Here is a 54,623-nt window from a genome sequence, read left to right as displayed (position 1 = left end):
GGGCGGCGGCCTCCCCCTCATTAAGTGGGCCTTCTCACCCTTCCAGCGCGGCCGAGGGGAAGGAGCCGGCTTCACTCACCGCCCAGGCTCACCTCAGGTGGGAACCCAGTCCCTCTCAGTCTTCATTGCTTCATCTGCCAAATAGGTCTCGACTGACCCACGAAGGAAGAGAATCGTACTGGGCCAACACTTACCCAGCTAAACACAGCTGTTTAGCTGAAGTTGGTTCCTCCTACGTGCCAAGGCCGTGGGCCTACAGTTAATGATGGTTTTACCAGAATGTTCCTTTTCGGGGTGCAGGGTTACAGGGAGGCCCAGTTCAAGTCTCCGTGTTTCCGGCTAAAGGACCAGCCACCATCTGCGCATCCCCATTTCGGTGGGAGGGGGGCGGGTTGGGCAGTAAACTGCCCCTTCCACAATCTAACAAGTGAAGCTGTTCAGTGTTCTCTCGCGTCCTGCCCCTGCTAAGACGCGTGTGTTTGTGCGGGTGTGTTTGTGTGTGTTTTAGGGAGAATGGGGTCCTCCCCAAGGGCGGCCGGCTTAGCTGCCCAGGGGAGGTGCCCTGCTCCGGCCTTCTGGACCCCGCAGCGGGGCGGGCCAGGACTCCACGTGTTCTCCTACACCCCGGGTTTCCACCGCGAAGGAAGCTGGCCCGCCTTGGTGCCCGGCCGCCGGGTGCCGACGCCTCCCCGGCTCTGCACCAGCCCCGCGGGGAGCCCGGGCTCACGCTGCGGGTGGTCGGGGCCCTCCGCTGGCCATCGAACTCCGATTTCCAGGTGGAAAGCGGCGCCTCGCGGCCCTGCAGCTAAAAGCAGGCCGCGGTGGGGAGGCGGGCCGAGTCGGGCGGCCTGCGGCGGGCGGCGGCGGGCTTCGGCGGAGGCTCCCTCCCGGCACCTGGGGAGAGCGGCGGCCCGCGCGCCGGGCCCGGTGGGCCGGGTGCTCACCTGCCGCTTGCGGAGGGCGGGGGAGGGGCGGTGAGGAGGCGGGGCCGGGCGCGGCAGGCCAATTGGGAGAGGACGTTCAGCCCCCGCTAAATTCTCCCTGGAAAGTGGAGGGTGGGGTCCGGGGGGGGCCGGTGGAGTTCAAAGCTTGGGAGCCGTGGGAGGCCTTGGTGGGGGCCGGAGCCGCCCAGGGACTGTCGCGGACGCAGAGTCCGGAACAGAGGAACTGCAGGACGCCGGCCCCACCCCAGCGGCCTCTCCCATCCCGGGCTCTCCCGGGCCGTCGGCCCCTCATCGCTAGCTCGACGGCGCCACCTGCTGGACGTTGGTCCCCACGTCCGGCGCTCCTGGGGCCGAGGCTCTCGGAGGCTGCGACTCTCTGGGCCTCTCGGGCGGGAGAGCGGCGGGAGGGGAATGAGCGCCCACCTCGCGTCCAGGAGCTTCGGAACCAGCGACAGCCGAACCGCCTCTAAAAATATATTGTGGGGTCAGAAAGACCCAAGCTGGTGAAAATAGCTTCTCGCCGCGCCCCTTCCATTGGGCCCAACATTTCTGCCACTGGGTTCCACCCAGGGGTGAGGAGATCGTGCTGAAGCTGTCGGGGGAAGGGGGCGGGGCAAAGGGCGGGAGTTCAGGAGTCGCCCGCGGCTCCCGGTGACAGCGCAGCACAGCTGGAAGCCGCCTGGGGGAGGGGAGGGCTCCTCCTCGCGGATCCTTTTTGGGAGCGGGGGAGCGCAGACGCGCGCGAAGCAGCAGCTGCCTGCAGCGTTACAGGAGGGGTCCAAAAGCTGCGAAAGCCCCCAAGTATGGATTGTTTTTCTCCTCCCCCTTTTGCCTGCCACAGTCTAGGGCTGAAGTCCCCATCATTAGAGACAAGACTCATTTATTCTTTCCATGAACATTTATTGAGCACCTACTGTGTGCCAGGCACTGTGCTAGGCGCTGGGGATACATCAGTGACTAACACACAGTCCCTGTCCTTGAGGAGCTCACAGTCTATTGGAGGGGCAACATACATAAAAACACATAGCTAAGGAGCTACCATGTGCCAAGTGCTACAATGAGAGGTATAGGCCAAGTGCTGTGGGAGCCCAGAGGAAGGAGTAACACAGCGGCTGCTGGGGGGTGAGGAGAGTGTCTCCTGACTCCATTACACCATGGCAGAGGCAAGGATGTTGCTGCCATGTGACTCTGGTGAAAATGAACCTGTCTCCTGAGGGTCTCCGCCAGCCCTCTCCCATAACTAGATCAGCACAGGTGAGTTGACCAGATTAGCTAATTTAACACTTTGAATTAGGAAAAGAAACCGGACAGGGAAGTTTCTTTAGGGGCAGGGAATGTTCAAAGTAGTAACAAGTCTCAGGGGCAAGGCTGGGGGGTGGGGATGGGGGGTACCATGAGGGCACTGAACCAGGGAGGACTGGCCCCGGGCAGTGAAGCACCTGGGGTGAGTGCCTGTGCAGAGGGGAGGTCAGAGGTCACCAACCTCAGACTTTAGTCCCCATCTCTCCACCAGCTCAATCAGTAATGTTCACTGGTGCTCACTAGATGCTTCACATTGTGCCCTGCTCTGTGGGTGCTATGGCCCCCCACCCCTCAGAAGGGAACACACTAACTGGGGAGACAAAACAGGTCAAGTCATTGAAGATTTAAGTAACAGTTTGTGATTATAACAGAGAAGATGTCACAGGCTGTTCGCGATCAGTTGCCCAAAGAGTGGCAATAGCGGCGAATTTAGAATGAACTCATCTAAGGGTAGGCTGGTGTGGGGAAGCAGCTTCCACACATCAAGACTTACGGATGGGTTCGATTTAATCAGTACTAGCGGCGGGGGGTGGGGGGAGCACTCTGGCTGAGCAGAACCAAGTAAAGCAAAACAACAGAGGTGGGAAACTTCGAACAGAGGCAAGCTCAAAAGGCCAGCAAATCCCTGTGCCTGGGGAGCCATCCTTTAGGGGACAGGAAAACAAAGTGAGAGACAACTGGGAAGTCAGCTGGGACCTCCTGGGAAAGGGCCTTGCCAGGTCAAGGCCTTGGGGCCTCACTCTTGGGAATTACAACCCTGAGCTCCCCAAGTGCTCCCTCCTCCCTCCTCTAGGACCCCTGGCTGGCCTGGAGATTCAGCAAATACAGGGCTGGTGCTCAGCTGCCCCAACAGATCAGAGGCTCAGTATTCTGAGTATCACCCCTACCTACAGGTAGTGAGGGTCACTGAAGGGTTTTTAGCAGAGAAAGAGCAGAACGGGGGTGGGGAGGAATGAGACAAGTCACACTGTGGTGTGTGTTGATGTGTCTAGGAGAGCGGAGAGCTCTGGTAAGTCTGAGTTAGGCTGGAGGCCCCGGGAATGTGGAAGAAAGGCTAGATTTCAGAGACGTGGCGAACGGCCTGGACTTCAGAAGATGGGGGAGGGGACAGGGTCAAAGGAAGGCAGCCATCAGATGGCTCTGAAATGTCACGCTTAGAAGGTCAGGAAAATGGTGGCATAATGAACAGAAATAGGCAAGTCATGACAGCTTTTTGTTTTTTGAGGGGAAAGGTTGTGTGTGTGTGTGTAAAGACTTTAAAATTCATGTTTTAAAAATCCCTGTTTGCTAGAGGGGCTTGTGTTTGAGGCATGACAGGCATCTGGATGGAAATGTCCAGCCAGCCGCTCGAAATGTAAGCAGGAGCTGCCGCCCTCGACCTCAGACCCGTCCCCAAAGAGCCAAGCCAGAGCCAGAAGAACGGAGGAAAGCCTTTGGGGGGGGGGGCGCAGCAGGGTGGGGGGGAAGTAGTGTCACGAGCTGCCAGGGCTCTCGGGGGACGAGAACTGTGAAGAAGACATTTGATGTCAGGGAAGGGTATCAGTGACCTTCAGATGAGGAGTTCTGTGAAATCGGGGGTGGGGGAGGGGGGCAAGGCCACTCCCTAAACTGCCTAGCGCCTTTGTGCAAATTTTTTTTTAAGGTGACTCTTTTGCAGGATGTTTCACTTTCCACCATCAGGAATTTATCATAATAAACGGATTATATTAGAAAAAAAACATTTTAATACCAAGTGCTGGAGGTGTGTAATAAACACACCTGCACACCCATAAATGGTTCTTTCCAGAGAGAGAAGGGGACAAGAACAAGAAGAGAGTGGGAGAGAACACAGGAGGCTTGGCAGCGACCAGGGGAGGTAGTTAGTTCAAGTGGATGGTTTTCTACTGAGGACATAGCCAAGGGCCTGGGCACTGATTCACATTAACCAAATTCACCAGATAATAGAACTGTTTCTGAGGCTGACGCGTCTTAGCTCTTAGGCTCGCCCCCAGTTTGGCTGGAGAGAGGCAAGCTAATGCAAAGAAGGGGAAGGAGGAGTGAAGCCGAGGGGTTCACTTAGGAGAGGATGGGTTGAAACGTCCTCAGAAAGAGGGAAGATGGAAGCAGGGGACCGGGCAGAGACAGAAGGGTCATGCGGGCTCACATCCGCCGGCTCCTGTCTTCTCGGCAGAGAGTCAGGGCTAGGTGTGGGAGTCGGCGATGAGGGCCAACAGTCCGCTCGAGGTCTGCGGTAGCCATCGTGGGGAGGCGGGCTGGCAAACCTACAAGGTGAGTAGAAGGCAGGCTGGGCAGCGGGCGCGCACGGGCAGGAGGGGAGGCAGCCTCAGTGTCCGCTGCTCCACGGCTACCCCAGCCACGCCGGACAGCAGGGAGACACTGGGGCAAAACTAATGAAGAGGATCCCCGGGTCGTGGGGGGTGGGTAGGCCAGTGTGCCAGCAAAGGCTGGTATTACAGCCCAGGCCCTTGACGCAAACATTCAATTAAGCCAGCCCTGCGTGGGGACTTCGTATCTGGGTCCGACCCTGTCCCTTTGAACTCCGTCTTCCCCAGCACACACATCCGTCGAAACCCTCCTCCCCTGGATCTGCTCCAGCTCTGTGACATCTCTCCCAGTCTGGGGGATCCAGCCTGTACCCCATAGCCTCAGGGCAACTGAATGGTTTGTCCAAAGGGAACTAGAGAATGCTTTCCCTTAAGAAAAAAACCCACCATCTCTGCAGCTGACCCAGAAACACAGACCCTTGAAGACCTCACAGCTACACCCCCATCCTCCCCAAAGAAACAGAGATATAGACCCACGAGTACACACAAATACATACAGAGATATTCACATATGGGATAGGAAATTCCCCGTGGAGGGAACACAGACGGCGAAACAGCCCCACGAAAGGACTCTCCCCACAGAGCCCCTGCATCGGCCCCAGCCAGACTTCTCTGGAGGTTCTTTCTCCCTCCATCACCCAGTCAGCCCATTACCCTGACAAGAGCATATCCCCTAGTGCTCTTGAAGGCCATGGTCTGATGCCAGGGACGCTCAAACTGGGCATGGTGTGGCCACCGTGACACCGGGCAGGGGTCGGGAACAGGGGATCCGGTGTACTGAGATCCCACCAAAAAGTAAGGGCAGATGTCCTGCTTCAGTCAGTCTCTGCTAGAGGAAGTCCGTATGAAAAGGATGCTCAACTCGGCCTGGTGAGGCACGCTTCCCCCAGCCCGTTCATTTATATGTCATGGGGCTCCATCTTGATAAGAGAAGTGGGATTGAATGGGGAGAAGGAGGCAGGGGTTGGGGATCTGGTCAGCAGGTTCCCAGAGGTGGTCACACTAGGCTCAGCCATAAACACGGACCCTGAGCCTGAGGAGAGCTCAAGTTCAGCCACTGGAGTCAGCCCAACAGTGGGGCGGCTGGGAGAAGAGAAAGTCTGGTTCCCCAGAAGGCTCGGATTGTGGGAACCCCTTGAAACCACCTGGGTGGGAAGTGGCTGAAGGTGAGCCCGATCCCTCAGGAGCTCCCTCAGGGTCTCTTCGGGAACCAGCAGCCCCTCCATCGGGGCCCCAGTCACCATGCCCTGCACATACGAGGAGGGCCTCAGCGGCCCCTCCTTGACCCCAGAGGCTGCGGTGGCACCGGAAGTCCTGATGAAGGCGGCGATGACAGTCCCGGGGGGCTGAGGGCTGGGCCCGGCTGGTCCAGCCCCTGCAACAGAGGATGGCACCGGGTTGGTCGGAAGGTTAGCCCCAGCCAGAAGTTGGGGGAGACCACTGAGAATCAGTGGAGCCCCTGGTGCCGCCACCTGACTTTCTTGGAAACTGGTGTTCAGGGGGAAAGAGGCCTGCAGAGTGAAGGTGTCCTTGAAGGTCGAAGCCGGCGGAACGCTCTGAAGAACGAGCTGTGTGGAAGCAGCACTGGCAGGAGGCCCGCTGGTCAGCACTGTGGTCAGTGGGATCGTCTGGAGGGTCAAGGCGGAGCCCGACCCCACTGGGGCCACTCCCAGGTGGATGTTGCCGGGCACCGAAGAAGCACTGAGAAGAAACAGAAAGCAGGTTTGGTCAAGGCGGGAGGCATCTCCCAGCGGGGTGGGGAGGAGGGCGCAGGAGGGACAGAGCTGGCTGGAGGTGTCCTCTTCATTGCTGCATCAGCGAACGTCCGCTGAGCACTTAGTAGAGGTCAGGAATCAGCCCCAAGGACCGACATGTGGTACTTCCCTCCGTCTTCTGAACAGCCACGCACTGAGTAAGATTAATAATCTGATCTCTCAGCTTGAGGAAATGGAAGCACAGAGAGGTTAGGTAATGTGCCCGAGGCCACACAGCTAGTCGCAGGCACCCACATCTAGGCCTTCTGACACCAGAGCTCCTGTTCCTCACCACCCCTCAGAAGGGCACCTCGCCCGCGCCAGCCCACTCACTGAGTGCCACACACACAGAGCTCAAACCCGGCCTTCTCAGGGGAAATGTGGAGACACTTCACCTGGACAAGCAGCAGCAAGAGCTTTCCAGGGGGCTCTGGAGGGCCTGAGGGAAGCACAACAGGCATCTCTGTCACGTTCTCCGTTGCCACTTTTCTGCAGCGGAGGGGGCTAGGGGAGATGGGCCCTGACACGGAGGGCTCTGGTGACAGTTGGGGGAGCACTCTGAGATAACTGGAACACCCCCCAGCTGGTGACAGACGCCACACAGATCAAGGGCTGGCTTTGCCATTATTTTGGTGTGCAACCGTGGGCAAGTCACTTTTCCTCTCTTGACCAACAAGGACCCCACTGGCTTCCCAGGGATTCTGTGAGGTTCCCGTGAGACTGGAGATACAGCAGCACTCGGCAAGAGGTTGAGAACATCTCAACCCCACCGGACCAGAGGTACTCTGGGAAGACATGTAACGACTCTGGGGCCCTTACCTCACGGCTTTGGTGAGTCTGGCCTGGCTCTCTGGGAGAGAGGCCAGCACAGTAGAGGTAGTGGGGATCTCCTCATCTGTAGACAGTCCCAATTCCAGATTCGCAGACGGCGGTAAGCCAACATTCTGAACCTTTGGCTTCTCCCAGGAAGGGCCTCCCTTGCCCTGGGGAGCAGCTCTAGCCGAGACCCTGGAGCTGGCTCGCCGGGTGGTAGTGGTGGAGGAGGTTGAGGGAGTGGAGGCCTGAGGGGAGGCCGCCGTGACTTCAGTTCTCTCCTCATCGTCTTCGATCACCACTAGGTCCTTGGGCATCTCCTTAAACTGATACACCAGCCTCTGCCCTTCCACTTTGGCAAGGATGCCTCTTTGGTAGTAATATCTGGGGGGCAGAGGGCAGGGCGTGGGGAGTTAGGCAGGCACACACCGCCCTCCGGGGCAGGGCGAGCGGGCAGTGGAGGCTGGCCTGCCAGCCAGATGCGAGTCTCAAGTCAAGGGAAGAGGTAAAGCCAACTCTTGGACTTTGAAGGCTTTAATGAAATTTCTGAGGACCCCCCCCCCCAACTGCTGAGGATACGAAGGGCCATGAAAAGCCCTTTCAAATGCTAGCCCCACCCTGCTTTGGGGCAAAGAATCGGGGGGCCGGCAGAATGCCCTTCGTGGGGATGGGAGGCCCCAAAAGGCTCTTCTCTATAAAAAGAGAAAAAGCTAGGATGGAGCTGTAAGAGGGAGGGGACTGTGCCTCCCAGAAGGTGTCTGGGGACAGGCTTAGAGGCAAGCAGCACCGAGCATCAGCAGACCCTAAAGCAGGAAGGACGTCTTGGAGGAGAAGAGCTTGGTGAAGCCCCCAGGGCAGGGACTCAGCGCCCCAGCAGCTCCTACCTCAGTGCCCGCCCCATCGTCTCGTAGTTCATGTCAGGCTTGTTCTTCTGCTTCCCCCACAGCTTGGACACAGCTTTGGAGTCCACCAGCTTAAAGATGCCCTTCTCTCGCTGGGTCCACTTGATGTACTTCGGGCAGGTGTTCCTGTCCTGCAGAAGCGCGAGGAGGAACTCCCACAGGTAGATGGTGCTGCCTGCAGAGGGCCAGGTGGTGAGGAGCCACCCGGGCAACCCGACCCCCTTCCCACCCGGCCTGACTCCCAGCCCTACCTTTGCCATCCTTTGATTTCTTCCGTATGGGGATGCTGGGGTCAGTGACCGGTGAGGTACTGCGGTTGCCCTTTGTCTTCCGGACTGTGAGGAGAAGGCGGGGGGAGCAGGATGAGGCTGAGACCATACGGAGGGCTCCAGTGCAGGCTCCCGAGTGGGGTGCCACGGCGGATAACGAAGAACCAGGTCACTGGGGCCAGAGGCCCAGGATCCCTGTCTGCAACCCCAGCCTGCGCGTTCCTGCGCCTGCCCAATATCCCGCCCTCTTGCTGGGGCCCCAGAGATGCACCAGAACTCTACTGCCCGGATGGCCGTAAGTGTAGTGCTGTCGAATGAGTCACCCTTCGATGAACCCAACCCGCCTGGCCTGATTTGGGAAAGGAGAAGGCAGCCTAAAGGTGCAGCTGTCGTGCAGGTAAGCGTGAGACTGGGGTTTGGGTCACCACAGTGACAAAGCAGTATCGGGCAGTCCTTGCCTGAGTAAATCAATCACATTGGGGGCTTGGGAAAGCCCAAAGTCCTCTCGAACAAGCTCCACAAGGTCTGAGGAGGAAGATAAGCACACTGCATGAGGCATCTTTTACAGGCAGAGGGCCCCAGACGGCCAGGGACTGGCCAAGGGGTCAAGCCTGGTATCTGAACACCAGACTAGGATGCAACCCATTTGGGATCTTCAGCATTTCTGCACGAGTTTACACATAAGCTGGGCTGATAGGAGCAGCGTGGGAAACGTCATGGTTTGGGCAGGCCAACCAATGAGGCCAGGCTGTACAGAAGGACTTTTCATCCATCCCTGTCACACCAAAGAGCAGTCCTCTAAATGTGTCTATGAGCCTTGACCCACTCACCTCGGACAGTCTCACCGACCTGCCCCCTCCTACTGCAGCCCCCTGAAGACAGACAGACATACACACACACACGGGGGGTATAGCTCAGGGGTAGAGCATTTGACTGCCCACACACACACACACACACACACACACACACACATACACACACACACACACATACACACACATTCTCTCTCTCTCTCTCTCTCTTACTTCTCTTCTTTGATTTTCCAGTCTTCTTGGCACTTTCCTCTCTGGGGACCTTCTCCTCTAGACAGTGCCCCTCCTGGTCATCAGTGTCACCTGCCCCGTTCAGGGCATCAGGCTCAGAGACAGGAAACAGAGAGTTGGGCAGAGGGGCAGCTGGAGCAGGGTCTGCGTCCGGAAGCATTTCGGAGGTGCTGACTGCAAAGAGAAAGGCCTGAGGTGCCTGAGGCCCAGTGCAGGGCAGGAGTGTGGTCTCCCGGCACGTCAGAGGATGGGGGACTCCCGGGGAGGATGGATGAGCTGGCCCCCACGGCCCCAGATACAGGATACCCCTAAAAATGCCTCACGTGTCTCACACCACAAGGAGAGGAAACCTCTGCGGGGCTGTGGCCACGAGCTGGCCCCAATCACGGCTGCCACATTTACAGCCCACTGCTGGGAGTGGGGAAGTTCCAGGCAACACCCAGGGTAAAGGGCCACCTTGATTTCGTCATTCACTTGTTTTACAATGGGAAGGCGCCTCAGGTATCATTTAGTCCAATTCCTCCACTTTCCCGATAAGGAAACTGAGATCCAGAGATGCCAGGGCACGTGTCCAAGGTCACACAGCAAGCTGGCGCCTGGCACGTGGAGGCATGCAGTAAGTATTTGTTGAAGCCTGAGTGCACGTTAGTGACAGGGAAAGAACAGAAGTGCTGGGACTCTTAACTGGCAGCTTTAGGCTTTCTTTCCCCAACGGGATCCCAGCACCTCCTCGGGAGGAGGAGGGGCCGGAAGTCCTCCTGTCCATGAGTCAGGCCAAGGCCTGACGGGGAGTCGGGCCAGGAGCCTGCCCTGGGGGCCTTCTCGGGAGGTGGAGTGGAGGGGTGAGCTCCAAGCCTGGCACATTTCTAAATCATCCACACCCTGCATAGTCTTCCTGGGGGCCCTCGCAAGAGAGCAGAGGGGACCGAAGTCACCCTGGCAGATAGTACTCGGCCTTAAAAAGGAAGGAATTTCTGACATACGCTACAACATGGACAGACCCTGATGCCATGCTAAATGAAATAAGCCAGTCCCCAAAGACCACTACTGTGTGACTCCACTCCTGTCTCCTTTAAGGTCCCTATAGTAAGTAGTTCAAGTCATAGCGACAAAGAGTAGAGTGGTGGCTGCCAGGGGATGAGGGGAGGGGAGAATAGGGAGTGAGTATTTAATGGGCACAGAGTTTCAGTTTTGCAGGATGGAAGGTTCTGGAGGTGGATGATGGTGATGGCTGCCCAACAATACAAACGGACACTGAGGAATGGTGAAGGTAGTCAATTTTGTGTTATGTGTATTTTACCACAACTTAAAAATTGGAAAAGGAAACTCTCCCTGTCTACTGTTTCCCTGTCTCCAGTGCCCCCTGCCCCCGCACCATTCCTGCCCCAGCTCAAGAGCCTGTTTACGCAGCCATCAGTGGCTGTGGGCACGCATGCTTGCGAATCCAGTGCACGGAGGTGATATTTTCAAAGGGCATTTTTTGTTGCCTTGAGTTAAGGCACCAGGGTTCACACTTACAGATCTGCTTCTCATCCAGGATGTCGTTGGGAGCCTCGACATTGAGCAAGACTTCAGTGGCTGACATGCTTTGTGAGGTTGCTTCATTGTCATCTGGATCCAGGTTCCATGGTGTGGGGTGCGAGGTGAGCAGAAAACAAGTTCCCTCAGTGCTCAGGGCCGGGGCAGAGAGCTCATCAGGGTCAGCCCAGAGAACAGCGCTAACGAGCTGAGGGACTTGGAAGGGCTAGCGCACCGCCTACTGCAACTCCCCACCTTTTCTCTGCACTCACCCCAGCCAGTCCCCCCTCTACGCTTCCACGTCCCGCTCCATCTCGGAAGACCACGGATCCCCTGGGATGGTTTCCTCCTCTATGAGGTGGTACGACCTTTTGCTTGTCCTAACCACCCTATCTAATTCCCCACTCTGGGGCTCTGCCCTTGCTGCGTGGGGTCACTGAAAGCCACTGTGGGCTACTACAGTCCCTGAAGACAGAAGCCCTTTCTCTTCCACACTCCCCTGCCCAGGAATGAAACAAACCTGTCAGCAAAATACTGCCCTCCAGGATCTGATCCTGCGCCATGCACAAGGTCCCGTCTGTTATGATGCCATTGTGAACATCGTCCAGCTCCAGTCCTGAGTACAGATGGAGTAATTCGGGGTAGGGCACCTGCTCCACGATCACAGCTGGGAACACTGAGGGGTCTTCCAGCTACGGACAAGATAGGGATCTGGTTTAAAGCTCACCTGCCTCTGCCAGGAAAAAAAAAAAAAAAAAATCCGGCCCTTCTTACAATTCTTCATTCTTGGAGCCCCCGGGGCTGTCCTTTGTATGGGATGACATTGCTCTGGGTCCAACCTCACTAGGTGAGGCTTTGAGTAGCTTCCTGATGAACAGAGATGGGGTAGCTCTGCACCACCTGCACTTAATCAGGAGCAGACAGTTTTAATTGGTTGTAGTTCTGGGTTAATCCATGGCGAAGGTTAGCGCTCAGTCTATGAGAATGGTTAGGCTCCTTCACAGGCCAGTGGCAAAGGATTAGTCAATGGTGAGGGTGAAGGGCTCAGCCTACAGTCAGAGCTCGGGATCCAAGATTAGGGGCTCTGTGCACCTCTGAGGGTTCAGTCTCTGGCAATGAAGACGGAAGAACAGAGGCATTACAGAGGTGGGAGGTTGGGACCCAGCCCCTGTCTGGATGGGGAAGAGGGATCCAATTTCCAGCTTGATTCATTGGGTCCACTGCTCATGTGGAGGAGGAGGAGGAGCAGGGTTGTGGAGAAAGAGAAGGGGGACAGTGCCTGCATATGGTGGGTTTGAGGTACTTTTGAGATATTTAACATGGAGATACCTATCAGTGAGTCAAAAATATGTGTCCAAGAGCTCAAAAGGGTGGACACAAAATCCCCTCGAGTGGATACAATGAGCAGGATGAGAATTTGACCCCTGGAGGGCATAGTTGTTCTCTAATCAAACAAAGCTAAATGAAAAAGGAGTGTGATTGGGGCGGCTGGGTGGCTTAGTCGGTTGGGTGTCCGACTCTTGATTTCAGCTTGGGTACTAACCTCAGGGTTGTGGGATAGGGCTCCTGTGTAGGGCTCTGTGCTCATGAGGTTATCTCCCTCTCCATCTCCCTCTCCCTCTGCTCCTCCCCCTGCTCGTGCTCTACTTTTTGAAGTAAATAAATAATTAATAAATAAATAAAAGCAAACTTCTTTCAAAAAAAAGTACTATGGGTGCCTGGGTGGCTCTGTTGGTTAAACGGCTGCCTTCAGCTCCGTTCATGATTTCAGGATCCTGGGATTGGGCCCATGTCGGGCTCTCTGCTCAGTGACAAGTCTCCTTCTCTTTCTTTCCCTCTGCTGCTCTCCCTGCTTGTGCTCTCTCGCTCGTGCTCTCTCTCTCTCTCAAATAAATGAATAAAATCTTTTTTTAAAAAAGGACTGTGGTTGTAACTGTCTTTTAAAAAAAAAGGTTTATTTATTCATTTATTTGAGAGACAGAGAGACAGAGAGTGCATGTGAGGCAGGGAGAGAGAAGCAGACTCCCTACTCAGCAGTCAGCCCAATGCAGGGCTTGATCCCAGGACCTCAGGATCATGACCTGAGCCAAAGGCAGACACTTAACTGACTGAACCACCCAGGCGCCCTGCAACTCTTTTTTTTTAATTATGTATATGAAGAATTATAACAAATGTTTATAAGAATTCTATTTTGATTGCGGGACTTTTGGGTGACTTTTTTCCCTTTCTTTCAAATTTTCTGTATTTTCCAAATTTTCTTTTATGTGGCTTTTAATTCTTTTTTCATGAAGAAGAAGGAGAATGTTCAGTTCTGCCTAATGCTCCTGAAGGATGCAGAAAAATAAAAATTGATTAAATGCCATTGGGTTCAGCCACTGAACAGTCACCCTGGCTGGAGGCCTTTCAGGGAACACAGGACAATGGATCTCAGAGAGGAAGGGCCAAGGCCATGGAGTTGAGAGCTGTCTGTCCAATATGGTGCCCACTAGGCATGGGTGACTATTTAAATGTGAATCTAAAATTTTTTCAAGATTAAAAGTCCAGTTCTTCAGTTGCGTTGGCCATAGTTCAAGTGCTCCATAGCCTCTTGTGACTAGTGGTCCTATACTGGACAGGACAAATACAGAACACTTCTAATATCTCAGGAAATTCCATTGGATTGTCCTTATCTAGAGCCAGATGTCCTGGATTTGAAACCAAGCTCTGCTACTTTAGCAGTGGGACCTTGGGAAAGCTACCTAATCTTGCTGGGCATAAGTTTCCTCATTTATAAAACGGGGGAGAGGGGTAAGTAAACAGATCAATGCACATAAAGCGTATAGAACGGGCCCAGTGTAGAGTCAGCTCTCATTGAGTGTTTGCGGTATCAGGGACTTCGAGGAGACTAGTAATGCTTTTATTGCTTAACCTGGATAGTGAGTTCATGGATGTTCATTTTATAATTATTCATATATAATGTATACATATACATAAATACATATGATTATACACTTTTTTGTATTAAAGACACATCTTTTAATACAAATGGTTTCCTAAAAAAGGGAGAGAAAGGAGGTGAGCATGTAAGCACAGATGGTGGAGACTGTGCTGATGAACAGTAAGGAGTTAAGAAGGTGGTCTTTTGAAGGAGGTAGGTAGAAGGGAGAGTGTTTTGGGGCTGGGGAGGCCTGAAGATGTTCTGGGTTGAGGAGAAATGTCTGGAAGGTCTGAAGGATTTAAGGGAGAGACACTAGAGGTGGCTAACAGTTTGAGGTCTTGGAGGCAGGAGAGACGAGATTAAGTACAGGTAGGAGATACCACTGGAAGGAAGAAGGACATTTCCTTGTCCCGGGTCAGCAGCGGGAAGGAAACAGGAACAGTGATGTCATCAGTAAAAGGGAGAAGGGAGGTACACAGAGGGTGTCCCTAGCTCTGAGTTTTTCTGTGAATTGGAGCAGAAGCTGTCTTCTGAGGGTGGAGAGGCAGGTGTGGGATCATGGGATCAGGAGGGAAGAAGAGCCCCCATAAAGAACAGTGACAGTTGCTGAGCAGACCAGAAAAGGCAAAAAAAAATGACTAGTAGTATCGAGAACCCCAGTGTGGTTAAATTCTTCTCCCCTTCTCTTCCCATGGTGCCTTCCGCCAGGCTTGGCACACCACAGGTGTTGGGTAAGAGAGCAACTTTAGGTGAAGACCCAGCGGCATAGAAAGTACAATGTGCCCAGAGCCCACTAGGGGGCAGCCTTGGGTAGGCCACTAGAGGTCAGATAAAGTTTTCGGTCCCCATGAGGATTCAGCACAGAGAGCATTAGTATTAGGCTCTCTGTATTGTATCATTACAAATAATCCAACTGGATCTCCTCTTGGTGAAGGTGGGAAGACGGCAGCCAGATAAGGTAGGGACAGGACTTGCCCACGTGATACTGTGGCAGCCCAACTGGGATCAGAAATCAGGACTCCTGACTCTGAATCTTTTGGTCCTTCTACCGTAGTTGGCTGCCTCTTCTCCAGTTTGTGGAAGGACAGGAGTGGAGGGTCACAGTGGGTGTGCCAAGACACCATCCAGTGGGTACAGCCAAGTGCACGGAAAACATGCTCTCTCAGCCCCAGTACAGAGCAAGATACGGAGCGGCGCGGCCCCAAGTGCTGCAAATCTGTCCTCCTTTTCACCTCCCCCCACCAGAGAACTGCATTTCCAGATCTGCATCCTCAGATTGAGGCTGAAAAGATGGTTCTGGAAGGGCCCATCAACCAGGCTAGAGACATGAGTCTGAAGGAGCCAGGGATTGGTCTTTGCCCTATGGGGCCACCTGGGAGAGCTGATGCTCACTATGTGGCTGTCCCGGCAACTTTCTCACTGTGACACTGCAGGTGACGGGAAGGGGGTAGACATGTGCATGAGGGTCTGTGTGTACCTCTGCATTCAGCCCGCATTGCTCACCGCCTGACAGCCTAGACACTGGGTTTTGCAGCCGTACGGCTGGCTTGGTGACAGCAGGTACCCCGTGACTGCACATGGAATGACCGCCCAGGGACTACTGACTGGCCGCATGAGGGACGAGCAGGTGCACTGTTTGGCTGGCACAGAGACCCAATGGCCTGGACCTAGTAGGTACTTGATCAGTACTTGCCGGAGGGCTAGTAGGGGGGTGCTGCCTAGCTTGCTCTCTGCCGGCCTGTCTGTGTCTGTCTGATCATCCGCCTGGCCAACCGGGCTGTGTTCTCTGGGGCCATACCTGGTGGATATCATCCATCCCGTTGCTTGCAAACTCAAAGATCAGGTCACTGGGCTGCAAGGTAATGGCCATACTGTCTTCTCAGAGAGCTGACAGCAGGACTCACAGGGCCCTCTGGAGCTGCGGGGGTGTTCTTGACCAGGAGATGCTATTCAGGTACCTTGGAACTTAGAGCCTCTATCCCGAGCCACAGTAAAATAAGGGGTGTGGAGAGCTGGAGTAGGCGGTGGCCTATGCCAGGTTCAAGGCTGCATGCTAAGGCTGGGCCAACCACGGGAGTCACCTAGGGAGAAGGGAGAGACAGGGGCAATGAGTAAGGCACTTTCCTGGATGTCTAGCCAACAGCCAGACTGCCAACAGGGGAGGATGATGGGAGAAGAAAGGAAGCAGGTTAAAAAAAAAGGGGGCAGGAAAAGGAGGAAGTTAACTGAGTTGCGTCCGGTGGGAAGTGGCCGAGCCTCGGTGTGGGTCTGTCAATATCGTCCGCACCTGAGCTGGCTGTGAAGACACACAGCCTCCTTCTGTGTTTTCTCCTGCCTCCTCAGAGGTGATAGGTAGAGGGACTCTGGGCTCTCTCCACCCTGAAGATTAATCCCCAGGGTGTGGCCACAGGGGAAATCAGGGCACTCCATCCGTCCCTATAGATGGGACAGTAGCATGAAGAATTCTTAAAATTCCCTTGGCTCAGAAAGAATCTTGTAGGGGAGGCTGTGGGTTAGGGACACATGGGGGTACCAGGTGCTCTTCCAGACCCTGCCTGGCTCCCTCTACCTTGGAACTGGTGGCCGCTTAGCTTCGAAAGGCAGAGTCTGTAGAGGAAGAAGCGTCTCACTGTGGGGTGTTATGCCAGCAGGGCCAGCGCAGGTCTGACCCTTCTCCAGGGGTGGGGACTCTCAGAATTGGTCACGCCCCCCAGAGAGCCCTGAGACAGAGGGACTGGTGGGTCATAGGCTTTGGGCATTTATCGCCACCCGGCCACCACTGCCCCCCGCTGGAGAGGATGGCTTCTGTGCCTTGTGTGGGTTCACGCTCTTGCCTGAGCTTTGCTTTCAGTTTCAAGACTGAACTGTCACCCTGGGAACTTGAGAGGAGCCTCAGCTCCGGGAGGGGCCCACAGAGCCTTCCTCATCCTCCAGGGCTGGCTCAGGCACCCCCCCCAACCTTTTCCAGGAAATCTGTCTGCTGCAGCCCACACATCTCCCCTGTCCCCCGTGAGGCACTGATAGCATGCCCCCTAGACACCTGCCGGGGCGCCGGGGGCCTCCAGCTGTTTGCTGTGGCCGACCAGTGCCTACCTCCCGAAGCCTAGCTCCCACCCTCACGGCCCTCCTGCCAGCCTGCTCTACTCCTCTCCTCTCGATCACGGGGCCTGCCACCCCCAGGTACCACAGCTTTGGCCCTTAGGGTTGTTTTTAATGGTATCCTCGTGTGTGTGGACATAGGGTGGGTCTACAAACAGCCCGGCGCAACCACGAATGCCTGAAGAACTCGGTCCACGCACCACAGCAGGAGCGACACATTTGACTCCTATCTCCTTGACACACCTTCCCTCCAGGTCTGGCAGTGCCAGGGTGGCAAAGCCTTCTTCTCCTGGCCCGGAAAGAAATGAGGAACTTCAGAGAGGGGGAAAAGGGGAGGAAAGGGAGGAGGACCACGGGTGACCTCTCTGATGACCGCTCTCCCCCACAGGAGACACCCAGGCCTCTCCCACTTCCTTTCCGTTAGCCCACAGGGCTGGCTCCGCCTGCTCCCCACCCCCACCCTCACCCCCGCACCTTTCCACCGGCCCCCCAACGCAAAACTTCAAGAAGTCGCTCCACTCAACCTGTCGGGTCTGAGTTTCCCTTTGGGTGAATGAGACAGCCCTGCTAGGACGAAGAGGAGGCCCTGGGGAAAACTCGGTCTGGCCCGAGTCCCACCCCTCCCACCCCACCCCACCCTACCCCCACCAGGCCCTGCCTATGACCCGGTCTCTCCGGTGGCCCGCCTGAGAAGCCTCCCAGGGCCATTTATGCTTGGAAGGTCTGTCTCCTCTAGCCAAAGCGCCCCTAGGCCCGCATTCCGCAGCTCCCCGCCCTCCCTCAGGCCGGCTGTCTGCCCCCAGGAAGCATTCTCATACTAATCAAATGAAAGGGATCACTTTCACCTAATCCCACTTTGTCTAAACACGAAACTCTGGTGTCTGCCCCCTCTCCCCCCAACGACGTCATTCCGAGGCAGCCCTTCCCTCCAGGTTTGCTCATTTCCCGCTTGTTTTCACAGATCAGCACTTCACGTTGGCGAGTTCACTGGTGCTCTCTGCCTACGGACCTTCCGTGCACCTTCCTGACCTCCCCCATGAGGCAGTGGCTCCCTTGAAGGCCAGGACGACTATGCTGGTCATCAGCAAAGCGTTAGCACCCCACACTGTGCTTCGCCTGTAGCAGACACTCGATTTATGTTCGCAGAACAAACACATGAATGAACTAATAAACGAACGAACGAACGAATGAATGAATGTTACTGGTCAGTCAGTACCGGTGAGGTGTATTTTCTGGGCAAGAAGTATAATCCACGTGGGGCACTCGCATGGCTCAGTCAGTTAGGCATCTGACTCTTGATTTCAGCGCAGGTCACTATCTCAGGGCTGTGAGGTTGAGTCCTGCCCGCAGGCTCCGTGCTCAGCAGGGAATCTGCTTTAACATTCCCTCTCTCCCTCTCCCTCTGCCTCTCCCCCTCCTTCCCTCTCTAAAAAACATATATCCCTGTATACATGGGTTGTGGGGTGGGTGTTGTGTGCCCTCTGTGTGTGTGTGTGTGTGTGTGTGTGTGTGTTACAGCTGTGTAGTTCTGCACTGTAATTTACCATGGGAGTTGTCACTGTGGGTGTGCAAACACACCACAGATTTACTTGCGTGCAGGGTGTGCTCGTGTGCCCCAAGCGTGAGGATGTGTGCACGAGGGCCTGTGTGTGTCAAAGGGCTGCCCTGGTCGGGCCAGCAGCGCCACAAAACTCCATCTTGGGCTCCTCCTCCTCCACGCCTGCCTTCGTGAGGAGGAGGAGGAGGACAGAGCCAAGCTGGTGCTGGCTCCAGCAAGCTGCGGTGAGGGGGGCTGGGACGGGCTGCCACTGTTGCTTCCCACTACCCAGGCCACCAAAAAGCCAAAATCCTATGCTTCCCGGGAAGAAAAATGCACCAGCCACAGAATATGGAGGTGGTGGAGGAGAAAAGGCAGCCCCACACCGTACTGGGTGGACGCCTTGGCCATAGGTGCAGAGAGCTTTGCAATAGCAGAAGAGACTAATCCGACTGCATTCTTTAAGTGTCCACACATCTAAGCATCTAAATTCAGGACCTGGTTGGTGCGGGTTCTGCCGACCCAGGGTTGGGGGCATTGCGAGACTGCTGCACCCAGGACCCAAGGCTGAGCCTGGTGTCCTGTTATGTCCAAACCTCCCGCCTCCAGCTAGGGGTTAGGAAGTAGCCATCCTGTTTTTGGCCAAGGCTAAGAAAACTCCCATCCAAGCCCCACCATGGAACCTTCCAGGCCAGAAAGTTTGCCCCTCCCCCCTCAGATGTTTGAGGATTTGAAAGTGAGAGGTGGGGAGAGGCTCATTTGCATGTTCACTCACTCTCCCCAGCAGAGGAGTGAACTACCCCCCAACTAAGTCCCTCAAAATAACCTCCCTCTCCCAGGAACCTGAAACCAAAAAAACCACCACCACAGAAGGCCCGCCCTGCTGGAGGCCAGAGAGGCCCACACCAGGGGCACTCCTCCCTAGTGTCCTCACAGACATGCTGAGACACAGCTTCAGTGGCCTAGAGCCCCGGACACCGCCTTGATGGTGAGCAGGGTGCTAGGTGGGTACACACAGACACTCGGTTCAAGTCACAGACGTGCCTGGGAAGTTCCCCACCCGCCCCATCCCTGTACAGATCACAGCTGGCTCCAGTCAGAGTCGGCTCCCAGGGTGGCAAGAGCTCCACTCCCTTCACTCCCCTGGAGGCCACAGCAGGATCCCTGGCTCCCAGGGCCTGTCCTACTTGCACTGAAAGCACAGTGTCTGGAGAGCAGATGGCCCCTGACACCGTGTGTGAGTGACTGCGTGCCACAGGAGGGAGCAAGCAAGCGACTGCAAATGCACACCTCGGGCTCCCTGTGGTTCTGACTGCATTTCAAAACCAAAATAGCCAAATAAAAGTGGTTTGGGCTGCTCCTGCGTCATCACAGCTGGGCCCCTTCAGATGTACAGACCCTTTCTGGGGCTGTCACTGGCGCAAGTCAGGCGGTGTCCAGCACCCACCCAACTGGACTCCTCTGCATAGAGGAAGCAGCCCCTATGTGAAAGCCACATCCACGGTCTCTGTGGAGCGAGTTTAAATCTACACCCAGTCAGCTGAGCCAGTGGCTCTCACAGAATTGCTAGTAACACCCGGGGCATTTCCACGCACGCCAGGAAACATGGGGGCTGATGGTCAGCCAGGCCACAAAGCAGAGTTCTCCTTCTCCAGTTCCTCATCCTCTCAGAGCCAGCCCTCACTCCTGAAATACCCAGTCCTCCATGAAACCTTTCTGGAATTCTCTGGAAAGGAAGTGACAATTTCCTCCATGCCATTTCCCACTCTCTCAACGCCCCTCCCTCACAACCACAAACAAAATGGAAACTACCCCAGGAACAGCTGTACCCTCTACTTAAAAACAGCCCCTCCTCTGGCTAATAGTCATCCAGAAGCAAATTTGCATGCTGTCCCACGTGACCAGTGGGCTGTATTTAAGAGCCAGAGGGCCAGAGCCAGGGGTCCAGGCTGTAGCCACGGACTGAGCAGAAGTAATCCACCGTGGGACTCCCCCACAGCCTTGACTCTGACCAGCGAGCAGAGCCCTCCTCCTTGAGCAGACGCCCAGTGAAGGGGCCCCAGCCACAACTATTTTGTCAGCTCCTTCTCCTCTATTCCTTTCTTTTCACCATCCCCTCCATTTGAGATGAAATCAGGAAGGGGGAGGAAAAAAATAAAGGTTTTGCAAGGCCCGTTGGTTGGGGTTTCTCTTTGCTTATTTACAAGAAACCCAGTTTCCTTCCTTGGCCCTGGGTCACTGCCTGCCTCCATTGTAGGGCTTGCCACAGCTCCGATGGTGAGGGAGGCCCAGAGCTCATCTCAAACTGCCCTCGTCCTTTGGCAGCCCTCTACCTTCCCAGGCCCTGAGCTGTCCCAGCCGAGGGGGCGATTAGGGCTGCAGGAGGGGGCAGCCCCCTTACCCTCTCTCCAGGAGACCCTAAGCTCGCCCCACTGTGGGCGCTGTCTAGGTTGCAGGGAGGAGGAAGGAAGCCCCCTCTCTCCTGGCTGTATCCCAACCAGCTGTGAGACCCTGGAAAAGTCAGCCATCTTTCTGGGCTGTGCTTTCTGTCATCCTTACAGTGGGGGAGGGCGGAGGGTTAAGCCAGCTTTAGCAGATGCTCACTGGGGAGTCTCGGGTGAATGAAGACGGTGGTGGGAAAGCACTCTGGAAATTAAAAATCACTCATCCATAAGATGAGTTTCAGGTGACCTCCCAGAGAGCAAAGGGGGCCTAGGGCCCCCGTGAAGCCCCCGGAAGTCCCCCGTTGGCTCCAGAACATAGACGGGGTGGGGCTGGAGGCTTCCAGTTGCTGGTGTAGTAGAGGCTGGCTCCTGGCAGGGGCTGCCCCCCCCCCGCAGAGAGGGACAGGCTGCTTTGCTTGGAGAGGGGCTCCCAGTCCCCAGTCCTCGTCACCTTCACCCCACCCCAGCCCTTGAGGTTGTGGTTATGTGGCAAGAGCTCTACAGAAGCCCCAGCAGGGGAGGAGGGTCGGGGTGGGGGGGTGGGGGGAAGGGTTACTGACAAAGTGAACCTATTTCCCCAGCTGACTCCCAGGGGCCTTGCCTGAGAAAGCCCAAAGAGCACCCCCTGGAGGTGCTTGCGGCCACCACATCCTCATCTCTACTGCTCCAGGGACCTGCCCACAGAGTCACAAAGCTCTTCTGGGAAGAGGAAGCCAGATCAATACAAGAATATGCTACAGAAAAGAAGGCAAAGCCTAGTCCAGAGCAGCTACTGAACCCCAGTATGGTGGGCCGCCAGCTACAGCTTAGGAGGGGACCCCAGAAGTTATGCAGATCATAAGGGCATGATCCTCTCCGTGAGAAGATCCAGTTTTGCCTTGGGGTTTGGCCAGGTGACCTTCTTCCTCTGTGAAACGGGGACATCCTCCCTAGCTCAAAGGGGTGTCGTGCAAGGCCAGTGAGTTAATGCACGTGAAAACTCGCTGTTAGTCTCAGACACGTTTTTCAATTTCCTGGCCTGATTTGCGTCCTTTTGACTACACTCACTCGTCAAATATTCAGCATCTCTTTACCTGGATGGACAGGAAGACAGGGACATGGAGATAACGGGGTGAGACGAAGGCGAGGGAGGACATGACCAACAACCATAAACCTCATGGGACAGAGAGGAAACCAGCTTGGCTATGGGGGAGAGAGACTGGCTGGGAGGTCAGGGAAATCCGCTGGGTAAGTGCAGAGGCCCAAGATCCACCAGGTGGTGGAATTTGAACTTAACATAGCTACTTGGAGTTCCTGGAGATTCTAGACCAAGGGAGGGGCCTAAGGCAAGCAGTTCTTTAGGCAGATCCGTTTGGTCTGAGTGTATGAGTGGAGGAGGTGGAAGGAGACCCGGTACGGCAGCTGGAACCCAGGAGGTGAGGCCCAGAGCCACCCAAGGGAATCAAATGGCAGAGTATAGGGTAATACAGTCGTTGTAGGGACCCCAAGATGTGGAGACTGCTCTTACTGTAAAGACTGCTAAAAGATAAGAAGTGATGGAAACAGGAAATACAGCAAGAAGATGAGCTCACCTTGGACCACTCTGAATTTGGGATTATCTTGAAAAACCCAGGTGAAAAAAAGAAGACCTGGAGAGTCATTTTGCCCCCCACCCCCACACACACACCATCAGCAGGAGGGACCTCTACAGGCCTTTAGTGGTCAAAGGAGCAGGCCTGGCCAGTGAGGCTGCCATCCCAGATACAAGACTGTGGCAGAAAGTGGCATGTGATGAATGAAAGGTGGCCTCAAACGGTACACACCCCACCCTTGCCCCCAGGAAGGCCTGCTTGCTTCCATGGGGGGGGGGTAACAGAAATACTGATCAGGGGGCACCTGGGTGGCTCAGTGGGGTGAGACTCTGCCTTTGGTCAGGTCATAATCTCAGGGTCCTGGGATCGAGTCCGTTATTGGGCTCTCTGCTTAGCGGGGAGCCTGCTTCCCTCTCTCTCTGCCTACTTGTAATCTCTCTCTCTGTGTCAAATAAATAAAAAAAAAATCTTTAAAATAAAAAAAAAGGAAACACTGACCAGAGACTAATTAAATTCATTAGTGGGCTTTTTAGAAGCGGGGCTAATCTGTGACTTGGCACCAACAGGATATTAAGTCAGATAACTTTTATTGAAGGGACAGTGTTCTTTGTCAAGGCCCCTGCCAGCCCGTGTCCTAGAAACTGATGCGGAGGCTCTTTGCTCAGGTCTGGGAATCCCCCAGACGGCAGGGGCTGGGCTGGGTTCGCTGCCTGCCTGGGTGCCCCTTCCAAATGTCCACCCCCAATACCCGCCCCACCACTACTGGCCACTTCCCAGGCCAACAAAAGCAAAGGACCATCCAGTGTTGCCTGCACACAGGGGAGCGTGCAGGACAGAGGTGGAAAAACAGCCCATCAGGGTGTGGGCAGCTTCAGCTCTGATGTCACCACGGACTCCTGGGGTTCCTCCTTCCCCCTCACCCACACTACTCAAAGCCTCTTCCTGACTCAGAGTCCCAGGATATCAAAGTTAAAAGGGACCTGAAAGATCAGGGCATTTATCCGTCCTATCATCCAACTGCAAACACCAAGCTCCCAAGGGAGGAAAAATGACTTGCCCAAGTTCACACAGCCAGTTGCTATGACTCCCAGGTGACCTTTCTTCTTCCCCTCCTCATTGTCTCTCGGTGTCCTCAATACAGCCAACCCTTTCCTCTGGTGAGAACAGACAGCAGCCAAAGACCCAGGGCTGGCAAATAACAATGAAGCCACACATGTGCAGAACACATTTAACTTTTGCAGCAACTTCCCCACCTCCGTGCCTTTGTTCACACCATGCCTTAGGCCTGCTGTGCCCTTCCCCAATTTCTGCAGCTCTAATTCCCACACAGTGGTCAAGATCTGAAGCAAATGTCACCTCCTTTTCACAGCCTTACCTGCTTCCTCCCCAACAAGTATATTCTCTCCCCCTCCTCCCGACACCTTCGATTTACTTCTTAGTTACTGAAGTACAGGTTGGCCAACTAGGGCTTGCATGCCAAATCCAGCGCACTGTCTATTTTGGATGGCCCATGAGCTAAGAATGGCTTTTACATTTTTTAATGATTAGGACAAAAAAATAAACAGACGAATAATATTTCATGCCACATGAGAATTATTCGAAGTTCAAATTTCTGTCCACAAATAAAGTTTTATTGGAGTGCAGCTACGCTCATTCGTTTTCCAATCATCTCTGACTGCTTTTGCATTGTAAGTTGAGTTGTGACAGAGTCCCTATGGGCCACAAAGCCTAAAATATTTACAGTCCATTTGCAGGAAAAGTTTACTGGCTCCTGGACTAAAGGCTTCACTCCCCTCCAGTGTGAATGGATGGATTAAGCTCATTTCTGAGAAGAACGTCATGGAGCACTCAGGAGCACCAGGAAGGATGCGTGGAACCACAAACACAAACTCGGCAGATTTTCATCAGAAAGAAAATCCTGACCGGGCTCTGCCCATGCTGGGACCTTGAGCAAGTCATTTCAGCTTTGTGGGCCTCAGTTTCCTCCGCTGCCCAGTGAGGGGGTTGGACTGGATGGTCTAAGGCCCTTTCTAGCCCTGTGAGTCACAAGTCAGCAATTTATTGCATTTCCAACTCACACAGTTCTGAGCAGACACAGTCCTGATGATCCTCTCTCAGAGTTAAGAGCTTACAGAAGGCTCCCCTGCCCAACTGTGGTTTTCCGTTGCCATTGTGGGCCCCCCTCACCCCATACTCACCTGCCCCTCCCCACCCTTCCCTTCTCGCTGACCTGTCTGCCCTTCTTTCTGAAGTCCTCTCCCATCAAAATAGAGATGGCTTCCTCTGAGAGCCATGCCCCCTCCCCAGCCCCTCTGACCTGGTGGGCCAGAAGCATCCATTTTTGTGGGGGCGGAGCCAAGGGAAAGAAGGGTGCTCAGCTCTCCCCAGCCTCCCAGGACCCACGTAGACAAGCAGTCAAGTAGGGGATAGGGCCAGCTCTCACCGCACCCCTGCTCTGCCAGAGGAAACAGCCCCTCTCTGCCACTTCCTGTCCCAGGGGTTTCAGCAGTTTCCCCTTCAGGGCCTGCAGGCCCTCCTGCCCCGCCCCTGCCCCACACAGGTCAGAGAGTGCAGAGAGGGGAGGGGCCCTGCGGGGGAGGGGGGAGGATCCCTCACAGGAAGGCTGAGGAGACAGCTGTCTACACAAGGGGACGCCCCAACAGCTCCACTGCCAGCTTGCCTGGGCTGGGGGACTTGGGACTGGGAGGGAGCTGGGGCTGTCTCCGCCAAACCCTCTCCTGTTAGAGGATGAGGAGAAGGGGGTTTATCACCTTACTTAGCTATCGCCTTGAGGAGGCGGGTGCAGAATGAGCCTGGCCTTCCAGGACTGGATGAAAAGACTGGACTGTGTGCTCAGGGCAATGTCCACCTGGGCTGAGGATGAGCCCCGGGTGGCTCAGGATGGAGGGATGGACTGTGGCAAGAGCCTGGGAGAAAGCAGGCCGACTGTAAGGGTTAACTGGGAGGGGCAGGTGACACTGAAAGCAACTTGACAATTTTGCATAATTATGTCCTCAGCACCAATGGACAGAGACAACAATGGAGAGCAAAGTATTACAGTACATGTGGGTCAAGGGTAGCGGCATTTTCTGGGTGATGGAACAGGAAGCTATCACATTCCAGAGCTGCTAGTGATTTGGTGTCGTGACTTGTACTTGTAAATACCTCCCAGTTGCCCTTGCAAGGTTGGAGCTCCTAGCACTGGGGCTATGTGCCCGACAGGGATCCTGCAGGCATGTGACCATCTCTGCCAGGCCTTCCCAAGGCAAAGGGTCAGAGGAGCAGTAGAAGCCTGAGGCCCTGGACCTCTGCCTAGCTGCCGGTCCTCCTGAGGACAGGTTACAATTACATGGTAATAGTCCTAGAAGCCCTGATGCCTGGGATGGGGTCCTAGGAGTGGAAAGACACAATCTTTCTGGTCCCCCCTATGGTAATATTGTTCCGTGAGGTCCAAGCAGCAGTAGGAAAAGCTAAGAGAACCCCTAGACATGATGGTACTGGGTGAGCCAACAAAAAATGGATGGGAAGATGGTCTTGATACCTCTCAGTTCTAGAGGTCATCCTCTTGCGACTTCGGCTGAGAGCCCTGCCCGGGCACGCCTCCTGTCTCAAGAACAGAGTCTCTCTTTTCCCCATCCCCTCGCCCTCCACACACCCCTCCCAGGGCAAATAGGACCCAGTGCCCCAGTGATAGGGCCCCACACAGGCCTGCTTCTTCAGCCCTGCAATTTGGAGTAAATACTGCAAATCCACAGCTGGCATGGGGGACACCAAGAAGGCCTTGGAGACAACATCTGGATATGCACCTGGGATTCTGCCAGCCCCTCCCTACATCTGGAGTGCAAACCCAGGCCCAGGGTTTGGTTACAAGCCCGACTCAAAGCTGGTGGCACGTGTTTGGAAAGAGCATCTAGTCTGGGTGGAGGGGGTGGAAGCACTTGAGATCAGTGCCAGCTCAGGGCAAGTGCTTGTGGGGCTGGCACAGATCTGAGCTAGTGCTGGGCCTGGGATGGTGGGTGTGGCCACTGTGGCCTCACCATGGGCCCGTTGGGGGAGGAGCAGAGGGGTGTGGGTATTGTGTAAATGTGGGTAAGATTTTCTTTTGCGCCCTCTGACAGCACTTCAAGTTGTTCCCTCTGCATCTGGAGAAAGGGGCCAAACTGTAAAAATTACAGGGTGGGGGCGCCTGGGTGGCTCAGTGGTTGAAGCCTCTGCCTTCGGCTCGGGTCATGATCTCGGGGTCCCAGGATGGAGCCCAGCATAGGGCTCTCTGCTCAGTGGAGAGCCTGCTTCCCCTCCCCCTCTCTGCCTACTTGTGAACTTTGTCTGTCAAATAAATAAATAAAATCTTTAAAAAAAATTACAGGGTGGTGCGCAGGGAAGGTGGCTGGGATTTATACCTGCTGGGTACAAGCTGTGGAATCGGTGTGCCAAGCACTTCATCTAGGCTATCTCCTTTAATTCTTACAACATCCTTACAAAGTAGCTAGTCACTGGCAGAGCTGGGGACAGAACCCAGGTTTATTTCCAACTACTATGCTCTCTGAACTTTGTTTTCAGTGAGATCTCTTTTGGTAATAATCCTGTTTTAATAGTTCCGTTTTAAAAACAGCAGAAGTGAGGCTCAGAAAAGATTAGGTAACATGACCAAGGTCATACCGCCCGTCCAGAATGGAAGCAGACCTTTTCTCAGGCGGCGGAGAAGATGGCGGATGTTCGAACAGAGGGGTGCCTACCAAAAGCGGCTGGCTGTCTTTCAAAACAAGAAGAGGGTCCTGCTTGGAGAAACTGGCAAGAACAAACTCAAGTCCTGCGATATTACAAAAACATTAGTCTGGGCTTCAAGATGCCCAAGGAGGCCACTAAGGGCGACTATGCTGGTAAGAAATGACCCTTTCCTGTTAATGTCTCCACCTGACCAAGATGAAAATGAGATGCAGAGGACCACTGTCATCCACCAAGACTACTCCCATTACATCCGAAAGTGCAGCTGCTGTGAGAGATGCCACAAGAACGTGTCTGTACACCAGTGCCCCACTTCAGGGACCTCCAGACTGGTGATACTGTTCCAGTGGGTGAGTGTCAACCCTTGCGCAAGACTGTGCTCTTCAACGTGCTGAAGGTCAGCAAGGCTGCCGGCTCCAAGAAGCAACTCCAGAAGTTCTAAGACTAGACATCTGCCCATACCTCTGGACAAAATTTATTTTCCTAGTTAATAAATAAATAAATAAATAAATGAGGCAGAACTCAAACCCAGGCTGTGTGCCTTCGATATCAAAGTCTAGGCCTTCCCCACGGCCCCATGCTGGTGACCATTTGCTCAGATCCCTAGCTCAGTGCTCACTCACAACACACAACTTTGAAGGTTCAGAACCTCTGTGATGCTCCTTCAACGAAAGCTTCCCAGGTCTGTGACCCACCCCCTCCTCTACGGCCTCAATCCCAATCAAAGCTCCATCGAAGAAGTGATCCCTAACATTCTGGGCCAAGTCTGCACCAAAATGGTGACAAAGCTGAGCCAGCTATGAAGGAAGGGGAAGTGGAATGGGAGGATTCCAGCTCTACTGATGAAGGACGCTGACTCTATTCCACCTTAAGGGGCCTACCATTTCCAGAGAGTTCCTGGATCCAGACCTGGGGTGGCCATGTCATGGCCCTGCCCCATAAATATACACTTGCTCTCAGTTTACACATAATGTTAGTCTGGGTTCTTATCTCTCGGGGTACTGATTCACATGTTTATTCAAATATTTATGGAAAGTCAGCCCTGAGCACCTCATAGATGGCAGGCCCATGGCCAGGGGCTTATCGCCAGGCCCACCCTATTCTTCTCAAGGTAGACTGAGGTAGATTCTCTTCCTAAGTTCCCGGTAAGCTGGGTTATCCCATCTACCTAACCGATTGCTGGTTTTTTTTCTCCCCAAAATATATCTGTACCAAATATCTCTTATTTGGCCTAGAGGTTGGCAGAAAATGGGGAGTGACTGGTTAATGGGTACAGAGTCTCTTTATGGAGTGATGACAACATTCTATAATGCATTGTAGTGACGGAAGTAAAATTCTGTGAATATACTGAAGCCAATGAACTGTATACTTTGAGTATATAACTTAATTGTATGGCAATGAATTAAATTGAATTAAACTGCTATTCGTTATTATTTCTATTTTTTTTATTTGGGGGGGCAGGGGCAGAGGGAGAGAGAGAATCCTTAAGCAGGCTCCACACCCAGCGCAGAGCCTGATACAGGGCTCAATCTCAACGACCCTGAGATCATGACCTCAGATGAAATCAAGAGTCGGACCCTTAACCAAGTGAGCCACCCAGACGCCCCTAACTAAACCGTTATTTAAAACAAACAAACAAAAATGAGGCCCAGAGAGAGGCAGCAGCTCACTCAAGGCCACATGCAAGTTGACAGAGCAGTTCAGGCCACACTCCAGATGTCCAATTTCTGATTTTGAGGATCTCTTCTATCAGCCTCCCCATGGCCCTAAGCAAGGATAAATGCTGAGGCTGAGCGAGTGTGCAAAGCAGGGCCACCTGCATGCATGCGGGCTGGTGGTTGGGCCTAAAGCAACAGGGTAGGCAGTGGAAAATGCTATAGACCACGGGCTTCAATTTAGGTCTGCCATGAGCATCACCAAGTGCCCCTTTCTGGATCCCAGTGTCCCCGTCTGAAAAGTCAAGCAGTTGAGTCTGGTGTTCCCTTGCGAAAGGCCCCATGAGCTCCAACCCTCTGAGGTTCTTTTTTTTTTTTTTTTTAAGATTTTATTTATTTATTTAACAGAGAGAGAGATCACAAGTAGGCAGAGAGGCAGGCAGAGAGAGAGAGAGAGGAGGAAGCAGGCTCCCTGCTGAGCAGAGTGCCTGATGCAGGACTCGATCCCAGGACTCCAAGATCATGACCTGAGCCAAAGGCAGAGGCTTAACCCACTGAGCCACCCAGGCACCGCAAGACCCCCTGAGGTTTTAATTAGAAAGTCCTCCAAGGTGGAACAAAAAGGTGTGTCAAATATGTGCTGCTTCTCAGAGGGCTACAGGAGGTTCTAGACATAATTGGGCGTTCCAATCGTTGCTCCTCACTGATAGTGACGACCAGGACTTTCCTGTAAGAGTCAAATTCTCTTGGACAATTCCACTACTAAGTTTCCCCAAGGTCTGGCATGTGGGGAGCTCAGTCCTGATTTCCCCCCACCAGCAGTGTTCAGGGATAGAAGAACCCATAATAGAGACCCATTTATCATGTCCTTTGGCAATGTGGAGTACCAGGTTCTCCGCCTGGTGCCCAGGCAGCCCCACCTTGTGTTGAACTTGCCTCCTTGGTGGAGGGAGTGATCGCTAATGGCCACTGGTCTAGCCCCCGCTGGACAGGATGTTTCCACATCAAGCCCCACTTCCTGCCGCTAGCCCTGGGCTCCGGTTCCCCCCTTCTCCTGCCATCTGGTCGCCTGCCCTCTGCCCCCTCCCCTTGCTGGGTGTTTACAGGCTGTCTTATCAGCATGGGGAATCTGGGCCTCACCCAGCTGGCTGCCCTGCCCCGCCCAGCCCAGACAGCCTCCCCAGGGCCCTACCTGCTGTGGTTTCATCACTACAGGCACTATAATCTGGAACCCCCCTTTCACCCCTAGCCGGCAGGGGGTGTGGATGAAGGCTTGCTGCCTGCCAGAGTGAAACCTGAATATTCATAGCGCTTTATCCGCCTTGCCCCAGCTGGGGGAGGGCATGCATTCTTTGTACATTGTCATCATCTCTATCTGCAGGCTATGGGGACAGGAATGAGGTGCTTGGGTCACTGAGAAGGATAACTTTGGCCTGGAGGCCTTGACGGCTCTTCTGTTCTCAACCACCAAGAGATGAGCAGCGGCAAGGCTAGGCTCTGAGAGCACAAGCAGGTTTTCTGTTTTTCTAACTGGAAGTACTGTAAACTGTCCGAGCTCAAGGTGGGACAGAATGAGGGGCCACAGGCTGACTGTGGTGGAGGGGGAAAGGCTAGGGAATCTGTGGGCACAGCCTCGGCCAATCCATGCCTACTTCGGAGTCTCATGATCCCCACACCAAAGGCTGGGATAAGGCCAGAGCTAACCACTGAGCAAGTCCAACGACTTTCCCGGGGGACACAAGGGCTTAGGTTTTTCCATCAAATAAGTTTGAACCAAGGAGGGAGACAGGGATGGGGACAGCAGGCAAACGAACACGCTGCAGGTGACGGACACACCTTGTGGCACTTTGGGCGAAGATCCCGAAAGTGTAAATTCTGACCTGTCCAGAAGCAGGTCTCACAGGGCCAGGGCCTGCTTGCTAAAGCCAACCAAGCCACACAGCAGGAATCGAAGCCACACTCCCAACCCAGGGCATCTTTCAGGAGCTTCCATGTTGCTTGCTGATAAATCAAGGAAAATATATTTAGGCGGCAGATTGCAACATTCGCACTTAGGATAAAATGCCACACTTCATAGAAATTTATGAGATTGTGTCCTTCTAGGCCTCTAGGATATAAATCAATGGTTTGGGGCACTTTGGTGGGAAAGTTTGGAAAACCTCTGCTAAGGCAATTTTGCCATTAATGGGCTATGTAACCACAGGCATACCAAGTCACATGGCTCTCCCAGTCTTGGGCCTCCTGCCCCCCACTCCACTACAGACCTCGTGCTACCCGTAGCTCCTGTGACTGACCCTAGTAGCAGGCCACCATCCCCGCTCCCCTGGAATGACTTCCCCACCACTCTGAAATCACAAACCATTTAATGTTAATGTGTTAGTGAGTGATATTAGGTTAATGTGTCGCCTCTCTCCTTAACACATTTTCTCTGACAAAGGCCATCTGGAGCTACCCTTGTCTTAGTCTAGAGAGTGTCTCCGGGGCAACCGTGGGGCAGCCCAGCAGGTCTGTGAGGCAGGTGGGTATTCTCAGTGGTCTGCCTTACCTCACACCACCAGCCACAGAGCGATCTGGCCCTTACCACCTACTCCCCCCGCCTGTGGGCCCCGTTAGGAAGCTGTATGGAGTGGACGTGCAAGTCTTCGAAACCTAACAAGTAGGCCGGGTGCAGCAGAAAGCCCACTGACCGGATGTGAGGGAGATGAAGTTCCAGTCACAGCCCTGCCTCTGCCCAGCTCCTCCCTCTGAGCTGGCGCCAACTCCTACTCCAGGGCACACATTCAGATCTGGCCGTGGCCATGCCAGCTGCACTCGGCCGAGCTTTACAGTCCGAACTCATCTGCTTGGTTTCCAAAGGTCCTTCACAGTCTGACCCCACCCTACCTACTCAGCCTTGTTTCCCATGATTTCCCAACTCAAGCCTGGGCTTGAAGCCCAGTGGTCTCCTCATGGTCCCCTGAGGGAACATTCCAGGCTCATTCACAGAGTTTCTCAGGCCAGCCATGCCCTTGCTGCTCTGTTTTGGTTAATCAAATAATGCCCATACAGCAAGGTCCCCACCAAGGTCCCCAGACCCATGGAGCTGGTTACACCCTGAGAAGTAGAGTGCACAGCTATGGAGCCCCCTTTTCGAAATGCTGATAGCCCAGATTTGACCACGAGATCTCGTCACACCACACAGGCTTGAACTGCTCTTTAATTATTTCATGCGCCGTCCAATCCATGGGACCAAGGCCTAGCTCTTCTTCTGATTCTACCACAGGTCTGGGCATTCATGAATTAAGTTCATATAAAGTCTCTGTCCAAGGGAGATCTCTAGAATAGACACCCCAGGTCCTGACAGATGTGAGAGCTACAATCTAAGGGTGGGGCTAGGGATGGAGTTGGGGGACAAATGTCCCCAGCCCCCAACATTACTTGTCCTCTCCGGCTCCCTGTCTGTGTTTGGGGAAACATATACCAGCAAGGGTCATTTATTCCAAGCTGCATCGAGAAGGTGGTTCATGATCAATCGGGTCATCTCCCTTTGTACAAAACCACACTGTTTCCACCCTGGGAATATTAGGTGCTGATCTGATCACTGCACTCTCTGGAAAAGATTTCACGATTCTGGATCAGGTCTAAGACAGAAAATGATTCAGCAAAACAGGGTGTGTGGGGTGTCTGGGTGGCTCAGTTGGTTAGGAGTCTCTTTTTCTTTTTTAAGATTTTATTTATTTGAGAGAGAGCACAAACGGTGAAGAGCAGAGGGAGAAGCGTGAGCAGGGAGCCTGACGTGGGACTGGATCCTAGGACTCCAGATCATGACCCGGATGAAGGCAGACACTAATCTACTGAGCTGCCCAGGCGCCCTAGGAGTCTGACTCTTGATTTTGGCTAGGGTCATGATCTCAGAATCTTGCGATCAAGCCCCGTGACGGGCTCCATGCTCAGTGGGGAGTCTGCTTGAGATTCTCAATCCCTCTCCTTTTGCCCCCACCCCTGGCTTGCATGCTCACTTACTCTCTCTAGAAAAAAATAATAATAAATAAATCTTGGGGCACCTGGGTGGCTCAGTGGGTTAAAGCCTCTGCCTTTGGCTCAGGTCATGATCCTGGGGTCCTGGGATTGAGCCCCGCATCAGGCTCTCTGCTCGCGGGGAACCTGCTTCCCCGCCTCTCTCTCTGCCTGCTTCTCTGCCTACTTGTGATCTCTCTCTCTCTCTCTCTGTCTAATAAATAAATAAAAACCTTTAAAAAATAAATCTTTAAAGAAAAAAGAATGGGGTGTGAGTATAACTATATGAAGAAAAGATTTTCATTTTTTTTAAGATTTTATTTATTTATTTATTTGAGAGAAGGAGAGAAAGAGCAAAAGCAGGGGGAGGGGCAGATAAGCAGACTCCCCATTGAGAACAGAGCTTGAGGTGGGGTTTGATCCTAGGACCCCAAGATTATGATCAGAGCTGAAGTCAGATGCTTAACTGAATGAGCCACCCAGGCACCCCGAAGACAAGCTTTTTAAAAAAGAGGTATTACATTGTCTAGGCAAAAAAGGTTGGAAAGGAATACGATTGACATCTATAAAATGATGTATGGAGCAGATAATCATGGGCCCAGTCACCAAATGTGGTTCATAAATGAAGGGCAAATAATAAATAGTCCTATTTTGTATTTGCAAAATATGTAAGTCCTATTTTGCGAATATATAAGTTTGGAAACTTATGGAATTCTTTAGCTGAAGAATATCAATGAAAAGATTAAGCATTATCTATTTTTTAAAATATTTTATTTATTTATTTGACAGAGAGACACACAGTGAGAGAGGAAACACAAGTAGGAGGAGCGGGAGAGGGAGAAGCAGGTTTCCCACCAAGCAGGAAGCCTGATGCGGGGCTCGATCCCAGGACCCTGCGATCATAACCTGAGCCAAAGGCAGACGCCCAATGACTGAACCACCCAGGTGCCCTGATTAAGAATCTTCTAAAGTGACAGTTACATCAGGGCCACCCATGATTATAAAATATCTGTTGTAACAATTACTGTAGGGTGCTTGGATGTCTCAGTCAGTTAAGCCTCTGCCTTTGGCTCAGGTGGTGATCCCATTGGGCTCCCTGATCAGTGGGGAGTCTTCTTCTCCCATCTCTTCTGCCTGCCAGTCCCCCGTGCTTGTGCTCGCTCTCTCTCTCTGTGTCAAATAAATAAGTAAAATATTTTTTTAAATTACTGTAAATAGGATAAATTCGAGTATTAAAAGAAAAGGATATTGACAATCTCATTATAAAATTCATATGAAATTGCAGAATTAAAATAGGCAAAAATAACTCTGAGAAGGAACAAAGTTGGAGGGCTAGCACCACCTGATTTCAAAAAATGATTATAAAGCTACAGTAATCAGAAAAACTGGCATTGGTGGAAAGATAAACAGATCAATCAGCAGAACAGAATACAGAGGGTGCCTGGGTGGCTCAGTCAGTTAAGCATCTGCTTAGGTCATGATCCCAGAGTCCTAGGATCCAGCCAGAAATCCGGCCTTCCTGCTCAGCAGGGAGTCCATTTCTCCCCCTTTCCCTCTGCTCCTGCTCCTGTGCTCTCTCTCACTCACTTTTTTCTCAAATAAATAAATAAATAAATAAAATCTTAAAAAAAAAAACAAAAACAGAATATAGCCCACATCTATAAGGACAGAAATAAGCCCACATATATAAGGACAACTGCAGTAGCCTAACAACAGCTTTTCCAACAAATGGTACTAGAATAATCGGTATCTGTATGTAAAAGGGAAAAAAAAATGAATGTGAATTTACACCTCTCGCTATCTGAAAGAATTAACTCAAAATGGATCAAAGACCAAAATGTAAAGTCTAAAACTATAAAAACTTATAAAAGAAAACATAAGACAAAATATTCGTGACCTTGGGCTACGTGAAGACTTCTTAGAGACCTCACCAAAAGTATGATCCACAAAAGTAAAAATTGATTAGTTGGACTTCATTGATATCAAAATCTTCTGCTCTACAAAAGACACTATAAAAAGAATGAAAAGGCAAGCCAGAGACTCAGAGAAAACCTTCACAAAGCAAGAACAAAGGTCTTGTGTCCAGAATATATAAGAACTCTCCAAACTCAACAAGAAAAACAAATCAATTTTAAAAAGGCCAAAAAAATTTATTTTTAAAAAATATTTTATTTATTTATTTGACAGAGAGAGAGAGAGAGCAAGAGTGCATAAGCAGGGGAAGCGGCAGAGGGAGAGGGAGAAGCAGACTCCCCGCCGAGCAGGGAGCCTGATGTTGGGCTCTATCCCAGGACCCTGAGATCATGACCTGAACTGAAGGCAGACGCTTAACCAACTGAGCCACCCAGGCGCCCCAAAAAGGGGCAAACGATTTAAACAGATACCTTACCAAAGAAGATATATTGGTTATAAGTAAGTACATCATTAGGGAAGTACAAATTAAAACCACAATGAGGGCGCCTGGGTGGCTCAGTGGGTTAAGCCACTGCCTTCGGCTCAGGTCATGATCTCAGGGTCCTGGGATCGAGTCCCGCATCGGGCTCTCTGCTCAGCAGGGAGCCTGCTTCCCTCTCTCTCTCTCTGCCTGCTTCTCCGACTATTTGTGATTTTTCTCTGTCAAATAAATAAATAAAATCTTTAAAAAAAAAATAAAACCACAATGAGATACCACTGCACACCTATTAGAAAGGCAAATTAAAAAGACTCAACCAGGGACGCCTGGGTGGCTCAGTTGGTTGGACGACTGCCTTCAGCTCAGGTCATGATCCTGGAGTCTCAGGATCGAGTCCCGCATCGGACTCCCAGCTCCATGGGGAGTCTGCTTCTCTCTCTGACCTTCTCCTCATTCATGCTCTCTCTCACTGTCTCTCTCTCAAGTAAATAAATAAAATCTTTAAAAAAAAAAAAGACTCAACCAAGTGTTGGTGAGGACACAGAGCAACTAGAACTCACAAATGACTGGTGGGAATGTGAAATAGTACAATCACTTTGGAAAACAGTTTGATGTTTCCTTCTTTTTTTAAAATTTTTTTTAGAAGATTGTATTTATTTATTTATTTATTTGTCAGAGAGGAAGAGAGAGAGAGTGAGCACATAAGCAGGCAGAGAGGCAGGCAGAGGCGGAGAGAGAAGCAGGCTCCCTGCTGAGCAAGGAGCCGGATGCAGGACTCGATCCCAGGACCCTGGGATCATGACCTGAGCCAAAGGCAAGCAGCTTAACCCACTGAGCCACCCAGGCATCCCAGTTTGACAGTTTCTTAAAAAGTTGAAGCTACAGGGACGCCTGGGTGGCTCAGTTGGTTAAGCAGCTGCCTTCGGCTCAGGTCATGATCCCAGCGTCCTGGGATCGAGTCCCACATTAGGCTCCTTGCTCCGCAGGGAGCCTGCTTCTCCCTCTCCCTCTGACTCTGCCTTCCACTCTGTCTGCCTGTGCTCGCTCTCGCTCTCTCTCTGACAAATAAATAAATAAAATCTTAAAAAAAAAAAAAAGTTGAAGCTACAACTACTGTATGATTCAGCCATTCCACCTCTAGGTGTATTTAACCAAAAGGAAAGGACATATATAGCTATGGAAAGATTTGTACATAGTTGTGCACAGCAGCTTTGTTTGTAATAGCCAAACATGGGGTGGGGGAAAGCCACCAAATGTCCGTCAACTGATGAATAAATAATATGTGCTATCTCCATACAATGGAATGCTACCTAGCAATAAAAAAGGAATGAAATATGGATGGATGTAACAGCATGGACAGATCTTAAATATGCCGAATGAAAGAAACCATACAAAAAGAGAGTACATGTGGTATATGATTTCATTATATAAAACTCTAGAAAATGCAAACTATTACAATTAGTAAATAAGCCCTAGAGCTCAAATAAACAGAATAGTAAATATAGCTAACGATATTGTATTATAATCATCAAACTTGCTAAGAGACTAGAGTCTCTTAATCCCACACAGTCTTGAATTGCTCTTTAATCACTAAAAAGAAAGGATAATTATGTACCATGACAGAGGGGCTAATTATCACTACAATGGCAACCATATTATGATATGCAAATAGCTCCCTGTGGGGCTAAGTGCATGTGTATTACTACAGCTCTAGAATTGGGTTTAGATCCTTCAGAGCAGGGCGCCTGGGTGGCTCAGTGGGTTAAAGCCTCTGCCTTCAGCTCAGGTCATGATCCCAGGGTCCTGGGATTGAGCCCCACATCAAGCTCTCTGCTCAGCGGGGAGCCTGCTTCCTCCTCTCTCTCTGCCTGCCTCTCCGCCTACTTGTGATCTCTGTCTGCCAAATAAATAAAAAAATTAAAAAAAAAAAAAGATCCTTCAGAGCAGGAGGCTGGTCCTGCTGTGGTGGTTTTTGTTTGGTTTGTTTGTTTGTTTGTTTGTTTTTGATCAGTAGGGCACCAAGAAAGTGGTCACCTAATGTGATGAGACAGGTGTTTTCTGTGCACGGATTCTCACAGAATCAGCAGACCTGAACTAGCCTCTTTTATCCTCTGGGGAATTATGGGAAAAAGACAAATTATCTACAAAATCTATGTCTAAGTACCTCCTTGCTATCAGGTCATCGGGAATTTGGGGAGGTTAAGACTAATTGCCCACTCTCCCATCCTCCAAGGACTAGCAGTTCTAACCTGAGGGGCGGAGACCAACGGACAGAGTGAAGTGGCTCAGGGGTGGTCCATGGGTGATCCAGTCCTTCCTGGGCAAACACAATCCATCTGATAGCAGATGGAACCTCCAAAGTACTTTCTGGGAGGCCTCGAATGGGGAGGGCGCACAGCTCCTTGGGAACTCTTCTGGGCAAACACAGTGCCCAGCTCCAACCCAAAGCCTCTGGGCATTGGACAAGAATGGACGCATCCATTCAAATTCTAGTGAAAGGAGGGAGAGAGTGAGGAGTGGTTGGTCAGTTGGCTCCCAGAATTCTACACTCAGCAGGGTAAAAACAAGAGACCGATGATTGCTAATTTCTTGTCCAGGATGCAAGGCCTTTGAGGCCTTCTCTCAAAGGAACTAACTTCTCATTCCTGCAGCAATTGATACTTAAGACGAGAGTGGTGAAGAGATAAAGATGGCAATGTTAATAAAAACATGAAGGACTTGATTTTTGCTCTTCATGGCACCACTGCCTGCCACTTAGATACACTATTCCGCACACACATCTTCTCCACACGTCCATCCCCGCACACACGTCCCCTCCTTCTCCTGTGTGATGACAGACTTAACAAAGGGGTAGCAGAAAGATGAGGAAACTCCCTCTCAGTTTCAGAATGGGTATGGCAGGCCTTGCCAATGCTGCCAGAGAAGCGATTGCTCCCTGGAGCTGGCCAAGTCAAGGCTGTGTGAAGGGAAGTGACAACAACAGCTAACACCTGTGGGGCAGTAACTATGTGCCAGGCACCATGCTAAGCACTTCATGTGCAGCATCTCACTGAGTCCTTCCTCTCATGACCCTGTGAGGTGGGTACTAGAACCCAGCACGGTTAAATGACTAGCCCATACTCACACAGTCAGTAAGCAGTAGATCTGGAATGAGAACACAGAGAGCCCGTGCCTCCCACCCCCGGCCCCAAGACAACCCAACTTCTCTGGAAGGATGCTGGGTTAGATTAGAAGAGGAAAGGAAGCTTCAGGAAGGCCAGATGGACTGGGAAGCTGGAAGTTACCGGCATTGGGACAATAAAATGGTCCATCAGGAAAGTGGGAACCTAAGGCAAAGCTTGCTCAGCCTGAGCAAGCTGCTTAACCTCTTTCTTGTTGGTTTAAGAAATGTTCCAGCACTTTCCCTTGCAGACCCTCCTGCATGAAACACCTTTCTCTGAGCCTCCTTCTCCTCCTATAGAAGGCTGGGGTCTCTGCCAAAAAACTCACCTTAGGACATGATTTCCCAGCCAAGAAGTCAGGGCACTCCCGGTGTGTCCCTGCAGTGTTGCAACGTGCTGGGGAGGGGGCAGGGAAAGAGGGCAGTGAGAGAGGGAAAATGATGCGGGGGAGGGGAGGATATGGTGTGTCCCGGTGTTTTTCTCCAGTGAAATGCAACAAGAGCCAAGTTCCCCTCTCCACTCAGCCATGGGAGACACAGAAGTAGCAGAGCAAATATATGGCTAGTCCTTGCCCTTGCCCGGGTGGTCTGGGCAGAAACATATGGGACTCTCTAGACTCTTGGGTTCCCAACTGGCTGAAGAAAGGAAAATCTCTGTCCTCCACCTGAACCTCCCGGCTCTCAGAGAAATCTCAGAATCCTGGGGAAAGGTAGGACCCAACCAGCCCATGCCTGCTCTGAACACCACTGGCGCATCAGTTTTCCTGTCCCTTTGATGTCCTCTACCTCTCTTCCCCTCTCTCCACCCACCTCCTCCAGGGCCTGTGGGGTGGGGGGGGGGTGGACTCAAAATGAAATCCCCTCAGCTTGGGTGGCAAGGAAGCCTGTCTACCCTTTGTGTCTTATTCTTATCCATACACGCAGGGCTCCCTGGGCTCCGGGTCTGGGCCAGCCACTTTCTATCTCCTGGAGTGGAGATCAGGGGGTTTGCGCTGAGCCACCCACACTGGCTGACCTGTTCTTTTATGTGCCATGCATTTGCCAAACAATTATCCAGGCTTCGAAGGTCAGTCTGTGGACAGGGAAGACAGAGAAAGGCATCTTTTCTCCCTTTTCTGCCCAGCCAAATCTCCCCCGCGCCGCCCTCCCCTTCAAGGTCTAGCTCGAGCCTCACAAAGCCTTCCCTCCCTCCTCCAGCGGCGACCTCAGAGCTCTGGCCGCCTCTGGCCCCTACTCCGAGGAGCACAATTAGCACCTGACCAGCCACTGACCTGGCTGCCTGTCCTCGCCTCTGATTGTTTCAGTGTCTTAGTCATCTTTCCCTCACCACCTCCTTCATTTGTCTCCTCCACAGTGCCTAGCACAGGTTGGGCACACAGTAGGTGTTAATAAATGGCTGTTGAATTGAAACTCAGCAGCCCCTGTGAGGTCAGAACCCTCTCAAGCACCCCGACCAGCAGTTCCTTGGCAACCAGCACTGGGGCCGGAGCTAGAGGGCATGACTGACGCGGCCACTATTACTGGCCATGTGAGGCTCAGCGGCCAGAGATTTGCAGGCAGGTTGGTGTTGATGAGAAAAGCCCCTGACCTCTAGGAAAGTGCCCATGGGATTCTGGGTACCTTGGATGAGTTTCCTTTCTCCCCTGCAGAACTAGTTTTCAGTCTGAGAACCTCAAAGGGAATAAATTGGCAGTGAAGCCAGAAACCTCTTTGCAGCTTAGAAATCCTGGAGAGATAACCAAGCCCAGGTTGGGGTCAGACCCAAGCTTGAGAAGAGAAGGCTGCCCAAAGTCCTTCCCAGCTCCGCAGGGGACCTCCAGGAGGTGGTGGGGGTGTGCCAGGAGCCTAGAGGGGCGTTTGGGGGTGGCACTAAGTAATGCTATCCTGCCCCGGCACCCAACAAATCACGACACCTACAGCCCACCAAGGAAGCAGGTCTCCGTTTCCCGGTCATTCATCCAATTCCCAAAGCAGTTCAGACGGTGCATTCAGACTGGAACCCAGCCAGGGTCCCCAGCCAAGGAGAAGCCTCCATGTCTAGGACGCCCAGCTCCCCACACTAGCTCAAGTATTCCAGCCTGACTTCGAATTATGGTTATTTATACAGATGACCTAGATGCTCTCCCTGTCTCCCTCCCACACCCTTCACCCCAAGTCTGGCCTACAACAGAAGCTAAGCTATAGGGCGCCTGGGTGGCTCAGTGGGTTAAGCCGCTGCCTTCGGCTCAGGTCATGATCTCAGAGTCCTGGGATCGAGTCCCGCATCGGGCTCTCTGCTCAGCAGAGAGCCTGCTCCCTCTCTCTCTCTCTCTGGCTGCCTCTCCGTCTACTTGTGATTTCTCTCTGTCAAATTAATAAATAAAATCTTTAAAAAAAAAAAAAAAGAAGCTAAGCTATACACAGTCCTGGAAGGCGTGTGACATCTTCTTCACCTCCATGTTTTCTCACTGCCACTTCAGGGATGCCTGCTATGGGGACTGCTCTTGGCAAATGTTTGTTGAGTGGAATGAGCTTTCGGCACTGTATCAGATAATACCATCACGCTAGTTGGTGCTCACTGTGTGCCATATACTGTTCTAATAAACAGCTTATGTGTATTGAAGGATTTGATCTTCAGAGCAACCTTATGAGGCAGGGCTCACTTGACAAATGGGGCAACTGAGGCATACAACTGACTAGAATCACATAGCTAAGTAAATAGCAAAGCTGGGTTTTAGACTCAGACAGTCTGGCTCTAGGGATGGAAGGTAAAATGAGAAAGTTGGGGGTGGGGCTGGGGGGGGTGGGAAGGCCCAAGGGCAAGCTTAGGAGCAGGGATTTCCCTGGGAAAGCAATCCCCTCAGCCTGCACCTGGCTGGGCCTCTTCAGGGACGACAGCGCTGAATTTTGCAGGCTAGGGGCATTTGGGATAATCTATCAATCAGGCCTATGAAAGAAAGACCACAGCACCCTCATTTTTAGATCCCAACACAGGACAGAGAAGACAGAAGCCACTGTGCCACCACTTAGCACTAGGCAGGGGGAGAGTGGATTTCAGGCCCCCAGCTTGTCCAGGGGTGGGCGCCAGTTCCTGAGCAACCATCGAGCAAACAGTGCAGCAGTGGGAGGAATGCCAGACATAGTTGCAAACAAGCCACTCCTTCGGCTCACAGCTAGAGGCTGGGTGAGGGTGGCAAGGTGGAGCCTGCTCAACCCCCCCCAAACATCTCAGGCTTTGAACAGCCCCAGATACACGCACACGTAGGCAGGCCCTTCTCCACACCGGCAAGGATAACAAGTCCTCCAAGATAGTTAAGTATTTCATTTAACTCAGGACAGCTCATCCGCTAGGCTGTTTCTGCTCTGGGTCTACTCAACCAATGGTTGTTGAGAAAGTGCTTTCTAACCGGTAAAGCTCTGTGTAACTGTGAAGAGGGATTTGCATTCTTACCAGGCAGACAGTTCCCTAGGCACTCTCAGTGCCAAAGTGTCCTGTCTCCCCCAAGGGGAGAGCTAGATCTCTTCCCTTCACCCCTCTCCAACCTGGCACTCAGGCCAGGGGTCAGCTTGCAGGGGGTGAGTCCCTGATGGGCGTGCCCACCAGCTGTTGGGGCCAAGCAGTGGTGGCTCGGGCCCTGGGGTGGTGACCTCACTTCCGCTCCTACCTCCCCACCTCCCTAGCACTCCTCCCATTTGAGGCCCCACCAGGCCAAAATCGAGAAGTCCAAGGTTAACTGTTCCTCCCCACTTTAAGAGCTAATTAAAATGATTAGCCACAATGAACTGTCAAACATTAACCAGAAGAAGCTGCAGGACCAGACAGGCCTCTGTCTCCGGGCAGAGGGATGAGGGGCAGGAATCAAACTGCCATCAAATCCCATGGCCGGGTGGGGGCGGGGGTAGGGGGGGGCAGCCAGGGAGAACCTGGCTGAACCGAGGTACCAAGGGGTTAGGAGGTGACTCTGGTCAGGAAGGCCTTGTCCCTCCACACAGTCCTGAGGGAAGGGCAACAGCGGGTGCGGTGGAGGCACCAGACATTCATAAAGCGGATACCGCCTCAGCAGTTCCCCAAAACAAGGCGCTGCCGGCACGGCACCCCGCGCTGTGAGGCGGCTCAATCCCCTCGCCGGCAGCAGAGGAGGGAGCAGAGAGGCGGGAGAAACCGGGAGAGCGGGAACGCGGGAGCGGGAAGGCGGGCGTCTTGCTCACACGGAAACTCTGGCCCCTGCCAAGAGGTCTCTATTTTGGCGATCCGATTATCCAAGTCATAGGTGTGTGTGTGTGTGTGTGTGTGTGTGTGTGTGTGAGCGCGCGCGCGTGTGTTTTACACCAGTGAGTGTGTGCTTTACACTAAGGCGCCTGGCCCCCCAGAGGCGCTAGGGGCCGCCCAATCAATCTGGCAGCCCCGCCACCGCACGGTCTGACCTCCCGCCCTCGAGCGCCGGGCTTTCGGGGGGCCCTTCTGTCACGATCCGTCCTGTCACGGAACCCTAGCGCCCGCGACGCGGGAAAACCGGCCTCCCACCCTGGCTCGGGAATTCGATTCCGTTTCTAACCCCGGCTCAGAAGCCCGAGTCCCCCCCCACCCCACCCCCCCCCCACACACACACACACGCGGTGGGGCGAGGCAAGGGCGGGACTCAACACGCCGCGGCTCTCCCACCATTCCCTGGGCCCCCAACCCCGACACGCCGGGGCCCGAGCGTCCCCGATCCCGCCCTGAGGCAAACTTTTCGAGGTCCCCGAAGGCTCGAAGAAGCGGCGCCATCGACGTACCTCAGGCCGAATGGGCTCGGTCGCCGGGCTGGGGTCGGTCGCTGCGGTCCCCTCCCCGCTCTGGGGGCCCAGGCGAGGGTCCCAGCTGCCTCCCGCCCTCCCTCAGCCCGCCTTCTCCCCTCGGAAGCCGGGCTGGGCCAGTGGCGCCGGGAACTCGGCGCCGGCGAAAGGAGAAGTGGAAGTTGAGCGCGGCGCCCGGTCGGTCCCCGCGGCCGCCGGGGCCACCGTCCCCCTTCCTCCTTCCCTCCCTCTTTCCTCCCTGCCCGCCTGCCCCCGCGGCCCCGCGCCCGTGACTCACCTCGGCGCCGGGGCAGGCTGGTCCGGGCGGGCGAGGCGCAGGGCTCTCCCACACGTCGCGCCGCCAATGGCAAGTTGGAGGGCGAGATGCAAATACCAGGTGAGACGGCGGCGCCCCTGATAAAACGACTCCGGGGGGCGGGGTGGAGTGCGGGGGGAGCTGGGTGGCCGCCAGGGAGGGCCACGCCGAGGGAAGGGGCGGCGGGGGGCGCCCGGGGAGGGGGCGCGAGCCGGCGGAGACCTGCACTGAGACACCCGAGCGAAAGGGGAAATTGCACTAGAGACACACACGTCCCCGCAGGCGGCGGCTGGGGCGGGCGCGAAGGAGGCAGGGCGGGAGGGAGGGAAGAGCCGGAGGGAGGGACCGACGGGAGGGACCGCGGGCGGGCGGGGTGGCTGAGGGAGCGAGCGAGCGAGCGAGCGAGCGAGGGAGGGACGAGACGTCTTGGTGGAAACAGCGCCCCTCCACCCCTGGCCCGCCGCGGTCGCCAGCACGGCAGGGGGAGCCGTGCCAGGGGCCCGTGCGGCCTCTCCTTCCCCTCACGGCTCGCTCGCCCCCGGGGACGACAAGAGCAGGGCCCCTGAAGAGCCCACGTCGCGCACCCCTTTCTTGGTCCGCGCCCCTCAGTCTGCTGGCACGCGGCGGGTCCCGGGCTCTCGGCTCCCTGTGCGGGGCCCTTCCCGGAGGGAAGCCCCCACCCAAGGCCTGGGAGAGAAATCTACTCCCCGGGGACCCTGGATGGCTGTGTCCAGCCCCCTCGGCCTGCACACAAGCCGGTGGGCTTGACGCCTTTGGCCCACACCACTGCACTCCAGATTATTGAGCGCCTGCTGTGTTCGGACGTGCCGGGAGGGCGAGGGCTGGCAGAGCAGGAGCAGGGGGCGTGAGGCCAGGAGATGCCCAGAGGATGCAGTTCAGGAGCTAGATGCCAAACACTGCAGAATCCGGGGCCAAATCGTATACTTGGGAGTGACTGGAGAGTTTGGGGGACTTCTGAGGGAGCCTAGGGCTCCCAGTGGGGGAGACCAGACCTAAATGAATCAAGGGAAGGGCTGGGTTTGGGGGGAGCCCGACTGCCACAGAAGGTGCAGAGGCAGCCAGAGTTGGGGTACTGGGGAAAAGTTCATGCACCTCTTCTCTCTAAAGCCCTGAACCCCAGTCTCCCATGCTATCTCCCCCTTACCCTCTCCTCTGACCTGCCTGGGCATCCATACAAGCCCCCACTCTCCACCTGATCCCACAGCCAGGAGGCTCTGAGGGAGATGACTGGAAATAGTCACTTCTTACGGTTCTACATAGTCTGGAGGAAGGGCCCATCCAAGCCTCAGCCCTGGCAGCTCCTTAGCAGAAAGCGGGAAAGCTGAAGGGGCCCCAAAGGAGGAACAACCTCTGAAGGGCAGGATGGCCAAAGGGTCTGAAGTTCAGGGACCTGCTCAACCACCAGCATCTGCCTGCTTCCCCAGCCTTGGGAAAGGATGGTCTCTGGCACAGGACTAGGAGACAGGAAAGGTGGTGGATGATGGCAGTGAAGGCAGCTGCAGATTATAGTTTTCTGGGGAAAAACCTAGGGGCTGGACTGGCACTGGCCCTTGAGATTATTTTGCCTACCTATAGGAAGTCCCTGAAATAAGCACCAAGAGCAGATTTCTATTTTTTTCTTTTCTAAGTGGCCATGCTTTCACCAGGGGATTCCTGATCCTGGAGCCTCACCATTCTCTGCTGGTCTCTTGTCCATGAGGCTCCCCTCTCGAAATCGTGGTAAGTCCCAGCCATCCCTAAGCTCCCTTTATCTTGACCTTGAGACTCACTAATAGATACAAACACACATATTTTTCCATTTTGCGAAGAGTTCAGTGGTCCCTAACATCAGACAGACCCGGTTTCCTATTCCAGCTGGACCATTTACCAGCTGTGTGTCTTTGGGCAAGTCACTTAAAGTCTCTGAGCTTCGCTTCCCTTATTTTTAAGTTGGGGATAATAAGAACCTACATCGAATAGCTATGATGATTGGGTGCCTGGGTGATTCAGTTAGTTAAGCATGCGACTCTTAATTTTGGTTCAGGCCCTGATCTCAGAGTTGTGAGATTGAGCCCTGTGTCCAGCTCCGCTCAGCACTGAGCATGGAGCCTGTTTAAGATTCTCTCTCTGCCCCTTCTCCCCATCCCTCTCCAGAAGAAAGAAAGAAAGAAAGAAAGAAAGAAAGAAAGAAAGAAAGAAAGAAAGAAAGAAAAAAGAAAAAGAAAGAAAAGAGAAGAAAAAGAAAGAAAGAAAGAAAGAAAAGAGAAAAAGAAAGAAAGAGAAAGAAAAGAAAAGATAAAGAAAAAGAAAGAAAGAAAGAAAGAAAGAAAGATGGAGAAAGGAAGGAAGGAAGGAAGGAAGGGCTGCTGGGGCGCCAGGGTGGCTCACTCCATTGAGCATCTGCCTTCGGCTCAGGTCATGATCTTGGAGTCCCAGGATGGAGTCCTACATTGGGAACTCTGCTCATTGGGGAGTCTGCTTCTTCCTCTGACCCTCCCCCTCGTGCTTTCTCTCTCCCACTCTCTTTTACTCAAATAAATAAATAAAGCTTTTTTAAAAAGTGAAAAGAGGACACCTGGGTGGCTCAGTGGGTTAAGCCTCTGTCTCTGGCTCAGGTCATGATCTCAGGGTCCTGGGATCGAGTCCCACATTGGGCTTTTTGCTCAGCAGGGAGCCTACTTCCTCCTCTCTCTTTGCCTGCCTCTCTGCCTACTTGTGATCTTTCTCTGTGTGTCAAATAAATAAATAAAATCTTTTTTAAAAAAGTGAAAAGAAAGGCTGTGATGACAATTGAATGAGATAACCTGTGGCTACAGCAGTAGTGCCTGGTGCCTAATAAGCCCTCAATCAATGTTAGCTACCTTCAGCAGCATCTTCATCCATGTTTCAATTTTTCTCAACCCCAGCTCTCAGAAGAATGTCTGAGAAGGCCAGGCCAGAAGCTGCTGAGGGTTAAAGGTGGATACCTCCTAAGAGTGTGGCTTAAACCAGAGCTGAAGCCTCAAGGCACGGAAAAGCCAGAGGAAAAGTCTTCTTCTTGGGAAGGGCAGGGGGAGAGGGCACCGCGCCAACGAGCTAACAAGTAACCGGTGTCCGCCCAAGTACCTGCCAATGACCTGGAGTCCACCTGTGGGAATCCCGTAAGTTCCCACCTTCCCCAGACACTGAAAACTAACCACGGCCCCAGGGTCTGGGAACTGTGGCCAAAGCAAACCCCACCCCCCCTTGATGAAAGTCTTGCGCTGACCTCGAGCTGGGGAGCCGTGGGCCGCAGCAGTGACACTCGGCCCCATGGCTCCAGGTCAGCCAGGCTGCCCTTCCCGATGACCTTGCTGCTCCCCAGCCTGCCAGCCCTTCTCCACCCGGCTCCCCGCTCTTCCATTTGCCCATTGGGTGAGCCCCAGCCAGGTGGGGCCCGCCGACTGAGATCACTACTCCTGACGACAGCCACGCTGTCTCTGCCAGTGGCTCAGTTCCTGACTTGGCAGGAATTCCCCTTCTCGAGTTGCCCATGAATGCCCAGGCTCCGCTGCCCCATCCAGTGTGCACTCTCAGCCTCTCTCCTTCCAGCCTGTCCCTGCCCCAACTCCTATTCAGTCCTCTCAAGCCTCAGAACCTGGGTCCTTCCAAGAGCAGCGGGCCTCCTGGCTGCCCATAGCCTGTGCAGGACCAGCTCGCTGGCCACTCCTGGGTTCAACCTGCCTTTCCACCTTGGCAGCTTTCTCAGCCCTTCTTTGTCTCCTCTTTCAAGCAGTGCCTATGTTCCTCTGCAAATCACCCCAGCTTCTTTAGAGACAAGGTAGCTGGTGGCTTCCCCTCTTCCTTTAACCCCTTGGCCTCAGCAAATTCTATTCGAACCTGTGGCTAGAACAAAACACCACAGTGCCACAGATTCTGTAGCCATGGCCCTGACTTTCCACTACAGACACAAGCTAGAAAAGTCACCCATCAATCAGACTTTCAGAATGAGAACCATATTCAAAAGCCCAGAGAGAAGTTATAGTTTAAAAGAAATCCTTGGAAGCCTGGGTGGCTCAGTTGGTTAAGCAGCTGCCTTCGACTCAGGTCATGATCCCAGCGTCCTGGGATCGAGTCCCACATCGGGCTCCTTGCTCCGCAGGGAGCCTGCTTCTCCCTCTGACTCTGCCTTCCACTCTGTCTGCCTGTGCTCGCTCTCGCTCGCTCTCTCTCTGACAAATAAATAAAATATTTTAAAAATAAATAAATAAATAAAAGAAATCCTCCCACCTGTGAAGCTGAGAAGCCCCTTGTAATCCTTTCTGTCCAAACAGCAGCCCTTCCTTTGTTGAAATGTTCAGTAACTCTGGATTTGCCTCTACTGGGCTTACATGACAAGGCCCTAGAAAGCTCCAAATGGCAAATAGAAATCTCTACATCCCAGGTGGTGACTGAGCATCATAAAAAGTGTTTCTTCTAAAAAGGTTGTTGCGTCGCAGGCTCCTGGATGGCTCAGTTGGTTAAGCTTCTGCCTTCGGCTCAGGTCATGATCCCGTGTTCCTGGGATCCAGTCCCACATCTGGCTCTCAGCGGGGAGCCTGTTTCTCCCTCTGCCGCTCTCCCTGCTTATGCTCTCTCTCTCTCTCTGACAAATAAATAAATTTTTTTTTAAAGATGGTTGGATAACTGTGAAAGATAAGAATTCCTTGAGATAGGTCATACCCAAGTGTTCCTTCCCCAGATGGTCTTCTCTTGCTCAGGTCCATCTTGGGAACTGACGAGGGTGGGAGCAGGTGTGCTCAGGCCAAAGCACAGGCATGCAGATGGGAAGGTGTAGTTGGGAGCAACTTCCCAGATCGTGACTTTGATCTGGTCAGCCACCTTCTTTGGCTGAGGCTCTTGGGAAGTCACTTGGTTCCACCCCCTACCCCCCTACCCCCACAACGCTGCTCTCATTAAAATGGAGAGTTACACATTTCCCTTCCAGGCCTCGGCTGGGATAGGCTCCACCACCATAAGATCCCCTGCAAAACTTCAGAGATCCACTCGGTTTCAGTTCTTGGAAGCCTGGATGGCAGTTCAGGGGTCTGCCTGGAGTGAGATGACGACATTACCTAGCAGGTGCTGCGGTCCTTGAGTCAGTGCTCCCTATGTCCATCCTGGCTTTGGTGACTTCTGGGAGGAGCTGTTCCCACCGCATGCACTGCTGGGAGTGGGCCAAGTGTTGAAACAGATTCAGTGCCCTTCAGGCCAGCCCTCTTGGGTTGGTGGGAGATTTTTGAGGTGGGATGGGGGAGGAGGACCCAGTCATTTGATTCATTTGCCAAAAATGAGAAAGAAGTGGCTTCAAGCAGTGCTCAGCAAATGAGGGCAAGTCCCCTAGAGTCTACTGGCCTCTAGCCCCTATCCTGGAGCCAGGGATCAGCTTGGAAAAGTCCCCAGGACCAGGGCCAAGGACAGGCACTTACTCTGGGGCACCTATCAGAGGCAGTGCGGCATCCGGAGTTTTGGGGGCACTGTCCAGTGGAGTCGGGGTTATCTCCTCAACCTCTGCCATCTGCTAGGGTAACCCCCATCTCGTGTGGCTGGCAGCCTCCCTGCGCTCTGTAGCCCTTGTGGAGATTCCAAATGACACTCCAAAGGCGCCTCCCTTCACGGCCTGCAAGGAAAAACGTGGGACCTTGGCCCAGCGGACTGCTGCTGGGGGGGCAGAGACCGGGATGGAGGCATGGAGGGATGCCAACAAATAAAGGCTTTCCTGGAGGAGGGCACCACATGATTTCTGTGGCCCCTTAAGTGTGCTGGCGACAGGCAACAGGCAGCTATAAGCTGGGTGTTCCCTTCTCAGATGGAGAGGAGGCTCAGGGGAGTGGGTGAGACACCAGTCACATCACATGTGGTGCTACATGTTATATACATGGTGAATAGCGACCCCTGGAGTTGTGCTCGGAAGTGGCAGTAGGGACAGACCCAGGAGAGGTGGGGATGGGGTGCTTGGATGGAAGGAGAGATCGGGAAGGGCTCCCGATCTCTGAGACACCAGAGTAGGGACACCAGGCCGGACTCCAGATCCTCGGGTCTGGGGATGAAGTAGAGGAGTGGGGAGAGGGTGTGAGGGGGCCTGGAGGGCCTGAATTCCCCCTACTTCACATCCTGCCAAGGGGCGGTTCTGGGCTGAGGTTTGTATCAGGGGGCAGAGGATTCTGCTTTTTGGGGATTGCCCTATCCCACAGGGAGACAGGCACCAGACAGAGACCCAATAGGACGGCAGCCACGCAGCTTCCCCACCCTGCTGTCCCAACGGGGGTCGGGGTCAAGGGTTGTTGTTGTTGTCTCATCCAGAAAAAAATACATTTAATGTCTATAAAGGTGCAGTATGAGTCATTTCACGGAATGTCTAGGCCCCTTCATTGGCAGCAAACAAACTTTCCAGCCCTCTTTTGAGGAAGCCATCCAACTCGGCTGCTGCTGCTGGCTTTGTATGTGAGAGAGTGTGTGTGTGTGTGTGGGTCTTCGTGCGGGATGGGTCTCCATAAGGTCTTGTCTGCCTATGTGGGTGTCCATGTGGGTCTCTCAGATGTGAGTGAGGGCGCAATCACGGCAGGAAGGTGGGGTGTGTGTGTGTGTGTGTGTGTGTGTTGCGGGCACGCGCGTGCACACATGCATGTGTGTGAGCTTGACTCTTGGATGTGAGTGGCAAGTCCCCTCGTGTGTGTGTGTGTGTGTGTGTGTGTGTTTGTGGGCGTGTGTGTGTCTGCAAGGCAGCATGGTATGTGAGCCTGTGTGTCTGAGGGTGTCTACGTGTACATTTTTTTCCTCATCACTGCCAAATTATCTTCCCATCTCTCCCCTCCGAAGTGAAGGGCTGGCGGAGGGAAGCTAGTGATCCAAAAGGGGGGCAGCTGGGGAGGGAAGAGGGACTGGAGGAAAACCAAAGCAATTCCACTCGTCGGAGGAAAGTGTCAGCCAAGGATGAAACTGAAACCGAGGCACCAGCACTCTGGGATCGTCCTGGGGCTTCGGTTCCTCCCACTCCCCCGCCCCCTCCAGCCGGCTGTGGAGATTAGTCAGCCTGAAATTCCCATTCCTACAGCCTGGACTTGGGGGCTGAGGCTGTGAGGCTGGGCTAGAAATTGGCCTGTGGTTAGCACGTGACCCCATTAGCGCCCATTATCACATTAACACAAATTAGTATATCAGATCCTCTCCCAGTCACCTAGTGGGGCACAGGGCCAGGCTGGAGGGAGAGGCCACAGCTCAGGCCCTGCTCCGTGGAGGAGAAGCCAGCATGAGGGCATCAGGGGAGTGGACAGGCTGAGGACTGCTGCAGGCCCGGTTAGGGACCGAAAGGGGATAGAGACATCAAGTTTGACACGATGATCCTTTTCCTAGGTCGTGCTCTGGGAGGAGACACCTTGGGGAGGGGGTTAGTTGAAAGGAGGGGGTTTCCAGGAATAGCTGGGCACCGCCCTGTAGGAGGGAGGCCCGGACTCTGAGGTCTGGGCAGGAGACAGACGGTATTTCTCCTGGCACACAGTGAAACACAGTGAAACGTTTAGGATCCTTCGGGTTGGTTTTTCTTTCTTTCTTTCTTTTTTTTTTTTAACCCCTTTCCTCTTCTTTATGGAAAATCCTAAGGATAACTTTCTCAGATGGCTGTGGACATCCTGAAAGCAGGGGAGCTGGACTGACTGACAGAGGAGAAGAGGCACCCAGAACACTAGCACAGTGCATGGCTTTGATGTCTTGGCACAGAAATGGGAGATAAACCCTACCCATATATTTCTATGTTAAGTTGTATCATGGGAATAGCCACTGGAGCCTCTGGAAAGGTTGAGGCTGCAGCCCCCAACAATTTTTTTTTCCAGCTTAAATGTGTCTGGCCACAGGTTATTTTTGTGCCTTGATACTTTTAATATGTTAACTAAAGAGCCACCACAGAACCATGAACCAACACGGGAAGGTCAGCAGCGTCATGACTTGTAGAGCTCAGGGTCTGCAAGGAGGTAGAACACAAAGCTCTATCTACTGAGAACAGGGTTGTAAGTTTGAGCCCCAAATGGGCCTCTTAGCTTTTTTTCTTCTATAGCTGCCAAAGACTGAATTGAGACGCGCAGAATCCCTAACCATCGCTTTACAGGCTTACATCCAGCCCAAAGCTGAACCCCTGCCCCTCATCTAGGCTGAGTCCTGGTTCCAGACTGCACCCCAGCCCCAGCCCTAGTCTATCCCGGTGCAGGAGATGCATTCTGGGTCTCAGGAGAGCCAGGCTAGAGAGTGGCTGTTCAGGGAAACCCACCCCCAACGCCCCGAGACGCGACTCAAAGTTTCCATTCTACTGCCCGCGGGTCAAGAGAGCCATCCCCGGAGAGGAAAGACGGCCCCTAAACCACAATCCCTTTGCTGAAGGTGAGCCGCCCCAAGCTCTGCGGGGCCGGGGAGGTGGCCCAAGGGACTATTAAGAAGCACGCAGGAGCCAGCCCCATGCCGCGGCGCTAGCGCAGCAGGTCGGATCTCCGGACTCTCCCGCCACTTCCGTGGGAGCGCGAGGTCCGAGGGCCAGTGGAGGTTCTGGCTGCCCCTCCCGCCTTTCCCTCGCCTCCCCCACCGCCCCGCCCGGCCCCTTTCTGGGCTCGCGCGCCTCCCAGCCCCGATCCGCTCAGGGGCCGGGCTCCACCCCCGACCCCCCAGCAGTGCGCCCAGGGCGCCTCTGCAGCGCCACCTGCAGGCGGAACGCGCGCAGCGCGGCGTCTCGGGCCGAGGCGGGAACTGGCGACCGTGAGGGTGGAGGAGGAGGAGAGGAGAGGTCGGCTCCTCTGCCCGGGAGCTTTCCTGGCCCGCGCGCGGCCTCCCCTCGCCATCCCAGCCCCGAGCGACCTGGCCCCTCTGAGCTCTGCCCCGCGCCCTGCCCGGCGCCGACGGCCAGGGCTCCGACCTTCCACTCCTGCTGCTGCACTCTGAGCGGCCTCCTGCCCCGGGCGCCTCTTCTCGGGAAGCAATGAAGTCACACTGAGCCCGCTCCGCTGACTCATGAGAATCCTCCCCCCTCCCCGGCACACCCCTTGAAACTTCCCCCTCAATCCCTTCTTTCCTGCTCCCGCCCCCCCCTCCTCCCGTCCCATCAGGCGAGTAGGGGCGGCTCCGGGAGGACTCCCGGGGAGGACTCAGTGAGGCAGCTGGGAGAGAAGTGGCCGGCGAGAGTCCCCACGGAGACATCCGTTTTTCTGTCCCCACCTGGCCACTCCACGCTCTTCTGGGGCGCACAGGGAATGTCCTGGGGGAGCTGAATGTTTGCAACCTCCCGCAGAGCTCCCACCATGGTATTCTTTTGTAATTATCCACCTCACATTGTGCGCGCCTGCTGAGAGCGGGGCGCCCCGGGACCTCCTTCCCCCCTCTGGGCCCGGAGTTCACCTCGTAGCTGAGGTCACTTTGGAGCCTCCTGTTGGGATGAACGAGGGCTTGCACCACCAAAGGGACAAGTGTAGGGTGTTCTGAGCTGTGAGCTGCCCTCCATCCCTGCATTAAGTCAAGCTGATGTCTTGAAAGGTCACTGTGGCCCTTTCTCCTAGGACTCGGCACTGGCCCAGTCCAGGTGGAGGTGGGAGCGACTTTGAGACCAAGGATTCCCTGTTCCCAGCACTCCCCGCCTCCCCCCACCCCCACTGTGCGGCTAGTTTGAGGACTCCCACTGGAGTAGACCAGAATCCCCTGACAGTTGTTTGGGATATGAGTCTCAACAAAGTGGCTGAGGGCCTCAGGGCCTGATCGGAGAAGGCTTCAAGCTGGAGGGGCTCTGCTGGCCTCCCTGAAACACCTAAAACTCCCCTTTCACCCTGGTGGGGCAGTGATCCTTAAGCATTCTTGTCCACCCAGCAAATCATGGTGCTGGATTTTCTTACCTTCCCTTTATACAGTTTCTAGCTGTCTCTATGCTTAAGAGCTGGGTGGTAAAGCTTGCAAGCTTCCTGGCTCTCTTGTCAGCACTTGGGGACATGGTTCTGCCAAGGCCATAACCAATGTGAAAATGGCCATGGACCAAGAGCAAAGTGGGTGTATAGGCTGGTTTAGGGCCTCAGGCCTTATGTGGCACGAGGGACAGTGTTATGAACTCTTCTGTCAGCATCAGGGTGATGGCTACTCTGGGTTATGGTGGCTTTCCAGTCACCAGCTCTGCAGGGTGTGTTTGTTGGCAATTGGGAACCATTAAATGGTTGGGCAGAGATGTATGTGCTCAGATCATGGCTAAGAATAGTCCTTCCATAAAACTTTGCTGGGGGTAATTCTGGGCTTGAAGTCAACATTTTTTAGGGGCGGAAGGATGCCACCTTTCCTGGAGCCCAGTTTTTAGTCTGTCAACCTCTCCATGGAGAACAAATAAGGCAAGGTGCAATTTCTAGGGGGTCATAGGGTTTCTGGCTGTAACTTGCTGGATCAAAGAAGAATCACAAGCCATAGATTAAAAAAACAAAACCCCAAAAAACCAAACCTGTAAATCTAGTTGAGCCGAAGGGACAGCAGAGGCCATGTGGGGAGACACTTGTCAAGAGTTTTGAGTCCTATTAGCGTCTGCTCTAGACCTTAGAGATGAAAGACAACTGAGCCAGTGGCAAGGTGAACACAGTCCCGCGCACGCTCCTGAGAGACTTTTCTATACACAGGAGGTTCGAACTGAGAGTAGAGGGATAATCTAGTTTGTTCCCCTCAGTTTACAGATGAAGCTACGGAGACCTAGGTAAGTAGCTGCCCCGGGCCATTCACGTCAAACAGCAGTGCTGGGACTCAGAGCCAGGAATGCTCTTTGCACTGTGCTCCACGGCTGGGAGAAAAAAACCAAAAACAGAAACATGGGCAGAGAGCACTTATCGGAACCTGAGGAAGACACACAGGGAGGAAGAAAGCAAGCAAGGGAGACTGCAGAGATTCTGAGAGGAAGGACAAAAAATGAAGGGGCTGAGGAAAAGTGAAGAGAAAGAGGTGTATTCTCTTCGGGCAAGAAGAGCATCAGTCCATCCTCTGTAATAAGCACCGTACACCGGTTCACTTCAGCACAGTAAACGTATTCATATTTCATTTGTAGAGATGACAGAGAGGATACAACCATAGGATGGAGTGCTTTGGTCAGTGAAAGAAAAGCCTAGACTAGAGAGAAGCAGACCAGTACAGCACTGTGAGGAATCGCGAAGGTCCCTTGTGAACTCTCCCAGCAGACTCCCAGCACCGGTGTTG

The 54,623-nt window shown here is 53.6% G+C and overlaps 1 protein-coding gene, 1 long non-coding RNA gene and 1 pseudogene across 5 annotated transcripts; 2 read left to right on the top strand and 1 right to left on the bottom strand.

Annotated features, from left to right (window-relative positions):
- Positions 1-1,823: 1,823 nt before the first annotated feature.
- Positions 1,824-43,541, bottom strand: ELF4 (E74 like ETS transcription factor 4). Of its 4 annotated transcripts, XM_013050008.2 has the most exons (10): positions 43,419-43,535; positions 15,745-15,867; positions 15,585-15,638; positions 11,390-11,561; positions 10,870-10,962; positions 9,334-9,525; positions 8,291-8,374; positions 8,022-8,214; positions 7,144-7,521; positions 1,824-6,271 (listed from the first exon to the last, which is right to left on the bottom strand). In XM_013050008.2, exons 3-10 carry the CDS (start codon positions 15,600-15,602, stop codon positions 5,470-5,472), a joined length of 1,932 nt encoding a protein of 643 aa, XP_012905462.1. In that variant the 5' UTR covers positions 15,603-15,638; positions 15,745-15,867; positions 43,419-43,535; the 3' UTR covers positions 1,824-5,469. The 4 variants fall into 4 exon arrangements, with proteins under 4 accessions (XP_012905462.1, XP_004780608.1, XP_012905463.1 ...); XM_004780551.3 differs by having other exon boundaries at positions 15,585-15,867; positions 43,419-43,541; XM_013050009.2 differs by lacking the exon at positions 15,585-15,638.
- On the top strand, positions 27,143-27,604 carry LOC123388497 (annotated as a pseudogene).
- Positions 43,416-47,529, top strand: LOC106004488. Its single transcript, XR_001177513.2, has 3 exons — positions 43,416-43,517; positions 45,086-45,176; positions 46,343-47,529. It is a non-coding gene; the product is annotated as an uncharacterized LOC106004488 (long non-coding RNA).
- Positions 47,530-54,623: the final 7,094 nt, after the last annotated feature.

This window comes from Mustela putorius, unplaced genomic scaffold, assembly GCF_011764305.1.
Source record: "Mustela putorius furo isolate JIRA1106 unplaced genomic scaffold, ASM1176430v1.1 tig00003899_pilon_pilon_pilon, whole genome shotgun sequence".
NCBI lineage: Eukaryota > Metazoa > Chordata > Mammalia > Carnivora > Mustelidae > Mustela > Mustela putorius.
The sequence above is the reverse complement of the archived record's forward strand: the minus strand, read 5'-3'. Positions and strand labels throughout refer to the sequence as shown.

Bases quoted from the DNA above. Each gene is read 5' to 3' on its own strand.
- ELF4 (XM_004780551.3), bottom strand. From the start codon at position 15,656: ATGGCCATTACCTTGCAGCCCAGTGACCTGATCTTTGAGTTTGCAAGC. The intron at 9,526-10,869 runs GTAAGTGTGAAC...TTCTCTTTGCAG, and splicing joins CCTGGATGAGAAGCAGATCT to TCAGCACCTCCGAAATGCTT. The intron at 8,375-9,333 runs GTAAGAGAGAGA...TTCTCCTCACAG, and splicing joins TGGAAAATCAAAGAAGAGAA to TCCGGAAGACAAAGGGCAAC.